General features: G+C 37.5%; 3 protein-coding genes across 3 annotated transcripts; all 3 read left to right on the top strand.

Moving 5' to 3' along the window:
* The first annotated feature begins 28,196 nt into the window (after positions 1-28,196).
* Positions 28,197-37,710, top strand: LOC139123407 (uncharacterized). Its single transcript, XM_070689550.1, has 9 exons — positions 28,197-28,489; positions 28,589-28,738; positions 28,964-29,093; positions 29,378-29,490; positions 29,822-29,963; positions 30,513-30,697; positions 34,276-34,447; positions 35,501-35,680; positions 37,426-37,710. The coding sequence occupies exons 1-8, from the start codon at positions 28,289-28,291 to the stop codon at positions 35,674-35,676; spliced, it is 1,269 nt and encodes a 422-aa protein (XP_070545651.1). The 5' UTR covers positions 28,197-28,288; the 3' UTR covers positions 35,677-35,680; positions 37,426-37,710.
* Positions 37,711-41,452: 3,742 nt separating this feature from the next.
* LOC139122544 (extracellular serine proteinase-like) lies at positions 41,453-53,167 on the top strand. Its single transcript, XM_070688029.1, has 10 exons — positions 41,453-41,574; positions 41,806-42,048; positions 42,304-42,453; positions 42,657-42,786; positions 43,096-43,208; positions 47,991-48,132; positions 49,338-49,522; positions 50,498-50,669; positions 51,266-51,445; positions 52,918-53,167. The coding sequence occupies exons 2-9, from the start codon at positions 41,848-41,850 to the stop codon at positions 51,436-51,438; spliced, it is 1,266 nt and encodes a 421-aa protein (XP_070544130.1). The 5' UTR covers positions 41,453-41,574; positions 41,806-41,847; the 3' UTR covers positions 51,439-51,445; positions 52,918-53,167.
* An 8,169-nt stretch (positions 53,168-61,336) lies between these two features.
* LOC139123406 (extracellular serine proteinase-like) lies at positions 61,337-64,709 on the top strand. The gene is made up of 6 exons (XM_070689549.1): positions 61,337-61,496; positions 61,742-61,981; positions 62,233-62,382; positions 62,614-62,743; positions 63,060-63,172; positions 63,684-64,709. The coding sequence occupies exons 2-6, from the start codon at positions 61,781-61,783 to the stop codon at positions 63,843-63,845; spliced, it is 756 nt and encodes a 251-aa protein (XP_070545650.1). The 5' UTR covers positions 61,337-61,496; positions 61,742-61,780; the 3' UTR covers positions 63,846-64,709.
* Positions 64,710-72,089: the final 7,380 nt, after the last annotated feature.

Here is a 72,089-nt window from a genome sequence, read left to right as displayed (position 1 = left end):
GCCGTCTACGGCAACTTATTGCCAGACTGCAAAGACATACTGCGCATGTCTAGGCTCGCTATTTGCATAGTCTAGAAAACGTGATTGCTTTTTTTAGTCCCCACGGACACCGTCCGGGGGGACTTATAGGTTTGGTCATGTTCATGCATCCGTGCGTGCGTCCGTGCGTGCGTCCGTTCACGCAGATATCTCAGAGAAGCCTGGAGCGATTTCATTCAAACTTGGTACAAAGATTATCACCTATGCCATACATATGGCACAAGACCACTAATTAACTTCCCATAGGCCACCACAGTAGCGTTGAGCTCGATTTTCCTATTTTAAAACATGCAGCGGCACGAATCCTCTTAATAGGTGTTAGGTCAATGTCAGCTTGACAACTGATTCATTTTTCATGTGGGCAAGTCCACAGAAATTTTGAGATAGCTATGAAAATAACGCCGTCAGTGGTGTTTTTAATAAAATTCAAGCTTATTGTTATGATTTCTATTAGCCCTAGAACTCCTCATATTACCACCAAATGCTTCAGCCATTATTCACAAAAGTCTGCATTTTGATTCAGGCAGAAAAATATCTTTAAAATTCTTGACGTTAAAGTTCAAACTAAACAAGCATCCATGCAGATATCAAAACTTCAAGGTCTGCGCTATTTTTCTTCCGAACTATCTGAAGTGAATTAGTGGCCTTGTGCCATATGCACGTCGATTTGTTTTACGATCCGATCCAATATGGCCGTCTGGCAGCCATTTTGTTTCCTGTATTTGATGTCCGTGCGTATGTTCACGCAAATTTCTCAGTGATGCTAGGAGCGATTCCATTCAAACTTGCTACATAGATTACTCTATATGTTATACATATGCGCATAGATTTTTGTTTTGATCCGATCTAAAATGGCTGCGTGGCGGCCATTTTTTCCCCTATATTTGACGACTGTGCGTTCGTTCACGTAAATTTCTCAGCGATGCCGGGCGCGATTGCATTGAAAGTTGGTACCTATATTAATCCCTATCACATATATATGCATGCCGATTTTCGTAATGATTCGATCATAAATGGCTGTGTGACGGCCGTTTTCTTTCCTGTATTTGATATCCATCCACAGGGTTCCCGGGTAGGATCCACAGGCGTTCAAGGATGAAATTAATATTAATGCTGTGTCCATGCATAGCGGCTCATGAATGCAGATATCTGAGATATTACCGTGCCAATTCTTTTTAAACTTGGTACAAGGATACTACACTATGGCTAGCTGTGGAAACGCAGCTATCTGTTGACGGGGTAGCGGGCGTCGCTATGCAGGTCAAAGGTCAACCCCGCCACGGGCTGCTTTTGACCTGTATAGCGACGCCCGCTACCCCGCCAACAGATAGCTGCGTTTCCACAGCTATATTATAGCGTGCTATCTATACTGAACTTCGAGAATTGATAATTAAATGATACACAAAAGCGATAATATGCGGTATGCGGTGGTCGTCACACCCACGAGCGTACTGTGTACCCTCTAAAGACTCACCACTTTTATTTACACAATTCCCCCTTACAACGCATTGTCTAAAGGCAACAGACTAAACAGGATCTGTAAAACTGCATTTACAAGATTTAGAGAATATACACATAAAAAATACTTGTGTGGACATCGTGGAGTTTCGACCGAGACTGAAGACAAAAGACCTTTACACCAATATATACGCATTCAACACCTGGTGACACAAGCGTCAATCAAAGGAATTCTCTTATGTAACGAATAGATAGTAATTATATGCTAATCTTCGAAACGCATATAATTATTCAATCTATACTGAACTTCGAGAATTGATAATTAAATGATACACAAAAGCGATAATATGCGGTATGCGGTGGTCGTCACACCCACGAGAGTGAAAAAGCTAGGCTAGTAGTTATGCTGCATTGCACGGGTACGAAATATCTCCATCGATGAACTACTAATCGTCTATCTGGACTCAATGAATAAAAAATATGACGCAATAAATAGAGGCCGAAGACGAGGAGACTGTAACAGCTAAAGACTTGTAAACAGGTTGAAAAAAAAATACTGAGAGTGAAATACAAAGCAACATACTCAAAACAGGAAGTATGAAAAAGCCTAAATGCACATAGCCGCTCAGGAAAAAACAGAGATAAAAAACCTACATGGAAAATAGGGAAAAAAAACCTCGGGAAACCTGAACCCGATTGCATGCTAGATGTGCCAATGGGTCGGGATTTCTTATTATCGAAACAAACAAGAACTGATTGAAAATAAATACAGAAACGAAGTGAAAACAACTGGTTCAAATAAACAGAATTGCACAGAGTTAGTGGCACTGCTGGACTTATGGCAAAACTACAATTAATATTTATAAACAAATGTGAACCGCCGAAAATCTGTTAATCTTGCAGCTATTGGCTGACAACGACTCATACCTAGACAATTTTCGACATTTCTATAAACTGCAGAAAAATTAATTATTGTATTCTGACATTTACTCTCATTAATTCCATGTTGAGCAAGTCGACGATATCATGCAACTGTCCTTGGAGCTAGTGGATATCCATCCGCCGTATATGGCTAAGCACCTGTCTCTCACACTGTTATCAGCTGCACCTTGCCCTGGAAAGCGTCTTTTAGAAACGTCGGCTTGGCCAAGATGCGTCTGCAGCCCTCAAATGTAGATTGAAGAGGATGAACCAAACGATGTACCATACAATAGACTGTTCCGGATAAAGTATGGAACCCTCTGATGTCGTTATAGACCACCATTTTCAATGATACTGCCAGTCTTGGCGATGGACTGCAATGTGGAAGATCGGTTCGGCAGGGAATACAGCATCCATAGTCATGCTCGTTGAATACCAATTTATCCAGTGGAGCCCTCCATTTCTGTACTTTGATACTGTGAACCTGCTTTCCATACTGACATCACATCTGGAAGGGTTTATGTAGATTACATAAGGCTGGGCCATCGAACTCTGTTCTTCATTGCTCCATCTGGAAAAAAAATAATAACGCAAAAAACGGCAAACTAGAAGATCCATCAACAAAAGTCACGAATGTGATGCCAATAGGCTACATGCAAGAACAAAACTATTTTTGCAAATAAACCACACCAGGTTTGCAAGCTAATATCCCGAAATCTGTCACCAAGGTATGCTGCCTCGCATCATTAAGTCATGAATTGCCTCAATGGAGGAGATCGCTGGCGAAAGCCATAATAACATATGATATTAACAAGCCCTGAAAAAAGAACATGACCGAAAATTCATTCACTCACGAATAGCCTCAATGGATGACATAATCGGTGAAGTAATATTGACAGTCTCTTTCTCATATTACTTTCAATTGAAATGTACGATGGGCCGAGGCCTTGTATTGAAATAAATAAAATCTGAAATAATCGGCGAAAGCAATTATTGACAGGCCCAGGAAATGGGTATGACCGACGAAAAGTCATTCACTCCATAATAGTCTCAATGAAAGACATAATTGGCGAAAGCCAATAACAAGCCCTGAAAATGGGCATGACAGAAAAGTCATTCACTCTCGAATAGCCTCAATGGATGACATAATCGGCGAAAGCAATCATTGACAGGCCCAGGAAATGGGTATGACCGACGAAAAGTCATTCACTCCAGAATAGTCTCAATGAAAGACATAATTGGCGAAAACCATAAACAACAGGCCATGAAAATGGACATGACAGAAAAGTCATTCACTCTCGAAAGAGTCTAGATAACGTTAATGTAAATGCAATATCAAATTATATTCCAACAGCACTGCACGAATGGCAAACATCAAAACATGAAAGTCAGCAATCAAAAAACAGACAAGAAGGATGTCGTCTGGAAGATAATTACAACTCTACAACAACTATATAAAGCCAATTACCATTGTAGACCAGATATGAACTGAAAATGCTCACGTGTTTCATACAGTTATGTGTAAATTTGAACCTTTGCCACATGTTTGCAACTTCATTGAAAGTATTATGATCAACATAATGAACAATAATCACCGCTGATTAATTCTCAAAGGTCATGAAGTATACAAATATGTAATTAGCTGAAATAAAAATATTAAAGTTCTTTGACTGCTGTCATTTATATAGCAAGTGTAATTACCGTTGGCCAAGTCCTTCAAGCCATATATGCCGAGCTGTGAAAGCTCATTAGATATGCAAATTGTAAATTAGCTGACATGAAAATGTGAAATGACTTTCGATATTGTTTTAACCAGGTATAATCATCAATGTTGTCATGTTTTGCCAACTTTGATCAAGTAAATCCCAGTATATATCCCTAATAAGCAAAGTTCATTAAATATGTAAATTAGGAATTGACTTAAGTAAAAATGCTTAATGATTGTCAATAATGTTGTATCATGGTATCTGCAATATATGTAGCAAGTTTTGTCAACTTTGGTCAAGTCAATTCAGATATATATCTCTAATTAGGAAAGTTCATTAAACATGCAAATTAGGAATTTGCTGAAGAGAAATGATTAATGACTTTCAATAATATTGTATTACAGTGTCTGAAATGTACATAGCAAGTTACATCAATTTTGATCAAGTCAATTCAGATGAATATCCCTAAGTATGAAAATTCATTTAATATGCAAATTAGGAATTGGCTGAAGTAAAAATAGCGTCAATGACACTGTAGCTCCCATCCTGGACTATTTAGTGTTTGTTCTCTGGTCAGATATTTGAACATGTGTGAAAGGGATAAAGTGCATGAAGTGAAAATACTTAAATGAAATGTACTGGAGACAGTGAAATATGTTTAATGTAATTATTCAGAATATAAAATGGAAAAAATACAGAATTAGATATATCGAATACTGTGATACAACCATTAACTCAACAAGTCATTTACAATGACATAGTCCCCACTTGTAATAGGAGTACTAGTCTTGATGGGGCAGGAAAATGTGGTCATTAAGAAGTATCATTGGAGTGTATATGTTGAGATCTATGGGCACATAGGTCTATGTCGTTGTTCCCAATTTGAAACACATGAGGCATGTCTAAGTTACGGTTCTAAATCAGGAAAAAAGATCAGACCTCTAGCAGTATTGGCCAGCCAAGAAATACATATGCGCATTATAAATGAGGTACAAGATGTGACATCTTAAGGTCTAATATCCTATCAAAATTGGAGGGTATAGAACTTGTGGTTACTGAAATATGCATATATATGTATAATCAAGGTCAAAGGTCATCAAGGTCACATGACATTTTCAAAAAAAAAATTATATTCCTAATTAATCCCTATATGCCAAAAAAATCAGATCTCTAGCTCTATTCGCTTGCCCAGAATTAGATGTGTACATAATTAATGAGGTAAAGCGTGTGTTGTCATAAGGTCTCCCATCCTACTAAATACAAAGGACATAGCACTTGTGGTTACTTATTTATTGACATAAACATATATTTTAGGTAAAAGGTCATCGAGGTCACATGACATTTGGTCAAAACATTTCTCTCCTATAGTTATCCCTATATACCAAAAATCAGACATCCAGCTCTATTGGCTCGCTCAGAATGAGATATGCGCATAATTATTGAGGTACAGTATGTGGCGTCATAACGTGTCCCATCATACCAAACATGAAGGGTGTAGCACTTGTGGTTACCGAGTTATGGAAAAATATGTATATTGGAGGTCAAAGGTCACCGAGGTCACGTGACATTTTGTCAAAAAAATTGTATTGCTAAATTATCCCTATATACCAAAAATCAGACCTCTAGCTCTATTGGCTCGCTCAAAATTTGATATGCGCATAATTAATGAGGTACAATATGTGGCGTCATAAGGTGTTCATCATACCATACATGAAGGCTGTAGCACTTGTGGTTACTGAGTTATGGACAAATATGTATATTGGAGGTCAAAGGTCACCGAGGTCACGTGACATTTTGTCAAAAAAATTGTATTGCTAAGTTATCCCTATATACCAAAAATCAGACCTCTAGCTCTATTGGCTCGCTCAAAATTTGATATGCGCATAATTAATGAGGTACAATATGTGGCGTCATAAGGTGTTTCATCATACCATACATGAAGGCTGTAGCACTTGTGGTTACTGAGTTATGGACAAATATGTATATTTGAGGTCAAAGGTCACCGAGGTCACGTGACATTTTGTCAAAAAAATTGTATTGCTAAGTTATCCCTATATACCAAAAATCAGACCTCTAGCTCTATTGGCTGGCTCAGAATTAGATATGCGCATAATTAATGAGGTACAGGATGTGGTGTCATAAGGTCTCCCATCATACCAAATATGAAGGGTGTAGCACTTGGGGTTACTTAGTTATGGCCATATATGTATATTTGAGGTCAAAGGTCATTGGGGTCACATGACATTTTGTCAAAAAAATTGTATTGCTAAGTTATACCTATATACCAAAAATCAGACCTCTAGCTCTATTTGCTGGCTCAGAATTAGATATGCACATAATTAATAAGGTACAGGATGTGATGTCATAAGGTCTCCCATCATACCAAATATGAAGGGTGTAGCACTTGTTGTTACTGAGTTATGGACATATACTCATATTTAAGGTCAAAGGTCATCGAGATCACATGACATTTTGTCAAAAAATTTGTATTGCTAAGTTATCCCTATATACTCCCTATATACTTATTTTCACTTTGTTTAGTGTGATTAGATATTATTTTAGCTGAAAAAAGGGTCCAGGGAAAGTAAGGAAAATCCAGTATTCCACAGTGTAACAATTGGCTGAAAATATAAAATTTCTTTCAGTCTCTAGAATCCGAAACCGAATCCGAAACCGAATCCGAAACCGAGTCTAATTTCAGCATCGTCTAGCCAGAGTGTAACGTGGGGATAGCGCCCTCAAACCACAGATACCGGCTTCCCATAGACTACCATGTATCAGAAAAATTAAAACTGTGATAACTTCATTAATATGCAAGCCACGCCCACCAAAAACCTTTTCAGTTCTAGCCATTTGAATTCTGAAGATGTCTATCAAATTTGACTGAAATACGTTCAGCCGTTTTTGAGGAAAACGGACCACAGACAGACAGACAGACAGACAGACAGACAGACAGACATCGCTGCGACATATGCTCACGTGTGTGAACACGTGAGCAAAAAACTAGCCTCTAACCATGGAGCGACCGAAAGGTTGACACTGTCACCAGCATATTGAAAGTAAGACAATCTAAAATGGAAGGTGATGGTTCGTAAAAATCGTCGGGCACTGGCTGTGTGCTTCTTTGTGTGATGTACAAGACACTTAGGGTAGCAAAGAGACCTTTCACAAAATCTGCAAACCGCTTAAAATTGCAAACGGACATTCCAGAACAAACAACATGGCCTTATCGGAGAAAATTAAGATGATGGATAGCTGACAATACAGGCTTGAACGGAGGACATGACAAGTTGTTTTCGTTCGTGCAATTTTGACATTAAGCATCTACGGCTTCTGCGCCAGGATTCCCACACGCCGAAACAAAGCGAAAAATAAATTACGACAGTAAATAACAAAAATATTAACAGCGACGCTCCAGAGAAGCAATTTTAATTGATTATCGAAAAACCAACGTACTAGAATGTGATGCAGAAATGAGAGCAGGGAGCCTTAAAAAGGCAGCGCTTATAATTTACGAAAAGTGCTTGACACCCTATAAATTGAGAACACGCAAAAAAATACAGAGAAAAAGCAAAGCAAAACAAAACAAAACTGGTGACTCTACCCAGAGCAACTGGCAATGAAAAAGAAAATCAACATTTGTTCGCAAGTTCACGTACCGAACATCTACCAAGTGTTAAAAGATCTGCGAAAACGAAATTGATGACGCCGATTTTCCTTTGAGGAATAGAAAATACCATGCTTGGCGTAACATAATGAAACTTAATAAACATTCACCAACCAACCTGCTTGGAGTAAATCATTCCGTTGAATCAGACGCCGACGTTAGCGGAAACCAAGGATTCATGGTCAGAAAAACCATCATCTAAGCCACAGATTGTGGAGACTGTCTCAACAGACGATTTAAGCATACAACATGACAGTGGACGCAAACGTAATGTTTGACAAATGCTTACAACTTCGGAGAAACAATAACAAGCTGTGCTGACAGTAAAGCAAACTGAATAAATTAAATATAAAGTAATTGTACTAAGCTTATTCATCAAAAACTCAAGCAAATCCTACAAATTCATACACAACAAATCCCTAGCAAATCCCAAGAAATTCCCTCAAATATTTACAGTAAAAATCTCATAAAGTTACAATGCTTGTAAAAACGTCAACGTGGTTATAATGGAACTCCCAATCACATGTAACAAAGAAGAGTTATCGCTCAACATTTGAGTTAGTCCTGTGATCTTCACAACGGAAATCTTTCTTTTCTGAATATTTATGATATGCCCCGAGGTCCGCTAAACCAATCTTACCTTTTTTCTTCCCCTCTGCAATAGAGCCCATACAGAAAGGAGGAGACGAATGCTGGGATATGCAACGGTTTTCAAGCAATATTGCAAAATACCCCTGTTCACAAAACATATGCTTCCTGCATGAAAAGCAATTACTTCAAGAAATAGGTGGAGGAGAATGGAGATGGCATGGGAGAATGAATGAAAGGCAAGCTGAAGCCAAATGACAAATACCTTTAACATATGGCAGACAATTTTGGCTTTTTAAAATTTCAATGACCAACGCAAAGTGCCCACTACAGACATGCCTTAAAACTGCTTCACTCAGGTCTACTAGGACAATGACGAGAGTCAAAGACAAAAGTTTTGATACTACACAGGATTAGATGGATGAGTAGCGAGTTGATTGGGCAGAAAGTTTGATGCACTGGTCGTTGCCTGCTTAGAAGAGATTGGAAAAGTCTATCTGTTCTGCAAATGCCACCGTCCGCAACGAAACCGTGAGTCGATCCGAAGGTGGAAGCTGAAGTACTGGACGAAATATGGTCGCAGGTTGCCCGGTAAAGGTTGCAGAAACATTTTGACAGTCACAGAATCTGACGTTTTTGAAACAAGCTGCTCATGAGAAAAACCTATTGGAATGGGACTTCGTTTCATCTTCTTAATTTCTGTTCTCCTCTCCTCCGGAGCGTTGCATTCATTTCTCGACATCGGTTTCATACGCTAATTCGCCAGAAATCTATTCGTAGACGGTCCCCAGCCGAATTCGCTCGTCTGCTAATTTAGATAATTTATGCGATAAGTAACGAGACAAATACCTTACTTCAGGGACTTCTTTGCTTTTTTGTGTGCCCCTTTGGAGACTGCATACAAAGAGACTTCCAGGTGATCAAATACTCTCCCTTCGTGCTCAAACTGCTGCCTGTTGCATGGTTTAAGGAACTTCGTAACTGTCAGTACACCCTTCTTGGCAGCGTAATAATGGTTTCTGAATTGTTCTAACTGGTCGTCCTCTTGAATTGTGCGAGGTAGCTTCAACTGTCGAGATGGGGCAATAATTGCAAGTAATGATGCCACGCCAGGTGGCGTTGAAGTTAGCTCCTTAGTATCTCTGCAGTGTTGACTGTTGTGTGGACATCGTGGAGTTTCGACCGAGACTGAAGACAAAAGACCTTTACACCATATATACGCATTCAACACCTGGTGACACAAGCTACAATCAAAGGAATTCTCTTATGTAACGAATAGATAGTAATTATATGCTAATCTTCGAAACGCATATAATTATTCATTCTCTTGACATACCGTATTTATTGACGATAGTTGTTGCAGCATAGTTTGATTTATTTCGATTGACCATACTCAGTGGTTTCAAAATGTTTGGTTCTAGGCCTGAATCTTTTAATCTGTACAAAAATAGATTAGTAGAAGATATTGTCTGTGATATGGTACGATACCTGCATTACGTAATGGCGAGCGCTCTCAATAGATCGATAATGTAGAAGTACGTACTTTCGTTTTTGTTGTCCGGGGATACATGCATTCAGTTTGTTTACTTCAAACAGACTATGGCTGGATCTGTTTTACATGGGTGCCAAACGTATAGACACATTTAAAATATTCCCTGCAAAATCTCTTCCACTGGGTGCTGGTGATAGAAATTGTCTTTCAACGACGATTACCGAACTCCGCTGACATCTTTAAAGCCCCAATAGCTGCGAGTGTGTAATAAACCGATCTCAAAATATCCTCAGTTTTCCAAAAATTTCTTTGAATAAAGCCCTTTATAGACTGAAAAAGTGTACAACACCGTCATAAGTGTCGAAAGTGCATGTAAATTCAGACTTTTTAACATCATTTTAGATTTCCTGCCATTTTAAAAACTAATCATTCGACAAAGAAAATAAAGATTACAACAACAAAATGTTGGCCATCGTGTGTTGTGCAAGCAAGTAAATGGCATCATAATTGTTTCTTTTACGATCACGATGTGTACAGGCAGAAAATACAGCATTTGTGTACTTTTCCGTGGGGGCATTTCATGAGTGCCGCATCCGTGTTTTATTTAACCTGTTGTAACCTGCATGGGCCAAATCAGTGAGCAGTGTTACTTGCTTCTATTACGTCCTTCAGTTAGCATCTTTATACGAACCAACTTTGGTTTGAAAATAAAATCATGAAAATAATGCATGAAATTCGCAGCTACCGGGTCTTTAAAGCCACAGAGTACTTTTCAAAACAATTGAGAAAACTAACGTCAGGATAGTCGTATTTTCTAAGTCTATCGAGCATTTGAAAACTGATGAGAAACATTCATCGTTCATTCCCCGTGTGTGTTACAGCGCGTGCGTAACTAGTCCGGGTAGCCATACGGTTAAAGTGCTGGCAAAACGGTCAGTCATAAAACGAGATTGGAAGATTTTTTAATTTAGCAATTCACTTCTCTGATAGTGCAGTTCCTGTTAATAAAAGAACACCAGAGGTCCAAAGCATCAGCAGACATAATACTGATCATATTGCGATGATAAACGCTGTACCGACCGCCACTACTATCCGTGCAATGACATCAGAGCCACCATTCACTTTTGAAACCATAGAGTGCAAAATTTATCTGCATTTTTGCTAATTGAAACGAATACAAAAACACGTTCGAATAGTTTTTTGAATATTTGGAGTTGATAAATAAAATGTTAGTATTTGAATAGTCCATTAATCGATGTCGTTTACAAACTAGTTCAAACACAGATCAACAGATATTCTTTACTGTGGCCAGGGACTGACTTCTTGTTTTCTGGTATCTGGAGCCGCGTTTATATTGGTGAAATGAACTTTTAAATTTCTTTCAATCTCATTGCATAACACTTGTCTCTTTGCCGGGCATTTAGCCATATGGCAACAGGAATTGTAACGAGTCTTTGATTAGCGTTACTCGATAGTGAGTACCAACCAGAAGGCAGCATTGTGGCTGCGTGATATTTCAGAATAGTAATAACTTCCTTGAGATGTTCAAACTGCGATTTATTATCAATTATTCTTTTATTTAGCTAATTTCTCACAAGGTACTTCTCGTCAAATTAGAGTTTGAGTGGGGTGAGATAGCGCCACATGTCGATAGCATTGTTGGTGACGCAAGCACATAGTATAGTGACCTGTGAATTTGCTGTTCTTTCTGGTCATACTGTCTTCGAGTGATATTGAGTAATTATCGCATGACACTGCGCTCGACATTTATTTTGATCGTATAGATGGATTAGTGGACGCGATATTAACGTTGAAATGCGACTGGATTGTATTATCACCATGATCAAAATGTATATGTAGGTCAACATCCTATCTCTCGTACAAAGAGTAGTTTCAATTTTGCCAATGCCATCATGTGTTTAACGTTCTATCATTAAAGGGACAAAGTCGGCTATTATTCATGAATTCTGTCCGATACAAGATACTACTTATATTGTTTGACATGTTGAAAGATACTGAATGAATGGGTGCCACGCATAAACCCCCGTTTTAGACACGATCAATGAAACTAAAATTGAACAAAATGGTCATGACCATTTTAAATTTGGAAATTTTAATTTGAAATTTTAAATGCACGTACAGTAGACTGAATAGCCTTACTTACGTACCTGTAACGTGTATGATATTAGACTGGAGAGATTTAGCAACTTTTAATATTGATAGCACTTTCCGTAATAGCCTCGCCCTCCGTCGCTGTTTTATGACATGTACGCGTGCGCGATAGGCTATGCTGACGATATAAAACAGCGGCCTAGTCTAATCATGGTCATCATCTATACATTTGGAATAGTACGTAGATAAACAACTCAGTTTGTTTGTTCAAACATTTTCAAAGTGGTTCTTCAACCTTGTATTCAAATATGTAGTTGAATTTACGTTGGTTTGCCATACAGATGTCTGAAAGTACCTCTAGTCGGTGACTGAAAGATTCAGTCATGGGCAGTTCGCCAAGTTCACCGCGACCTCGTCTACAAACCGTCCAACGCCAACCCAAAACATGTCAAAGGGTCGGCAATGGCGAGGCAACAATCCATACACAACTGAATGTTTTAGTCTGTACAAAAATTTACTAGTAGAAGATATTGTTTGTAATGTGGTACGGTACCTGAATTACGTAATTGCGAGCGCTCGCAATAGATCGAGAATGTTAGAAGTACGTACTTTCGTTTTTTTGTCCGGTTATACACGCATTCAGTTTGTTTACTTCAAACAAACTATTGCTGGGTCTGTTGTACATGGTGCCAAACGTATAGACAAATTTAAAATATTCTCTTCAAATCTCTTCCACTGGGTGCTGGTGATAGAAATTGTATTTCAACGACGATTACCGAACTCCGTTGACATGTTTAAAGCCCCAATAGCTGCGAGTGTGTAATAAATCCGATCTCAAAATATCCTCAGTTTTCAAAGAGTTTGTTTTGAATAAGACCCGTTAAAGACTGAAAAGGTGTACAACACCGTCATAAGTGTCCAAAATGCATGCAAATTCATACTTTTTAACATCATTTTAGATTTCCTGAAGTATGAAAATGTAAGACTTGTTTAGAATTTGATTCGTGACTGCTATTTCAAGTTTCTGGTGGTGCAATAAATCTTCAGGTGATAAGATGCATCAAATCAACAAAATTAAATTCTCTTTCTCCAACATAATTATGTAGGCGGGTCGCAAAGAATACCCGTATGAATATTTCTGGCGGGACCAAGACTGACAGGCAAACTTCATAAAGACTTTAAACGTCATTTTACCCGATTGTTAACATAAAAAAGAACAAGATTAAATGCTTTGGCGTTTTTCCGACATTGACCTACATTTTGACTCAGTACCAAAATAAACCCCACTTCACCCAATGTCTCTCCTAGATTACTATAAGCTATGATCGATAGAAACTCTCAACAGGTATCTCCTTCCCTCCAATAGGAGCATATGGAGATACATTCAAGCACATAGGTAATGGTTTTCTTGTTTACTTGCTACGTCACCTTGCTTGCAAATAATGGGTGATAGATAAGTCACGTTATATTGAAAAAAAAATTTTTTTACAGCTTATTTTGACACTTCGATGTATAATAGCTCCACATGTTGTCAATAGGCCGGTAATGCCTATTTCATGTGACAAAATAATATACCCGGCCATCATATATGTGAAATTAAGGAAATTAAATAGATTGACCAGGTAAAGAATGATATCAATTATAAGTGGAGAGGACACAACGTATAGTACATTCAATTCTCGTGAAAGTATTTCGATCAAGTGACACCGTAATGTACTTGTAACCATTCCCATGACGTCATTGCCGATCGACTCAAAACAGTACGCCAGATCAAAGTTCCATTAGTTGTAACGTTGGTCATTTTTTATTTTGTTTGCTTCTGTGTATCATCTGCAGTTTCTGGTTTGAATCCCTGAACCATGGAGAAATTTCTAATATTTAGCTCATAAATATACTCTATGTGAGTATAATCAGCATTGTTATTGTTTAAATTTTGTATTCAGGTCCGGACTAGAATACATTTATCAACAATAAGAATGGTCTTTTCACATATACAGGCTGTGTTGGCAATCAGGACTACGGGCATTGGCCATGATGATCGGATTATAGTAAAATTCTGTAGTTGATACATTGAAACAGAGTAGTGAAAAATTAGTCAACAGTTACAGCTAATGTCCCTTTAATGTACGTCTTTCCATGTTACGATTGCCATTGATATTTCCTCATAGGAAAACGAAATTTCAGTAAATCCGCCACATCGACGTCTCACTGCCTGATATAAAAATTACATTATTTCTGTTGAAAGTCACAATTGATTTAATCAGTCATGTACCGGTGACATGGGGGTAATAGCGCATACTGCCACTTTTTCGCGATGATTGTTAAAGTCGTGTGCTATAGGCATCGAAAAACTGTGTGATAGAGTGTTATGCAATCAGTTAGTACCAGATAGCTCTTCACATTGTTAAGGTGTTCCAAGGTGGAACAAATGTGTGTCGAAACCGAAGCTACATCTGTGGAAATGCTTATTTTACGCTACCAACCACGTCAAATTTTAAAAACAGAGGTGCAATCGCGGAGCAGCCATCCTTGCACTTTCCCATGAATCTACAAAATTGAATGAAATAATGTTTTTCATGGGAAATTTGAGTCTCTGTGGGCTCTGTCTTTGACTTCACGTTGGCAACGTTGCGGTCTGAACAGGTGCAGAAATCTTGAATGACTTGTTACTAAAACGGTTTCCAGGAAGTACATTTATGAAGCAGCGAACACTATAGAACGAGGCCAAGACACGGACACAACCAATCACAGTGCCGTGAGATGAACAGTAGACGGTAATGGGACCTAGGAAAAAGGGTCCGGCCAACGAGTGAGCCGTAAGCGGACCTTATAGGACCGCAAATACCAATCATTGTGGCCGCGTCTCGGACCTTACTTATGAAACAGGACGACCAAGACATTGGCGCCGCCTTTGCCCTCCGCCTCATCTCAGGTTATACGCTGCGCCAACATCCTCATGCATCCTTTGCGGTCTTTTCGTAATAACCTCATTATATATATATATATATATATATATATAATATATATATATATATATATATATATATATATATATATATATATATATATATATATTGGAGGCATCATGGGCCAGTGGCTAGAGCAGTGGACTCACGATCAAAGGATGGTGAGTTCGAGCCCCGGCATGGCTGTGGTGTTGTGTCCTTGAGCAAGGCACTTTATTCCTCATTGCCATGAATCTAAAAAATTGAATGACATAATGTTTTTCATGGGAAATTTGAGTGCAAGGGAAATTTGAGTGCAAGGCACTTTATTCTCATGCTTCTCCCCACCTGGTAGGACAGAGGATGTTATGGTTGGTCCTGGTTAGAGGTTGTTATGTGTGCGTTTAGCTCTGCTGCGCTTATTGGCTGCACATGTGAGCTGTTGTCTGCTCCCCAGGAGTTGAGTGGTATCATATTAGGTCCAGTGACCAGGGGTAATAATAATTGTAAAGCGCCTTGATCACATCTACTTGTGGATATGTGCGCTATATAAGAACCAAACATTATCGTTATTATTATTATATATATATATATATATATATATATATATATATATATATATATATATATATATATATATATATATATATATTATTTCTCGAAGTATACAGATGTGCTCGTGGGAATTACAGTGCTCAATGCTAAAGCAGAGCGTTGTAAATAAACAGATTACTTCAAGTACAAAGTAATGAAATCTATTACTTAAGTTTCAGATAGAGTGAAAGGATTGCTAGCTCGTACACTCTTACATATATGATTGGGACGAACCATTCTATTTGTAGGTGGTGTTAAAATTCGATAAATATTCTGAGGGCCCTGGGGAAGATAAGCATCTTTACTGAAGCTTACCAGGGTACCCTCGTTAAACAAGGTTTAATAAATAAATAAATAAATAAATAACGTTTTGGTGGCGACATTTTGAAACCAACTCAGAGCGTTTGTTTAACAGTGTAGATTTGTCAGCATTGATAATGTGCAGATTTTCTGATATACAAAGATTACATACTTCTTGGCGAGCACACTTAGCACACTCGCCAAGAAGTATGAAAAGAATCATATCGGCTTATACCAGGATGACGGGCTTGGTGTACTCAAAAATATCACGGCCAGCAAGGCGGATAAGATCAGAAAGGAAATCACAAAGATATTTCATGACATTGGCCTGAAAATCACGATCTAGACAAACCAGAAGGTTAAAAACTTCTTGGATGTGACATTTAACCTGAACGACGGCAAGTTCTACCCATATCGTAAACCAAACGACCAAACAATATATGTCCATAAGAAGTCTAATCATCACCCGCCAACCATTATTAATCACATATCTGACGCAATAAGCAAACGAATCTCAACAATATCTAGTGATAAGGACATCTTTGATAAATATAACGGTCAATACAGTACGGCGCTAAAGGCAAGCGGTTACATCGAGCAAATTGAATTCACAGGACCAACCAATCAGCGAGGAGAAGCAATAACAGGAAGCGTCATGTCGCGTGATTCAACCCCCCTTTCAGCAAGAACGTGGAAACCAACATCGGCAGGACATTTCTCCAACTTGTTGACAAATATTCCCAAAGGGGTCTAAACTTCGCAAGATCTTCAACAGAAACAAATTAAAGTGAGTTATAGCTTTTGAAGAATATGGCAAGTATAGTCAAATCGCATAATAAGAAGGTAATCTCCGGAGAACAGCATAAGGACCAACCAGCTGATTGTAATCATCATTGCAGGGTTAAGTCGGCATGCCCCTTGAAGGGTAACTGTCAAGTCCAAGGCGTCGTGTACAAGGCCAAAGTGTCAACGGACGACAACGGAGAGAGGTTTTATATCGGCCTCACTGATAACGCCTTCAAGACGCGCTACACTAATCACATGAAATCGTTCCGTAACGAGAGATACAAAAACGACACCGAGTTGTCAAAATTTGTATGGAATTTAAGAAATAAGGGCCAAGCTTTGACATTTCATGGTCAATCATTGACAAAGCATTGAGCTACTCTAACATGAGTAAGTGATGTAATCTTTGTATATCAGAAAAGCTGCACATTATCAATGCTGACAAATCTACACTGTTAAACAAACGCTCTGAGTTGGTTTCAAAATGTCGCCACCAAAACAAATATTATTTATCGAATTTTAACACCACCTACAAATAGAATGGTTCGTCCCAATCATATATGTAAGAGTGTCGAGCTAGTAATCCTTTCACTTCTATCTGAGGATTGCAAGATGCATGAAACTTAAGTAATAGATTTCATTACTTTGTACTTGAAGTAATCTGTTTATGTATACATATATATATATATATATATATATATATATATATATTATATATATATATATATATATATATACAACTGATCTCGAACTAAACAAGTATATATTCAAGTATATATATATATATATATATATATATATATATATATATATATATATATATATATATACATATATTCATACACACACAGGTATCTTATAAGGAACGTTCGTGCAGAATCATAAAAGATTTTAATGTCTTGATCCTTTATGTGTCAAAATATTTTAACGCTGCCATTTATCAACAAGGCTGTGTTGAAATAGGCATGTACAAATGATCTATCTTTTCTGTTTCATTCTCCTTGTCGTGAGATTTTCACTCAAAGATCGAGATATATTCAGAAAGAATTACAAAAGGTCTCATCTCTTGAAAATGATACACAAGCACTCTGGTGAACTGAAAACCTCCCCTAACCCCCCTAAAACAACTAAAAACAAAAAACACGAAGTCATTAAATATTGTATATATATGTATTTTTCAATTGATAAACTATTTCAACTTCCTCCATGAAGTTTCTGCAGGTTCTTCGGAAGATGCGATGAAATATTTGAGGTATATGTGATGTTCTATTTGTAATCCTTAACCTACGACGAGTCAACTTAACGAATGACGTTTCGTAACTAAGAGTCGATGAAACAAAAAATCACATTCCTGCATTTTCTTTTTATTTCTTCACCCGTCGCTTGTTGTTGTCGGGTAAAATACTTTAGGGGAATTGAATAGTACAGATTTAAGACAGAAGAATAAACGATGTACCGACAGAGCAAGAAGACAATCGAAAATTATGAAATTATCGCAGCTCTTGCATAATTGCTCTTCTAGTCTGCCACTAAACACGGCAAGCCTCTACAACTGATATCTTGTAAAATAAACTTTTATAAAGAAACATATGTTTGCATCAAAAGACGGTAGCCTGCATGGCTTCTGTTTTCATAGTCATACTAGTAACAAGTATGCTGTCTTTGCGCTGCTATTCCTTGAAGTAGGGACACAGTAACCAGTAACCATCCAGGCTTTAGCAAATATCTGAGGTACACTCTCTAACATTCTCTACTGTTCACAAAAGCCACCAGGAGTTTCCAATATGGTGGACAGAGTCCTCAATGAGTTCGTTACCATTCAAATGTCGGCCATCCTTCAGGCATAGAGGGCATCAAATTCTTCATGCTGGGCGACAATGAAGTGGCTCTCCACAATGAAACGATTGTAAAGAATAATTCAGTTCTAAAAGATCAACCAAATCTGGCAATAGCAGAAACTCTGTGGATCTAAAATGTCTTCAACCGAGTCGACGAACCAACAAGATATCGCTACTATCAGTGCAAGGCCCAATGGGTGTCCTGACGGGGTATGTGAAAACATAATAATATACGTTTGAAATTGGAGTATGGCCCAATTTGAGAAGACCGGGCAAAGCGTTCTGAAACAACGAAAAGCAAATCAACTTTGACCGATATTTTGGAAAGAGCAATGCTGTATCACCCCAATATGTAATAATTAACCCAATATGTAATACTAACCCAATATGTAATAACACTTAACCCTATATGTAATAAAACTAAACTTGGGATATAATACTGACCTAAATAAGACAACAATATGCATAGCAACCATGACCACGCCCCTTCACAACTTGCAGCATTTCTAAAATACAATAATTTTTTAAAGGTTTTGTTGAGAGTGAAGATGGTCAGCAAATTGCTAAATACTAAGCATGCCCGGCAATCATTGGCACATCCTCAGCAAACATATCAATTAAATTTCAAATGATCTTCAAAAAGTGTGTTCAGTAAATACACAAAATAAATTGTAGATATGCATCACCACTGATGTCATGTCCTTAGCAACCACCAAACAATCAGGTCTTTTAATAAAAGGAAACACAGTTTTAACGAATGTTTGATCAACTAAATAAAGTACCATGCAAAATGTGAACAACCTAACTCTATTTTCACACCTGAAGAATACTGCTCTTGATCGTTTAGCACACTGTATGGAAATGAATATATATATATATATATATATATATATATATATATATATATATATATATATATATATATATATATATATATATATATATATATATATATATATATATATATATATATATAATTTAACCTGTAACGGTAACGTAAATGATATCCGAACAGAATTTCCGTGAAGAAATAACTAACTCATGAAAAGAAATAGATGTGTGCGTCTGCTATATGAAAAACTAAACTATTCCAGCATACACCTTATTGAACTAATGGAAACATATCGTCAAATGATACTTAGTGACAGACACATTATGGTGATAAGTTTATGTTAAATATTACAAATTTGCCAAAACGTATTGCGCCGAATTGTTGTGATAAATTTAATTTGAAAACAGGTAATACTGACCTACAATATAATACCAACTCAATATGTAATAAAAGTCAACTCAATATGTAACATCAACCCAATATGTAATAAAACTTCCATGCATTCTATATATTATGTCATTCTCTATGGACTTAATTACATATTGGGTTAACCTAATATGTAATAAAACGTCAATGCATCCTCTATGGGGACTGTATTATATATTAGGTTAACCCAATATCATGTAATAAAACGTCAATGTATTCTCTACGGGGACTTTATTACATATTGGGTTAACCCAATATGTAATTAAACTTCCATGCATTCTCTATTGGGACTTTATTACATATTGGGTTAACCCAATATGTAATAAAACTTTCATGCATTCTCTATGGGGACTTATCACATATTGGGTTAACCCAATATGTAATAAAACTTCCATGTATTCTCTATGGGGACTTTATTACATATTGGGTTAACCCAATATGTAATAAAACTTCCATGCGTTCTGTATGGGGACTTTAGTACATATCGATTTAACCAATATGTTGAAAACAATTTTGCATCCTCTATTGGGACTTTATTACTTATTGAAATAATCCAACATGTCCATAAACAATGCATGGAAGTTTTATTACATATTGGGTTAACCCAATATGTTATAAAGTCCCCATAGAGAATGCATGGAAGTTTTATTACATATTGGGTTAACCCAATATGTAATAAATTTTCCACAGACTTTGCATTGAAGTTTTATTACATATTTGGTTAACCCAAAATAGATGATTAATTGCATATTGGTTAACCCAGAAAATATTGTGTATGGACACATTCTTTGGGAGAATACAAAAATAGATATATGTATTCTTTCTATCCTGTAAAGTAAGCCTTATAAACGAAATGTTAGTATTCTTATTCAATCAAAGTTGGTCACCTCAGCCTATCAGAGCTATTATTTATAGTTTCTTCTTCTTATTTTTCTTTGGACACATCTATGTCTGGATAATATTCCCGTTTATTTGTTCATAAAGTTTTAATATTACACAGCATATTTATATATGGATAGTCGCTTTCATATTTACCGTAAATTATCTTTGGTTTTATGAATGTTGACAGCCACCAAAGTTCAGCATTTAAACAAACAAGTAAAAGATTTGAATCATTGCTGTCATTTTCTGATTGTTGTGCAGCAAGAACTAGCAATATTGGTGAAACTTTCTTTCGCTCATGAAATTATTGCTAAATGATTGAAAGAAAAGTGTGTGTTTTCGGGTATTTTCTCTTTATGAAAATTAAGATACAATTGAAATTAAAATTTAAGTGCTTCCCGGCAGCTTGCTTATGGTTCCTGGGCATACTTAGTTTTTTTGAAAGTTTACTGAACGCGATAATTATCGCGATCTTGAGATTCATCTTAAGTTTTGAAGTGGTTTTGCTACAGAGAGATGTGTTTGTCTTATTTTGCGTAGTGTTACATCCCAAGTTTAGTGTTATTACATATTGGGTTAAGTGTTATTACATATTGGTTTAGTATTACATATTGGGTTGATAAGTGTTATTACATATTGGGTTAATTATTACATATTGGGGTGATACAAATGCAATCTTATCGCCTTAGTTTTTAATCAATTTATTATTTTCATATGACAGCAAATTCTACCCATTTTAACACGAAATATGCGACACTTTTTTACAAATTAAGCCCTGGCTTGAAAAAGCCATTGCTTCCTGATTTCAGTGTCAAGTCTGACTTCAACACAGTGTAAGACGGCACGTTTTACACATATCTCCTAACAAAAGCCCCTTTTCTCTGGCTAGAAAGTATATTTGTACTCTACAAACGAAAAAATCGGAGAATACTCAAATAACTGTTGCATGTTTTCAGAGGATGTTTTTATAAACAAGATCAAAACTTCTTAAAGAGGCACTCCCACTTGGTAACATTTTTAAAAGACATTTTTTTAATGCCAACGGTCAATATTTGACGTGGCGACTGCGCGCGGATCGCGAGATATCGATAAAAATATGTCTTCAAGAAAGTAAAATTTTGAATTCCGGTGGCCACCTAAATTCAGCTTCCGGACATCGAACGTTCGGCACTGGGGCCATTGTCAACTAAGCTATGGAGTACGACCTCTATCATAAGAGAAACAGTCAACATCACTGGATAAGGCAGAGCAGAGTAAGACAGCCAAAGGCTTCAAATGAAATTCTCCACCAACAGGGAATCTAGAGTACTGAGCAAAAGAAACAAAATCTTAAAATAACATTGTACAAAACAATACAAATGAATCTGCAGTTCAAATCTGTTGTTAAATCAAAGAAGATTTACTTTCAATGTCTTCCATGCATAAAACAGCAAATTCATTGCCATTATATAAAATGTTAAAAATGATTCTGGCAAGTGCATCCGGATGAGAACTTTGGTGATTTTTCAGACACTGCAATAGGCCTTGTAGACTGTACTGGACTTACTTCTTGGCACACAGCCAATTGGGTACAACAATTTTGCTTAGGGTGACTAGAGGAGTTGCTATAATACCATACATTCTATTTGTCCATAAGCTCGAGATAAATAAAGCCTCGTTAATCCTCAGACGTTTTCGGTTAGTTTTTATTAGGTAGTATGCGCCTCGAAATTGAAAAACTTCAACTTTGTTCGAACTTTCTCCAGCAATGCTTTAAACCATTCCTCTTCATATCAAGATTAACAATCGGGGGTCACCGTGCAACATTTGGTGCTAGAGAAACAAATAACCGAACATTTTCTAATATTTGAAATTCAAAATGGCCGCCATCACTGCCTTAACTCCATGGAGAAAATCAAATTTTCTACTTTCGAAAAAACTGACATGGTTGAAAATTTGTTTTACTCCAAGTGCTTTAAAACGAGCCCCAATAAGTGGTCAATTAGAAAAGAATTGTAAAATATTGTGAGTCCGAATTTCTGTCTCGGAGGCGCCTTCTATACCTTAAACGTAATTATAGTTTTCCAAAGGTAATTGTCTTATTATAACGACACGGTTAGGGGTGGAATGGTGATTTACTCGAGCGGTTCTGGTCGCTGATGTCTTCTCTAGTTATATACCGTAGATTAAGAGTTCGAATCTGATTGAAAATTTACTAAATTCTTACAATTCTTACTATTCTTACTTATACAACAAATAAACAAAAAATTAGAATGATTCAAGACCACTTGATGAAGATCCAGACGCATGTTCGCCTTCCGATTTTCTTAACCTCAGACCCACCAGAAAAGTATTCTCATAGATCATAGACGAGACAAGAAAACAAGATAAAACAATTCCCTTTCGAAATCAATAATAAAAGTGGAAATTTGGCACAGGATTTTTCGATTAGCCAATATTTGCCAACTTTTGACATTCAAAATGGCTGCCATTTCTTTGTCAATCCTACGGGAAAATACAATTTTCGAATTTCCACTTTAATAGGTGATGGTCAAAAGCTTTTGTGAAGGAATATCCGCCACTTTAATAGGTGATGTTCCAAAGTGAGTAGGCAAACTGAACTTCAGCGGACAAATTATGGGCATGTAAGCCTAACATAAGAGCCACACTGGGGAACACACACACTACTGGTTGAGATAATCAGTTTGATTATAAAATAAATAATGGATGGATGGAGGGAGGGAGGGAGTGAGGGGCGGGCCGGCGGATGGATGCTTATGCGTGCATGCGGTATTTTAAACGAAGTTGAACAAAAATTGTCATGAGATATACCTGTTCAATAAATGAAATTGTCTTGCAGACAAAAGAACATTGGAATTGAGGGCATAAGGATGTCGCATTGTGCAACTACAATGCAAACACACGCAATGCACATAACACCTACAAAGTTAGATAGAAAAAAAACAATTATATATAGTGCATCCCACTTAATGTTTTTCCTTCTCTTAGAAATACACAACAATTGATGCAACAAACTCAATAAATAATGTATTTTATCAAAATAAAGGCGAGGAGAACATACGGTTACCGTTACTAAATTTATTTTTTGCTTGCATATGTTGATTCATACGCTCAATGCAAGCTTGTCATTGCTTATTATTTAACACATTTTTTTGATATTACACGTTTTCAGAAAGTGAATATTTGCTAGTCGTACATATGGAACTAATCATTTGCCCAGGTCTAGGGGATAAAATGACAAAGTCTTTGTGTCGAAATAATTTTATATTAAGAATTGAAAAATGCTAAAAACGGCTGTCACTGTATTCTCCTGCATACCAGTCAGTTTCCGACTGCATAGATCATGTGTATCAGAAGAAACTGGCCGATCAGTTACATTATTAAACTTTCACTTAAAAGTTCTGAGGACTTTAAAAAACTTTATTTGACGAAAATCCTCGACTGGACCTAGAATATCGCATGTCCCTAAAAGGATATGATATTTCAGAAGATCACGGTTTCCGTAATATGAATTGTATCTGCGTCAACTTCAAGTTCCGTTTATCGTAGCTGCATGTTCTTTTTAGTAATTTAGATGTATTTGAAGATGACATTTCCTTTTCTACACACAAAAGTTTAATATAAAAATTAGTGCTGAACCTTCAAAGGCAGTGTCTATATATGTAATGTCCAAAGTTGTTGATAACTCGGTTAGGCTGCAATTACAAACACTAGAGGGTGGGTGGAGGAATTCGGGGGATGATTTGAACATTCTTGGGGTGGTAGAGGAAGGGGAATTGAAGGTTTTGCTCTGTGTATGAGGGGGGTCTGAAAATATTTTGTTTAAATTTTTAACTTTCAGATTCTATAGTTTGATAGGTAATTCAATAAGAAATAAAAATAAAAAACATTTTTATGTCATCCAACGGTTCTAATGTTAGTAACAACTAAAATCTGGAACTATTTTATCACATTTCATGACTTTTACAGTGCGTTTCACCTAGGTAGCGCAACTCAGCATATAAGACGGATACATTTCACCTACAACAGAAACGAATTGCTTGGGTATCACGACACATTTGAAAGTCACCGACTCATTGATTAATTACAGTAAACCAGCATAGGGTAGCCGCAGTCTATAGACTGAGAGATACACTTGATGTACAATTTAACTGTATTTTACAATTTCAGCTAAGAGTTGAGGAGCTGAAACTTTAACCTTGAAAGAAATGAAATACACAGGGCCTGAATACGATGTCGACTTTGAGATCTCACATGAACCTCAAATGTCAGTTGTCAACGCAAGAAACTAAGTTTATTTCATTCCTTTCATGTTAAAGTTTCGTATTAACGTTATATTTCGAGAGCAGGCGTTTCTGTTTAGAAAACCTTCAGCTTTTAACTCTTAGCTGAAATTGTAAAAATAGTTAAATTGTAGATCAAGTGTATCTCTCAGTCTAGACTTCGGCTGTCGTATGCCGGTTTACTGTAGCTTTGAAATGTGTCTTGATACCAAAGCTAATCGTTTGTTCGTGAAATGTGTCCGTCTCATACGCTGAGTTGCGGTACCTAGGTGAAACGCACTGTATTTTGAAAACATGTGGAAAATTATGGAAAAAACAATTAAGTAGTCATTGTAACATGGCAGACGCTGTAAGTTTTGATAGTATTTCTGTTTTTGGGTTTTTTTTGTTTTGTTTTGTTTTGGAATTTTTTGCTGTCCCCTACAGCATACTGAAACACACAATATTCAGTTAATCTACAGAGCCTGTATATGTAAGCACTTTTGGTAATGATTGAATTAGAGTCAAGGCTGAAAGTCCTTTGTCAATGATACAAATGCACAGTAAGCATACACAGGCTGAATACTGGACAGTTCAACATGCTCTAGGGAGTAGAACAAGAATGCAGTTGTAGAAACCGGGCAAAATATGGTAAAAATTCTCAAAGTTAAACAGCTCCTGCTCTACTGCTGCCAACGGGCAGTGTCACTGTCAACACATATCGTCAGTTACAGTGAACGAGCTAGCTCTGACTCTGATGTACTTGAATGAAGAAGTCTCAGTTTGGGTCATACGACACTCATGATAGTGAAGCGTACTGATATACAAGATCAGGACACAAAATTTAGCAGTGGCTAGTCGAAGATTGCCAAGTCTTAATCTTCCATGCAAAGTTTCAGTACAAATGAACATTTTCTTTAGGGGTATATATTTATACTTATTTGCCATTAAAAAGGACCTTACATAAGCACTGATTATGCCGAAGCGATGTGGCCAAGTATTCTCCTGGTATGTTAAGCGCTCTTCCGGTATTAGTCTAAATAGTACAACTTAAATGAATAAAATAAAGTAAACGGGTATATGTCAAATTCGGATAGTTTTCAATCGGATTCGAACCCACAACATACGGCATCAGTCGCCTAGCTGAGAGGCCACAGACAGAACCACTCGGCTAAATCTCCACTCCCAAAAAAGAGTCACTGAGGAATTATGGTTGGAAACATTGTTAACTTTTGACTTTATCAACGAAGAATCACGGATATTTCAGACCTACGGACACACACTGAGATGCACAATATTTGCGGAAATCAGTTCGACTGTAAACCTGGCAAGAAGAAAAATACCGATTTTCGAAGATTTTCAAAATACATAGTATACCATCTGAGAGATCTCTTTTGCAAAATATACCATGTTAGACATATCGACAAGCGTGTAAATCTATCTATCTATCTATATATCTATCTATCTATCTATCTATCTATATATACACACACAAAGATTACTTCATGTACAAAGTAATCATATATATTACTTAAGTTTCGTGCATCTAGTGATCTTCAGTCTAATGATTTCTAGCTGAAGGAAACTTAAAGTATCAGACATAATTACTTTGTTCTTGAAACAATTTGCGCTATTGTTAATAGCGCTCAGCTTTCAGCATTAAGCACTTTATTCTCCCACAGGGACATCTGTAAACTTTGATATACGAAAATGATCGAAATCACTGCACGTTTGCATGTTTTCGCAGTGGCGGTGGCGTACTAGAACTTTCCTGGAGTACCTCTGCTGGCAGTGTGACCTTTAGAGTGACTCTATTAAAGGCGGATGATGCGAGGATCTCACCAAGACTCTTGCACAAGGCACTATCGAATATGAACATACCTTCCATATAATGAGATATGCATTTTTATTAGAAAAGGGGTATTCCTAAGAAGGTTGAAGGAGTTCATGACCACCAACTACTCCCCTGATTAGTCAACTGACAAACATTGACAAAAAGTTAAAGTACAAATACATTGATAGATTTCATCAAAATTTTACAGTTTCGTTTTGTAGATCTGCTGCCTTTCAAAAAAGTAAACTGGCTTATATTTTCTGTACGAAGTTGTGAATTGAAGTTCAATATTTGTTTTAATAATTCTACTATTTTGTTTCAGAAATGCTCCAACGCGTTTTTGCAGTGTATTAAAAGCAGTTTTATCCTTACATAGGACACGTCTAATATTACTGAAACTCAGTATTTGTTTATATTTTGACGTCAAACCATGCATTTTTGAAAATTAACACAATCAAGACAATGTCGTGTCTACAATAGCTTTATTTTCTATACAATAGAAATACAGGTCCATTGTCCATGAGCGTCGAGATATTTCCCATTTCGTTCACAGCAAAGATGATCGCTTGCATTTTGTAAAAAAAGGCCAGCCGTTCATTCAAATTCACCAACACAATTGTTCATGTAAAATAGAATCGTATGAAATTTTTGTAATTCCGTATGGCATTTTGAATTGAAGGATGTCGACAAAACAATTGTCGTGAGATCTATTTGAATGATAAATGCCACTGAGTCGCAGACAAAGAGAGCTTTAAAACTGAGTACCAAAGCACATGAATATCATACCACACGGCGTTGTGTACACAAAAGGCATATAGTGTCAGCTTTCAGCAATTCTATCCTCCATAGTCAGGAGTCCACAATAAAAAAATACAAAGACCAAATTGAATAAGCTAAATTCTTCTAGAGAAGAGGGCAGCCATTTTGTTCCTTTGGTTCGGTTGTTTTCATACTGCACACTTAATTCTTTTGTGTTTATTTCTAAAAATGAAAGATGGATGACATTAATTTTTTGTCTGAGAGACAAAACAAGTTATGAAAGTTACAAACCGTCAGGGTTTGAAATTATGCTCATGCTTCCCTATCTTATTATTATTGTCATCAGCCTATACAAAACCGTAAAAAGGGAAATTTTCATGAAGGAAACGTAGGGGAACAAGTAATTGTATTTTCAGAATGAATACAATAACTAGTCAGGTGAATCAAAATTGGAATTTAGAAAGCTATCAAAGAAAAGAATCATGATGTGATAAACACAGTGTCTGTATTAGGCAATTTCACTGACTATATATGTTAGTCGAAGTTGCCTCTGTTTTCTGATTCAATACTTGGGTCGACATCGGAAAGGTACGTATTCCTAATTTATTATGTTACAAGTTTTAGTGTGGCAAAGTAAATGTCACACGTATTTACAGCGTGCACGCTGTATGGTACGCGAGACCCCGTTTACCACCCTGTTTAAAGTCTTATGCAGTAATTTGTTGAAATCTTCAAAATATAGGTGAACAGTTAACTATATGTTAAATGTCTTCTTTGCGTGTTCTGTTTACTTTTTTCCTTGCAGTTCGTAGTCATCTAGTGAAGTGTGAAGTCGACCAAACACAACATGACAAGACGCTTTGCGATTTTCCTGGGAATATGTGCCATATGTGTGATGGAAGTTTCTGGAGACCTAAAAGAAGAGGCTAGAAAGCGTCGTGTACGAGAACTTCGCCCGAGATTTGTCAAACGAACGGAACAGGCACCACTTATCCACGCCGAAAATCCAGACGAACGTGTGGACGAAGAGTATATCATCAAACTGCGGGTATGAAATTCGATTTTCAACTTTATGGTTTCATAGTGTATTATGACAAAAGCTTGACTTCTGTTCATATTTTCCAATGTGATCGATTTTGTACTACAGGATGGCCTGACAAACGAAGACCTGGTGGCATTTGAGGAAAAGTTGCAAGAACTGTGTCAGGAGAATGGAATGCATGTTGATTTTCATGAGGACATCAAAGCTTTGATGAAAGGTTTCACTGCTCGAGTGCCTGGCGATGCTGTTGAAATTGTAAGTATTTGTGCTTAAAGAGAACTGTATCGAAGCAGTTTGCATTTGACAGTTTGCACTACCTCTTCAAGATGGTTCACATATTTTAATATTTTAATTTTTTTACGCGTACAGTCATACCCATTGATGGATGGATCCATGGATTGGTGAGTGGATGAGTAAGCATCTGTAAGTGTCTACTCAAGCTGTTTTTATTGGCTTTTTATACTTCATTTTTCGTGACAGCTGCGATGGTTGGACGAGGTAGAATTTGTCGAAGAGGATGAAAAAGTTCATGCTGTAGAGGTTCCATGGGGTTTGGACAGGATTGACCAATCCGATCTGCCTTTAGATGGCGTGTTTGAATCCCCTCTTGGTGAGTAAACGTCACACGTTAATGAATCCAATGGTCTAGGACAAATATTTTATTTGACTGGTACACTCGTCGTTCCAACTAGTCCAACCGAGGAATAGTATTGGGCTTGAAAGACAAACTGCATCGAGGGACTACCAAGGCAGCGTAACAAAACTGTGTGTCATTGCACAACGGTCAATGGAAGCGCTATAACAAAGTTTGGTTTGCTCACTCCTATCCACACGCTGTCAAGATACTAGCGACCTCTGACATAGTAAACGAGAAATCCTCTCTGTTTCTTACAGGCGATGGAAGTGGAGTGAACGTGTTTGTGGCGGATACGGGAATCTATTTCTCCCACAATGAATTCGAAGGAAGAGCATCAAATTTCATCGATTTAGTAAAGGATGGGAAAGAGGTAGGACAGCCGAACAATTGTACATGCATATTCAACTTTCTGATGAATGTGACAACATTTTAGCAAGTTTAACTTGGTATGATTTTGGTTTTGTTACCGTCAGTACAATTTACAGATCTGTACACATGTTAAGAATAGAATGAAATCAATAAGGCAGAGATATGTAACACACTTTTTTATAGAAACTGCTACAACTTTGTCGTGCAGTAGATGTTTCGAAAGACATTTTGCTGTGTAATCAGGCACCCATAGGTTTATAAACTATCTCATACATGCACGTTACCGCAACATACTAACTATTATTAAACATTCCTATAACTTTTGTTGACAGGGTGATGATTGCCATGGGCACGGTACTCACTGTGCTGGCACAATCGGAGGCAAAAGAGTTGGCGTTGCCCCTGGCGTGACTCTCTATGGATGTCGTGTACTGGACTGCAACGGTACCGGTTATGGTGGTGATATTATAGCAGGTAGTTGATTTTATATTATTCTACAAAGGCATGGTGAAATAAAATGATGAAAGATATTCACTTCTTCCAACATTTCTAGAAGACGCTGTATTTGAGAGTTTGAACATTAATGACGCGAGCGCGCGTGTAAAGACATATGCATATGCATACATAATACATACATACATACATACATACATACATACATACATACATACATACATGCATGCGTGCGTGCGTGCGTGCGTGCGTACGTACGTACGTACGTACGTACGTACGTACGTACGTACGTACGTACATACATACATACATACATACATACATACATACATACATACATACATACATACATACATACATACATACATACATACATACATACAGAAGCTTGATGTCGCTCAAAATTACATTTCATTATGTGAACTTGGTGACAAAAGACCTGAGGAATTAACATGCCACGTCGTAAGTTTTTGATAATTTTAACAGTGACGTAATAAACAATGAACTTCACACTTGAACTTAAAACTTCCTTGACAATACAGATATACATGGTTATAATTCTTCTCACAGGTATGGACGCTATTGCGAACTCTAATATCAAACCAGGGGTCGTGTCAATGTCACTTGGTGGTGATCGGATGATGGCACTAAATTTAGCCGTGGCTCGTCTCACTCAAATGGGATACGTCGTGGTGGTGGCCGCAGGTAACGAGGCCCAAGATACCAGGAATGTATCACCGGCATCAGCTGAAGAGGTAAAAAAATTTCAAAAAGATTATCTTTCATGTCTTAAATTAGTGCTATGATGCAGCGATTAACTCTTTCCAGGAATTTTTTGGTGTATTTTGTGCTGTATTTGCACAGCATGTGGCAAATTCTAGCATTATGGGGAACTTAGGGAATGGTCAGTTTCTTCAGCCGGGGCGTGGATAATTTGTTGCGGACGTCAAAAAGTGACTGACAACCCCTATTCCAAATTTTGAAAATCAATTTTTTTGCACACGTGCACTTGTAACTACCCTATTCTAATCAAGTACATTTATGTCAATTATCAAACTTCTATAAATGCACAGATATTACTATTTTTATATTGGAAATAACATTAACAGTTTTATCATAGTCTACCATGTATAGTGAATCAACATATTCGGTGAAATTCCAAAATTAAATGTCTCATACACATGTGCACTTGTAACCACCCTATGCTAATCAAGTACATTTATATCAATTATCAAAATGCTAAGATATTGCTAGTTTTATACTGAAAAAATTGTTCAACGTTTTCACGTAGACTACCATGTATAGAGAATCAACATTTTCGGTGATATTGCAAAATTAGATTTCTTGTATACATGTACACTTGTAACGACCCTCTGCTAATCAAGTACATTTATATTAATCATCAAACGTCTATAAGTGCACAGATATTGCTAATTTTATATTGCAAAGAAATTATTATTTTGTATAGTGAATCAATATTTTCTGTGAAATTCCAAAATTAAATCTCTTATACGCGTATGCGCTTGTAAGCAGCCTGTGCTAATTAAGTCGATTGATATCAATTATCACACGTCAACGTCGGATGAAAATTATGAAATCCAAAATCATTTATTTCACACACTCGCATTCTAACCCTCCCCCCATTTCAAGCAAAGAACATTTACAAGAGTTATCAAACGTATGTAAATGTACAGATATAGTATTTTTATTGGAAACAATGTAAATAGTTTGAAATTTCAAAAATACATCAACAAAAAATTGCGACCAACTTTTAATTTCTGTCCCATCTATTTTTGATTTCAAAATTAGTGCAAATCACGATCAGAAGGGGGTTTGTGAGTTTGTTGGGGGAGGGGCATTTGAAGGAATCGGAGAATTTTTTATTCACTCCCTCCAGAGGTGTTTTGAATGCAGCCTTATGACAAAACCTGCCATTTGTTAACTATAATTTTACTCTCTAAAAAGCACCTTTTACTCGATAACCTGTGACCGCAAGGAAAATAGATGCATCAATGAGAACGAAAGATATCTTGTTATTTTGTCACTGCATCAATCTTATTTGAAATATAGTGCATGTTCCTTTCTTATAATGAATTCGAGAAATCAATTAACGATCAGGATTTTGGCATGCGTTTCAATGAACCGCAGATTTCATAATGATTAGTGCACTTTGCAAAACAGATTTCAATCTGCAATCATCTCTGATATAACCTGATCAAGTAAAGTTATGCGTCCAAGGGCGCGTCGAAAATTGTGACTGAATGATATAATTTGTGGTTGATGTGATGTTTTGCAAAAACAAACTTCAAATGTGCAGAACATCCCCAGATATCTCTGATATATGTATGTCCCATAAATTAAAAATTTAAGCACCCGAAGGGCGCGTCAAAAATATACGTCTAATATTTTAAAGTTACGCGCTCAAAGGGCGCGCTGAAAATGCAACCGAATGATGAAATTCGTGGCTGGTTCGAAGTATTTTAGGCAAGTATAAGCCCACGTTGTAATTCAAAAATACACCGGCCCCTCACCATATTTAGCATTTCGAAAAACATGGTGACTCTCCCATCATTAAAGTAAAAAACATGAATCCACCCCCGTCCGAAGAAACTGGCCAGTCCCTTAGTAATCTGGCGTTTGTCATGTTTATGTTGATATTTGCTGATAATTTGAAAAAGTTTTTTTAGATGGTGTTTTATGAAAGCAAGGAAACCCATATTTAAAAAAATGGATTCAATGGCTTTAAGTTTGATGTAGCGAGGTGGTAATGCGTACAGCTGGGCCAACCGTTACACTCCTTACACACAGGAAGGGGTATAACTGTCGGCCCTCGATGTTACATACAGCTAGCAGTGGAATCATTTTGTATATTGTGGTATTACTTTGCCTGTATTAGCAATGAGATCAACACGATTGAGATATAACTGCGACAATTTAGCATTCTTCAATTTTATTGGCAAACAACAACAACAACAACAACAACAACAACAACAACAACTACTACAACTATAACAACAACAACAACAATAACCACAAACACAGCCACATTACAAAATTCACTCTGGTAGTACATAGTGCAAGAAGAGATGCTCATAATTATGCAAATGTTGGTTTTCACGTTTTAAAATTTGACCAATCGTTTTCTCGGTGTTTACACATTATGTAATTACATGTTTGTTTCGGCCCACCTTCATGTATTTCTGTTTCAAAAATCAGTACGGCTTCAGTCAATTTTCAGCAACTCTGCTCTTCAGAATTCTCTTTCTCATTTCATGGACTACCCCTCGAAATATGTAGTGGTAAAATGCTAGATGAACCATGTAGAGCTCGTCATATCTAACATCAAACTCTCAGCCTAAAAGTCCTCTTATAGCAAAACCGTCGCCAATATTTATCTAACGTTTTTATTATGTGTTGGAGTACCAGTGCACTTAAAAACCCTGATGACGTTGAGCGTTTAGATAAAATACGCGTCGAGGACAGATATTTGGACTTTCACACTTTTAAAACAAATTTTTGTCTACCACTTGGGCAGCCTCATTTTGAAGTTGACGGAGATTAAGTTTACAGCGGCTGATTTTTATGAAGATTGAACATTTCAATCTCCCCATAAAGTGAACAAAGGGTTGACGATCGATGTCATTTCGCCTGTATAAAGTGTCAGTATATATTGGATACTTTTTCTCTGGTTCTAACTTGTGCACGTTGACCCCTGATTTGTTATTCTTTGTTTATATATATGTTTAAGGTAGCTACATACCTTTTAGACACTTTCAGATTTTTACAACAATATCCTTGACAATATCCTTCAAAATCGTGTCTGCGATTTTTTCTCGGAGGCTCCATTCAAATTATATGGCATGATAATTAAAATTCCTTGAAAATCACCTTCATTTTACACCTTTAAGAGCGCATTAAAAAAACAAAGGCATATAAAGAAAATCCCAAACACAGTTTTGAAGGATATTGTCAAGGCTTGTTAATGAAGAAATTCCAACTGGAAATCTTGCAGCGTGTTCGCATAAGGCGGGAAAAACCGGTTTTTGGAAGGTTCAGCTAAACGCTTCTCACGTGACTCCTATGCAAATAATGACCGAGTACTGTGCTTGGTCGGATAGCTCTATATCAGGGCTTTCAGAAAATGTATACTTTATTGGGGTTTGGGACGTGTTCAATTGAGAAAAAAATAAAAATCTGAAAGTGTCTAAAAGGTATGTAGCTACCTTAAAGTATCCTAACGGAACGTTTGAGCAAGAGTTGAAGTCTTTCGATATTGAGGCATTTACTATCTTAATTGGCATTGACTCAGATGCAAAAATATGTTTGTCTACAGGCTATCACAGTCGGCGCGACCAACTCTACAGATGGGTTTGCATGGTATTCTAACTTCGGCAGCAGTGTCGATATCCTTGCTCCTGGATCTGACGTGCGCAGTGCCTGGATAACAAGCAACGACGCATACGGTGTTTATAGTGGTACATCAATGGCCACTCCACACGTGGCAGGTATATATATACTTATACATGACTGGTACGATTTCTTGAAATCGACTGGTTGACTCTCCCTTTTAGTTAAAATCGATGGGTATCTCAAAACGTGCTGACAAAGTGTTCCATCCCTCTAGTCATTGCAACGGACGGGTAGGAGTAGGATTCTATTGTTAATTTTAGACTTTGGAAATAGCTGATGTTCGTTAGTGTTTGTGAAAGGGCAACTACGAGTTTCTTGGTTTTTCCCGTTGGAAAAAAGGAAGATGAAATTTCCTAATCAGACGTTGGGGGATAGAAAACTTATTGGTATAAAAGAGAGATTTTTAAAAACATGTTGCGGTGAGGAGCAGTTATGAATAGCTATTATTTACTCCTGAATATAATGTCTCTGAAAACACCTAAGAATAGTATATTTACACATTTTAACACGGCTGGTGTGATTTATTGAAATCGGCTGGTTAACTCTTCCTCAGTTAAGTATAGATCGTAATTTCAAAAAGTGCTGACGAAGTTTTAAACAAAACAAACTTTTAACTATATTTCCACAAGAATTGATGACAGAAATTAAAAGATGACCAGCAAGAGGTAGCGATGAGTTTACGGAATTTTTTCCAAAAACTGTTGCAGCACTACTTGTAGTGAAGTTGTTATTTGGAGATATTTCATTTTTTATCCGTGTGCAAAATCATTCTCCCTGCGAGAAATTCGATTCGGATTTCGCCCATATGTCATTCGTCACACTTTTCCAACAACTTCATCATCGTTCAAGTCTGAGATGATAACTTGGCACTTGAACGATATCAATCACTTTAAATATTCACTGTGATGGCGATTATGGTTGTGGTGGTGGCGGTGGTGGTGGCGGTGATGGTAGCGGCGGTGACGACGACGACGACGACGACGATGAATAGCAATTGATAACTACAACGACTATACTATATTAGTTATTATTATCGTCGTCGTCATCGTCATCATTATCATCATCATTATTATCATCAAAATTGTTCTTAATATTTTTGTATGGAAATAAAGAACATGGTTTATGTCACCTATACTTTCATCTTACAGGTGTGGCTGCATTACTGCTAGAACAAAACCCAACTCTGACGCCAACTCAAGTCAGCGAACTTCTGCTGTCGTCTGCCAAGCAAGATCGTATTGACATTTCCGTTGTACCAGGAGAATATCAGGAAGAGACTCCTAACAAACTATTGAATATTCCTGGATATGTTGCAAATCCATGACCGCGTAAGTTATCATTACACACTTCAGACCTGTGTCGTTTAAAGTAGAATCTATACAAATAGGAGGATATGGATTTAAATTCTATCCATACATAGGCTCTATTTTCATGTCTGGACGTCAACCTAATTGTTCCCACTAAACGCTGTATGTCTGTCTACTTGTCAGCGGTTGTGTACAATTGTGTATATGCTGATTTGAATGACAACATAAAGGTCCCAGTAAGTAACAGCAAATACACGTTTAAAGTGGATCCTAGATGTATCATTGAAGATGTCCGACAAACCGTTCCATTCATGTTTACAACACAACTTTTCAATAAGTACTTGGTGTTTTGTACCTTTGCTGCATCGTATTTGTGAAAGCGATATATAAAACTGGCAATTAAAGTTTACATTCCTCCAATTCATACTTCACATTTTGGGGAGACATACCGACTCAAACGCGGCGTGTTTGCTTAAGAGGTATAATGAAATAAAGTAAAGAGCAAAATTCAAGTATATCGTTACCAGCGTTACTGTTTCAAACCGTTGCAAAGCAGTTTTGTTAAACGACAGTAAGAATAGACATCGATCGTTCAAAGAGTTTGGGTTCTAACTTTGCAATACATTTGGAGTGACCATTTCTATCCAACTGCACAATTATGGAAACCTCTCTCATTAATCATAGTCTTGAAAATACAATTTTAAATGACAAATAAGAAAGTGGCTACATCTTGAGATAAACCACTCAAAACCGGAAATGGAGACCGCAGAACGCAATTTTTGTTTCCGAAATTCCTTTTGAGGTATAGACTTTGACGAAACAATGATGAAGTTAAATCATTCTGATACGTACATAATTTTGATTCAGAAAACATGCGATTTAACGTTGTCGTGTAATATTTATTGAATGTTTAAGAATCAGATGATCGACATGGGCTTTCATATAGTTGTAGTGATGGGACATAATCATTTGAAAGAAGTTGTCCACGCAACATACGTCATGCAATGACGTCACACCTTAGGGTAACATGCGTCTCTAAAGAGGAAGTTTTAAACATTTGTGAAACTTTCTCCACAGAAACTTTAAGCCATTCTCTTTCAAACTAAAGCAAACAATCATGGTCACCGTAATTCTTGTTACAGGCATCGATACTTTAGACTTGAGAATTTATAGAGATTTGAAATGCAAAGGGGTCTCTGTACCCTGTCTTGACTCCACCAGGGAAAACTTTTTTTCTAATTTTACAAAACAAACTTTAAAATGAGTCCATAGGTGCCGCAAAGAGGAAAGCATTATAAAAAATTTGAGATTCCGAAAAAAGTCCCCAAGGAGCATTCTACCTATAAGCTAAGGTCTAAGGGGTCGTAGAAACTCGTATTTCATTCGAGAATCCTAACCCCCACCCTTTCCCAAAAGAAAGTTCGGGATTATGAAAATCTGACGACGAATTTAAGATTTGAACTGTTCAAACATGACAAATATTTAACTGACATAGGTTGTTATAAGTTGGAACTGCTGATGGAATTTCAAACTCTTAAATTTTATGACAAAATCTGAACAACGGTTGAGTAGTATGTATATACATATTTTCAAAGGCGTAATTGTGGCATGCTAGTCAAGCAAATAATCACAAAATGATAACCAACGTAGAGCAAACCCACTCCTTCTCAGTGCAGTACGTTTCGTTTTAATTGGAGTGTTTCAACTATCCACAAACCCCTAAGTCAATGGTAACCTTTACCTTTCTTTTTTCTCTGTTTCCCTAGTCGTCCAACTACGTACCGATCCATGTGAGTATTTTGACTTCTCCGATGATGGCAGCGTCGATTCTGAATATTCAATTTGTGATTCTGGATCAGATTGCACAGACTGTGGACCTCGCACTTTATACTGAATGATACTTTTCACCGAGAAAATAACATGTGTTTCAAATAACGATATTTCCACATTACTTAGCTTTGAGTTGATTGTCTATATTCTTTCATATAGGCCTGATTGCTATTTTTTTGGAAGATTCTTGATCGTGCATTATGGTCAGGCTATGAGTTAACGATATGTCTTGCATTACTTTGAAAATAAAAGTAATTAATTACTTTGCTGAGCTCTATCTATGATGTTGCCTTGACGTATGGTAGAACGGTTGACAGAGAGTTATCTTGGTGATTCTCATGTGAATTATTACAAAAATAGACAAGGGAGGAATAAGATGGTGGTAAGATGGATCACGACAATTAAATTGAATGTAGAGTGTAGCATATACAATAAAAGATGGAATGGTCGGTGAAGGACGACAAACTTCATCAAGACTGGAGAAAAATGACCCACTAATTAAGCTTTGGTACAACTCACCGTACATTACCTCAAGGGTATGTCCGTATATATCTACCATTAAAGCTTCCGCAGGTTAGCACTGATTACTAACATAAAGGGAAATTGTCCCATATCCGTCTAGTGCATTTAAAGGTTCTTCCAAGGATAAGTCAAGGTGGTGCAAATGAACTCAATAAATCGCTGAAAACAAGCAATTCACCGGGCAAGTACTACCAAATATTTCCTCGACAGAAGGCCAGGGTTTATTTAGATCCCCTGACTAACAATGGAATGCGATGTCATGGGTAAAGCAGCTCAGACTTAAATCCATAGCTGCTGGAAAATGCAAATTTTCTAGAATTTCTCCGATGCGTATAAGATGGGCTCTCTGAAAGATCTTGTTAGCGTTAAAGACATTTTATTGAAGAGCATATCGACTTATACATCGCAAACCATGTGATACAATGGACGTACAAAGTGCATAGAAATTTTCACTGTCAAAACATAGTAAACGAGGAAAAGTTGTCTTAAGAAATTTTAATCCCAATTTCAAGGAAAACGCATCATATTTAAACTTTCCCCTGCATTGCTTGTTTCTAAGTAATCAAAAAGACGTGTCGATGGGTATACAATAAGTTGAGTATATATATATGTTACAGTCACCTGTCTAACAGATATCGCAATACTCTTGGTTTTAGATAATTTGTTGACAAAAATGAAAAAATTAAGAAAAAATCATTAAAAATAAAAACAGCCAATAATGGAATCACATTAATACGGCTAAACCTGTGTGGTCTTAGTTACTCAAAACCAAGTATGATTGAAGCTGCAAGCAGCTTCATGGGACCCAAGCACTTGCAAATACTGGCAAATGATGCCACAATGACAATCAATAACACTGTAATGTCATAAGGTGGTTCATTCGGTCAAATTTAGAGAATGTAGCACTTATTTATAGGCATTTCTTCGCAATGTATCAAATACAGTTCCTTGCAGTCTCCTTGCAGCTTGCTGAAACACACAATATTCAGTTTGTCTACAAATTCTGCATATGTAAACACTATTGTTGATGATTGAATAAGAGTCAAAACTGAAAATAAATTGCCAATGATACAATTGCACAGCAAACAGGCTGCGTTGGCACACTGAATACTGGGCAGTTCAACGTGCTGTAGGGAGTAGAACAAGAATGCAGATGGTAAAGCGAACAAAAATATGGTAAAAATTATCAAAGTTAAACAGTTCTACTACTGCATATGGGCAATGTCACTATCACTACATACCGGCAGTGACAGTAACAGAGATAGCTCTGACTCTTATGTAGTTGAAGTCTCAATTTGGGTCATTCGACGGTAATGACAGTGAAACATGCTGATACATAAGATCAGGCCGGAGAGCAATTCCTTGAAGACCAGGAGACTTGAAATCTATCAATAAGCAATAAAAAATAAGTGCATTGTAAGCAAGAGTTTTAGGATACCATGAGAGAAACCTAGACTTCCGAAGAGTTATAAGCTTATGTGTCTCTATTTTCTCAATTTATAGCTGTGTTAGAAAGTTTCCGTTGTTCAGTCAACATCGCCAGTGTTGCCGTTGAAAAACTCACCACTACACCGACTACTTGAACATTCGTATAATGCCTTTATCACGTTCCCCGTTGACGAAACTGCACAGAACGCTGACGACGTGTTTTCTCTCTGTACAATGGTACGGGTCGATACAACGATTGGTGTTTCCTACACTGAACGTGTTCAAGTGAGAACATGAACATCTGTCGTATTTGGTTCAATTGATGCAAAATCTATCAAAGGAGAACATTTGCAATGTAATGTATGCAGTTGGCGTTATTTTCTATCGCCAGAAACGTTTTTCTGATCACCCAAGCATGTTGCAATTCCAAGCTATTTTGAAATTCACTATAATTACTTTTTACATGACTTAATTTGTGCTATTATTTATATTGCTCTGCTTTTAGCATCGAGCACTGTAATTTCCCACAAGGACATGTGTAAACTATGATATACAAAAATGTTCGAAATCACTATACTTTTGCATGTTTTTTGCAGAGGCGGTAGTGTTCCAGAACTTTCTTGGAGTGCCTCATCTGCTGGCAGGGTGACTTTTAGAGCGACTCTATTATACGCTGACGATGCGAGTATCTCACCCAGACTCTCGCACAAAGCACTATCGAACATGAACATACCTTCGAGATAATGAGATATGCATTTTGTAAGCAGAGGAGTAATCGTTAGATCGGTGAAGAAATCCATGACTACTAACTACCCACCTAATAAATCAACTGACAAACATCGCAAAAGGTGAAAGTACAAATATATTGATAAATTTCCTCTTGATGTCCTCAAAACTTTACAGTTTCGATTTGTAGATCTGATGATTTTCTGTAGGTCCGCTGCCTTTCAAGAAAGTGAACTGGCTTATCTTTCTGTACGAAGTAGTTATTGAAATGCAATGTATAATTTAAGAATTCTTCTTTTTGTTTAAGAAAATGCTCAAACATGTTTTGCAGTGTGATAGAAAAAGTTTAGTCTTTATATATAGAGCACGTCTAATACCATGCATTTAATAAAATGAACATCAATCAAAACGATGTCGTCTGTACTTTCGCTTTATTTTCTAAAATGGTGGAAGTAAGGGTCAATTGTGCGAGAGCGCCAAGAATATTGCCCATTTCATTCAAAGCAAAGATAATGGCTTGCATTTTGTCAAAAAAGGGCCAGCTCTTCATTCAAATTCACTAACATAATTGTTCATGTGAAATTGCGTCGTCTGAAATTTAAGTAATTCCGTATGGCATTTTGATTTGAAGGATGCCAACAAAATAGTTGTCGTGAGATCTGTCTGTTTGATAAACAATATCAATTCGCAGACATAAGTAATTCCGTATGGTATTTTTAATTGAAGGATGTCGACAAAACAGTTGTCATGGGATCTGTTTGATAAATGGTACCAATTTGCAGACAAACAGAGCTTTAAAACTGAGTACCAAAGCACATGAATGTCATACTGCATAAGCTGTGTACAAATAATGGATAGTGTCAGCTTTCTGCAATTCTATTCTCCATAGTCAGGAACCCTATCCTATGAAAAAAACAAATAAACACCCACCAAAAAAACAAAGAGTATCTTGAATGAGATATCTTCCCGCAGAGAAAAGAGCAGCCATTTTGTTCCTTTGGTTAGGTTGTTTTCATACTGCACATATCATTCTTTTGTATTCATTTCTAAAAATGAAAGATTGATGACATCAATTTGTTTCTGAAAGACAAAACAAGTTATGAAAGTAACAAACCGTCAGGGTTTGAAATTGTGTTCATACTTCCCTATCTTATTGTAATTGTCATCAGCCTATACAAATAACGCAAAATGGGAAACTTACGTGAAGGAAACGTATGGGAACAAGTAACTGCATTTTAAGGATGAATACAATTAGTCATTTGAATCAAAAAAGGAATTTTAAAAGCCATAAAATAAAAGGAGCTTCGTGCGAAAGACACAGAGTCAGTACTTGGCAACTTAACCGACTGTATCTCTTAGTCAAAGGTGCTTCTGTTTTCTGATACAACATTTGGATCGACGTCGGAGAGGTACGTGTTCCTTATTTATTGTCTTACAACTTGCAAGATCATCGGGGTCATTTTGAGTGGTTAAAAGTTTCTGTATTGCAAAGTAGAAGTTTTACGTATTTATAGCGTCTGTATGGTACGCGAGACCCCTAATACCGCCCTGTTTAAACTCCTACTCAGCAATTTGTCGCAACCTTCCAAATGTAGGTGGCCAGTTAGGTAATATCATCTTTATGTGTTCTTTGTCCCCAGCACTTCAGAGTAATCTAGAATCAGTCTGAATCGAAACACAATATGACAAGAAATTTTGTGATTTTCCTGGGAATATGTGCCATATGTGTGATGAAAGTTTCTGGAGACCTTAAAGAACAGGCCAGAGAGCGTCGTGTACGAGAACTTCGCCCGAGATTTGTCAAACGAGCGGAACAGGCACCACTCGTCCACGCCGGAAATCCAGATGAACGTGTTGACGAAGAGTATATCGTCAAACTGCGGGTAAGAAATTCGATTTTCAACTACATGGTGTCATAGTGTACTATGACAAAAGCTTGACTTCAGTCTATATTTTCCCATGTGTACTTACATTTGCCGAATAAAGTACAAGACTTCGCAATATATGCCTGTATCACTTAGAGTGACACATTCGGAAAACATTAATATAACGGCATGAAACGTATCACTTCAGCACTCCAATCACGTTTACCCTTTTATCTGCTTTCTGAGGTTTTTTGGGTCGATTTTGTACTACAGGATGACCTGACAGAGGACGACCTGGCGGCATTTGAGGAAACGTTTCAAGAACTGTGTGAAAAGAATGGAATGCATATTGATTTTCATGGGGACATCAAAGCATTGATGAGAGGTTTCACTGCTCGAGTGCCGGGCGATGCTGTTGAAATTGTAAGTTTTTTTGCCACGAGAATCGCATCAAAAACAGTTTGCAATTGATAGTTTACATAACCGCTTCAAGGTGGTTCATGTATTTTAATATATTAGAATTTTCTACGCATACAGTCATACCTTTGATTGATTGATGGGTAAAGGGTATGTGAGTGTCTTCTTACGCTGTTTTATTGATTTTTTACACTCAATTTGCGTGACAGCTGCGATGGATGGACGAGGTAGAATTTGTCGAAGAGGATGAACAAGTTCATGCTGTAGACGTTCCATGGGGTTTGGACAGGATTGACCAATCCGATCTGCCTTTAGATAACGTGTTTGAATCCCCTCTTGGTGAGTAAACGCCAGACGTAAATAAATCCAATTGTCCATGGTCTAGGACAAATATTTTATTTGGACTAGTATACTTGTCGATTTTAACTAGTCCAACCGAGGAACAGTAATGGCCTTGAAAGACAAAATGAATTGCACGACTATCAAGACAGCGTGACAAAACCTGTGTCTTATTGATCGACGGTCAAGGGAAACGCTATAACAAAGTTTGCTCGGCTTACCCACGCACTGACAGGATACTTGCGACTGAGTCCACACTTTCTTATGTCCCTGACCTAGTACAAGAGAAATCCTCTCTGTTTCTTCCAGGTAATGGAAGTGGAGTCAACGTGTTTGTGGTGGATACGGGAATCCTTTTCTCGCACAGTGAATTCGAAGGACGAGCATCAAACTTCATTGATTTACTGTACGACGGGAAAATGGTGAGGCTGTTGAACAATTGTCCATGTATAGTTAACTTCCTGACGACTTGGAAATTTTAACTTTTTTAACTTGGTATAATTTTGGTTTTGTTACGGTCAGTATTATCTACAGATCTGTACACAATATTGCTAATGGCTTCCATCTCCCTCCTCAGTGATCTAAATTCGTCTAGATTTTCGGCTGTAGGCGATTCTGCTGCTTGGAGTGAGTGTTGGGGTTGGTGCTTTGTGCGGCTGTCCGTTCTCGCTCGTTTTCCAGCTACTTTTGGCGCCGATCTTCCTGAAAACATGTAGTCAAAAGTATGATGAGGTTAACGATGGCGATTTTTAACTGCTGTTTTGAACAAGCGTAACGAAATCCCCGAACTATCACAACTGTAACTTGTAAGTCACGACCGTCATGAAGGCCTAACCCCGCGAAGGGGGCTGGTAAGGTTTGATGGAACCAGGCCCCTCAGCTTAGCATAATTAATTCCTTAGAGGGGTCTCTTCTAGCGAACTCCCCCCCCCCTTCAAGGGAACGCATTTATGTATGGAAATCCGGTCACGACATGCGACATGCGACCTGCGACTTCAAAACTGCGACCTGCGTGTTTGTCAAACTGCGACCTGCGTCCTGCGTAGGGTTAGTGTTAGGGTTAGTGTTAGGGTTAGGGGTAGGGTTAGGGAAGTCGGACCCCCAACCAGAAGACAAGTTTTGAGCCTTGCCAGGGCAACGTTGGGCCGCCGGGAGCCGACGCATCTCTGCGGCTGAGCGCCCACTGCAACCGTACCCCGAAATCGGACCCCCGACAAGAAGACAGGTTTTCAGGCTTGCCTCTCCCCAACGCCGCCGGCCAGGGCAACGTGTAGCTATAGGGTTAGGTCGCAGATCACAGTTTAAAGACGCAGGCCGGGGATGCAGGTCGCATGTCGTGACCGGTACCTGCGTCCCCGGCCTGCGTCTGTGATCTGCGACCTAACCCTAGCTACACGTTGCCCTGGCAACAAACAGTGGCGGCTTGGCGACTTTCAACAAAGAAAGATGCAATGGCAGTTTATACGATCTAGTATAGGCCTACACAAAACTTTGGTAAGGTAAGGTCTTGTCCAATGTCATTTACATTATAAACCTGCGTAATTAAGGCTGATTTTGCCATGTAGTAAATAAAAACTCTATCCGGTGTGGTCCTCCAGATCGCCCAGAAGATCGTATACAAACTCCAGCCAGCCAGGAAGATACAGACAAATTGTCGGTATTCAAATACGCCAATTGAAAAAAAAACACACTTGCAAAAAACAGTAGGAAGACTCTGCGAGTACACTGCGACATCAGCGTTTTACACAAACCACAGTTTTAGGACAGCTGCCGCCACACATCTATATAGTCGTGGAATAGACGATCAGCTTATTCCCCCGAAAAAAACCGGTCACTGAAGCATTGCCATCAGATCCTACAAGTTAACTGGTTGCGATACATAAAACTGAATACGAAATGTCAAACCAACATTGAGCCAAGTAGCCTGTGTACTAGCCGATACTGCGCAAGAGCTAGTAACATAAATAAACAATGACAGTACCGGACAGCCTACTGCTGAAAGTCAAATTATATATCTAACAATCATAATTGAATGTATTCAGTATCACTCAACAGAATCGAAATACGAAGTATTAAAATGTTAATATATTTCATAAAATGGCTATATTTTCTGTACCATTAGGCCAAAGTACTTAAATTCTTTGTTTTGCGTCCATTCAAAATAGGAAAAGGTACGCGTCTAAGCGGCTGAAAAAACACACACAAGAAAATTAAGACAATGTAATTTGATTGCAGCAAATAAAAAATTGTAACAAAATTTTTAGTACAGAAAACCTAAGCGGTTATGCCCTAAAATTTCCTATTAAAATACACTGTGTGTGTTTTTCATGAAAAACCTTAAAAACCTAAGCGGGTGGGGACGCAAAACAAAGAATTTAATTACTTTGGCCTTACGGCATTGAGCAACAGTTCGAAGTTAGCAAGGGGCTCCAGTGAAAAATGCATCGAAAATACCAAAGACCCCTGACTTCAAACACAGCAAGCAAACGATAAAGAGTGACAAGGTAGAGAGTAAGAGTGGAGAAAATAAAACCGTCGACGCGAAACATGAAAGTCTACCCAATTAAATACAGGTGGAAGCTGTTATCCAAGAAAATGGAAGTTTTCTTCAAAATGACTAAAGATGTGTGTGCAGTTAAAAGATAAACCATTAAAGTCGCATGCTATGCACCTGTCATAATATATTCGTTTACACGTACTCTGTTCAGTGTTTGCTCTGGTGCAGGGCAATATGTTTATAAGGCCCCCGTCCGGGGCATTATTTCCATATATTTCCCAACTCTGAGGTAAAATTTGCATAAAATGGATGCTATATTACATTGAATGCCCCTCGAGAACAAAGAAAGTTGGTGTGTGTAGTGTTGTAAATAAAATGCAATCGTTAGGGGAGGAATATGTAACACGTTTGTTTTCCAAGTACTGATACAGCTTTTCTCTTGTAGGAGGTACATACAATTAATAAATTCACGAAATCAATTTTATTAAACTATTAATTCATAGCGATATGCATATAGTTCTCGAGTAGACGAGCGCATCTCCAAGACAACTGGTAATGAAATTTTTTCGCTCTTTTCTGTTTCCCTGAAGATCATAGCCTATAATAAAATCTGCTTAGTCAGGTTTTGACAGTTTTGGATTAGTATTGTTTCAGTGTTTCGAAATATCATTGTCGGCCCGTAGGTTTGAAAAATATCTCATACTTGTAATTTACCGTAAGTTAGGGATGGACCATTAGATCTTGGAGGGGGGTGGTCACAATGAAATTGTGAAAATTTTTTTTTTTACTATTGTAAATTTCTAAAAAAAAATTTTTTTCCAATTGAGATTAGCTGTGCAATTTTTTTTTTCAAAGTAAATTTTCAGATTTATAATTTTTTTTTTTAGTTCGTCGCTGTCTGAGGATAAAGAGGGCAAAGATGTGGTGCAAAGCACCACAAGCGGCCGCGCAAGCGGTCACGGGGGGAGGTCAGAAGAGTGGGTGTTCCCCCCTGCCGTTGGAGCTTTTGAAAAATAGAGATTGAATTGGTATTATTTGGTGGCACTTGAGGAGTATTTTTGCGGGGGGAGGTCAGGAGGGGGATGTCCCCCTCCTGCCGTTGGAGCTTTTGAAAAATAGAGATTAAAATGGTGTTATTTGGTAGCACTTGGGGAGTATTTTTGCGGGGGGAGGTCAGGAGGGGGTGTCCCCCCTCCTGCTGTTAGAGTTTTTGAAAAGTAGAGATGAATATGGTGTTTTTTGGTGGCACCTGGGGAGTATTTTTGCGGGGGAGGTCAAGAGGGGGGGGTGTCCTCTCTCCTGCCGTTGGAGTTTTTGAAAAATAGAGATTAAAATGGTGTTATTTGGTGGCACTTGGGGAGCATTTTTTTCAGATTACACATCTTCCTCTGAAACATGGTCTTCTTGCTCCTCAGTAGCTTCCTATAGTTTTGAATATTGACTATTTTGGTTTCCTGGCTTCCCTTTCTACTGCGTGGTTAAATGCCTACATTCACCCCACCAAACATCATGCATATCTCATGATTTACAATTGATTTTGACAAGCTGAGAAGCTGTTTGCAAAATATAGTGAAATTTGCATATTTGTATTTTTAGAGGAATTGTTGCCCTTTTTTGATCAAAACATCTATTTCTCTGTAGCAGCATGTCCAAATTGATTGGATGTGTATAGATGTGGTGAAATTTCAATATTTGTCTTTTTAGGGCAATTTATGCCATTCATGGTCAAAAAAGCTGTATTCTCAGTAAGGGCTTGTCCAATTTCTTTGAAATTTGCTACATAAGTCCCCTAAGATTTGTTTAAATCATGCTTTTTTTTTGTGGTGGAAAAATTTTTCACATAATTGTCATTCAGCATTTGCTACACACAAACGATTATTCATGCAGATTTATTCAGTATTTGCTATCGAGAAACTTTCAAAGTTCAACCCTTTTGTGAGTTTTTTGTGTTGGGATTTGTTGGATAGAAGGCACTCTACGTAGTGTATTGTTGAATGTTAAAAAATGTGTTGCTGTTGTTTTTTGAGGCTGTTTTTTGAGAAAAAAGAATTGAAAATGCCTTTTTAAAAGCAAAAACTACATAATGACTTGATATGTTGTTTTATCATTATTGACGTGTTTCTACTTGTTCACCCATTCTTGCATTCATCATTGCAATAAAATACTGTGAAAAAAATGAACCTGATGTGGCCTGCATCTGTTTACCTTGATCTTAAAAGGCAAATATAACTTTGTCTTGACAACCATACCATAGTTTTAATGTTTTACCTAGTGTACCTGCTTGGTTTGTATGCAGGAAACAAGTAGAAAACAGGCTCTATAATTTTATAATTTTCAAGTGATCAGAATACAAAAAGTCCTGAAAAGATAAGATAATCACAACTTCCAGTATAAGGGATACAGTCACTCTAAATGTATAAATTAAAATTAAAAATGTGCCTGGAGGATCTACTAAAAATACAGAAAGTTGCTTCCTGTCGGTAAAATCTAAAAAAAATTCAAGATTTTAAAGACTTTTGCAGATTTTTTTTTACGCATTGGTCTTCTTATTTATTTTTATTTTATTTTGCAAACTAGTTTGAAGATTTTTTCCCCTAACTTTCTGCTCTGAATTTTTTTTTTCTGTTTTTGACCACCCCCTCCCAAGATCTAATGGTCCGTCCCTTAGTAGACTATTATTGAACATTCCTATAACGTTTGTGGCCAGCGTGAAGATTGCATTTGGCACGGTACTCACTGTGCTGGCACTATTGGAGGCAAAACAGTCGGCGTTGCTCCTGGCGTGACTCTCTATGGATGTCGCGTATTAAACTGCTTCGGAAGCGGATCCGCCAGTAGAACTATAGCAGGTAGTTTGATTATATATATATATATATATATATATATATATATATATATATATATATATATATATATATATATATATATATATATATATATATATATATATATATATATATATGGATCCGATCAGCTGTTTTATACACCGAATGCCATCTTCACCAATCGGACATATGGGTATGTGGTCAATCTTTGTCTCGTACTAACCCGACGCTAAAGCCAGTCAGCTATAGGTGGGCATAGAGGTTTCACCGCGCTAGCAAAGGACAGCCAGAGCAATCAGAGTTGTTTAGAAACTTTTAAAATATATGTATGAAGTAAATGCCACGAAAGGATCGAAGGCTTATTCTAGGAGATGTCGTGGCTTTAAAAATATCAGAAGCTTACGATCTTGGTCCGAAAGATTCCTTTCGATGACACATACTACCATTGCTTGTAGCCACAAGAAAAGCTACGTAACACATTATCAATGCTGAAAAATCTAAACTGATAAAAAAACAATATCAGTTGGTCTCGAAGTGTCGTCATTAAACAAACATTACTTATCGAATTTCAATGCCACCTAGCTCTATAGCATAATGGTACATACCCACCATATCAAAAGGCATACATTTATAGTCTGACTGCGAGATGCGTGAAATTTGTGTTTACATATATATGTATATATGCAGATTGAAGGATGCATTAAACTAAAGTAACAGATATTATTACTTTGTATTTGAAGTAATTTGAGTTATTATAAAGAGAGAGCGAGACAGAGAGACAAATAGACAGACAGAAAGGTACAGGTATATTGAAATAGATGGATAGATAGAAAGATAAATAGAGAGAGATCGATATAAGTAGATACATACATACATACATACATACATACATACATACATACATACATACATACATACATACGTACATACGTACATACGTACATACACATATAGGTACATACGTACATACATACATACATACATACATACATACATACATACATACATACATACATACATACATACATACATACATACATACATACATACATACACATTTATAATACAACAAAAGTTTGATGTTGCTCAAAAGGATTAATTAGTAATACAAGACTTTAAGAAATAAGTATGCCATGTCGTAATCAATCGTAATTTCAACGTTGACCTTATAAACCATGAACGTCACATTTGTTTGATAATATACACATAATCATAATACTTGTTCACAGCTATGGACACTATTGCGAATTCCGGTATAAAACCAGGGGTTGTATCAATGTCTCTTAGTGGTGGTCGGTCGACGTTACAAAATTTAGCCGTGGCCCGTCTCACAGAAATGGGTTACATCGTCGTGGTGGCCGCAGGTAACAGTGCCCAAGATGCTAGCAATGAATCGCCGGCATCAGCTGAAGAGGTAAAACGTTTTTCAAAAAGGTTGTCTTTCATGTCTAACTACTATTACTTCGATGCAGCCAATTACTCTTGCCAGGAATTTTTTTCATGTCCATATGTTGTAAGGAGGATGTTATTGATGGAGGGAATGGGTACAGGGCCGACCGTTACATTCTTCCTTATAAATGGGAAGGGTTTACTCTCCATCATTTACCTCGCCGGTGTGTACAGCGAGCTGTGGAATCATTTTGATTATTACAATGTTACTTTGCCTGTGTTAGCACTAAGATCAATAAGCTTATGATTGAAACAACAGTTGCAATAACTTGGTATTTTTCAATTTATTGGCAAACATCAAAACAACATCAACAACAACAACAACAACCAGATAATCAAGTTCCCTGTCCTAGTACTTAGTGCAAGTAACGATGCTTTTGCAAATAATAGTTTTCAAGTTCCAAAATTCGACCAATTATTTTCTTTGATATCACACATCGTACACCTCTTATGTCGTGCATATCTAACACTTCGTTTACAGGCTGAAGGTCCTCTTGTTGCAAAGACTTTGACAACATTTATCTATAAATATTTTTATGTGGTGTAATACCAGACTATGTGCTTGAAACCCTGATGACGTCGAAATTCAAATAGAATACGCCTTTTGGACAGATATTCGGACTCTCAAACTTTTACAATACATTTTGATCAGGAAGTTCATGGAGATTAACATTTACACAGGCTTTTTTTATAAGCAGCGAACGTTTCATTCTCCACATAAATTTAACAAAGGGTTGGCAGTCATTTTGCATTTAAAGTGTCAGTAAATATTGAACATTTTTTCTCTGGTATGAATGTGCGAGCGGTGGCCCCTGATTTTTATTCGTCGTTCCGATGGGGAGTGTTGAAAGTTTCCTAACGAAAAGTTTGAGCAAACGTTGAAACGTTGAAATATTTCAGTATTGAAGCATCTCAAATGCTAAAATATGTTTGTCCGAAGGCTATCACAGTCGGCGCAACCAACTCTAGAGATGAGTTTGCATGGTATTCCAACTTCGGCAACAGTGTCAACATCCTTGCCCCCGGATCTGACGTGCTCAGTGCCTGGATAACAAGCAACGACGCATACGGTATTATGAGTGGTACATCCATGGCCACTCCTCACGTGGCAGGTATGCATACTATGTTTGATTCCCTTACTGACAGGTAACGAGTAGAATCCGGTCGTGGCTTTTAGACGTTATCCAGAGGGAAAGCCGCGTAACCAGTGTTCCTTTGTGATAATCAAAGAGTTGTGTTCCTCCGTTGGGAGAAGGGAAGCGGTTTCCACATCAGACGTCGGGAGGGAGAAAACTCATTAGTTATAGCAGAACTTGAGAGGGCAGAAAAGAATGGTTATTGTCCATATACAAATTTTCGGATTTTTCCATATAAAATTTCCCACACTTTATCAACTACCTTACCATTGTTCAAGTTTGAGACGAGAACATAACACTTCAACGATATTCAAACAGTTCAAATTTCACTATGATAATGATATCGATGGTGGTATCGATGATGGTTACGACGACGAAGTATGGCAACTGATAACTATCACGACCGTTACTATCTTAGTTATCAACATTAACATCAATACCACCACCACCACCAACACCACCATCATCATCATCATCATCATCATCATCATCATCATCATCATCAAGCTTTCAGTTATTTTTGTTGAATGAAAGAACAGGCCTTATATGACCTATCCTTTCATCTTATACAGGTGTGGCTGCATTACTACTAGAACTAAACTCAACTCTGACACAAACTCAAGTCAGCGAACTTCTGCTGTCGTCTGCTAAACAAGACCGCATTGACATGTCCATTGTACCGGATGAATATCAGGAAGAGACTCCTGATAAACTATTGAATATTCCTGGACTTGATGCAATTTGAGGATCACGTAAGTTATCATACTCGCCTCAGACCTGTGTATTAGTGTAAAATTAGAAACTACACAAATTATTCAATTCATTTACACCACCTCGACCGTTTCTCAAAAGAACTTTAAAAGCACTAGAAGAACACGAACCAAGTCTCCTTAGTTATGGGTGAGGATGTAAATTCTATCAATTCATACAAACATCAACTGCAACGGCCCCTTCTTTCGACTCTGGTTAACTTAATTTTCCTCATTGAACGAGATTTTCCACCTTTTTGTCATCGGTTGTGTACAATTGTGTATAGGCCGATTCGAATGACAACATAATTTTAAAGGCTAGGCCCAAGTAAGTAACAGCAAGTACACGTTTAAAGTGGATCTTATATGCATCATTGAAGAAGTCCAATAAACCGTTCCTTTTATGTTTACATCACAACTCAATTAGTACTTGGTGTTTTGCTCCTTTGCTGCATCGTGTTTGTGATAGCGATATTTAAAACTGGCAATTAAAATTTGCATTTGTCCAATTCATACTGCACGTTTTTGGGAGACATACCCACACAAACCCAGCGTGTTTGCTCAAAAATGAAAGGACGTAATAGTGAATAATCAAGTTATATCGTTACTATCATTACTGTTTCAAACTGAAAGCAATTTTGTTGAAGGACACACGAATAGGCACACGGATAGCTCAAAATGTGTGGCCTTGAAGTTTACAACGCGATTTGGGTGACCATTTCTTTCGAATTTCACATGAAGACTTCCCTCCTTAATAATGTCTAGAAATACAAGTTCAATAGCCACTCAAAACGGAAACGGATCGAAACGGAAATATCTATGATGCTCCCTTGCCGTATGGTTGAACGCTTGACAGAGAGTTACCTTGGTGATTCTTAGGTGAATTATTACAAACTAGGGAGAGATACGGTGATGTAAGATAGACTGGTCAACAAATTAACAAATTAAATTTAATGTAGATAGTAGCGATGAAAGTTACTATAAAGGTTGGGATGGCCGGTGAAGGATAGTAGGACTGCAGAAATGTTAGCCCCTGTTAAGCTTTGGTTTAACTCAACATAACCTTAAGGTAGTGTCTCTATTTGTTAACCATTAAAGGCATCGCGGGTTAGCACTAATTACTTACATAACTGAGAAGACTTTGTCTGTGTTCTTCTAGTGCTTTGAAAGTTCTTCTGAGAAACAGTCAAGGTAGCGTAAATGAATTGAATAAAAGGGTAAAGACAAATACTTCAAAATAAAATATGGACGGTGATTGATTTTAGTCATAAACATTACCTTCATTGAGTATTCTTCGCATATACCTAGATTCAGTGGCATAAGGATGGCATATAACTAATGGGAATTTGCGCACGATAATTGACACAGAGCAACACACCTTAATGCAATGAGTTCCTCTTTTCATGCAGGCACTAATTGCCAACGACCCCTTAAGTCGATGGTAACCTTACCCTTTTGTTTTCCTGTTTCTCTAGCCGTTCCATTATGCACCGATATATTTTAGGACGCTGTGGATAACTTCTGTGATATTGGCGTTGTCGATTCTGAGTTCTCCGTTTGTGATTTCGGATCAGATTGCTCCAACTCACTTCCAATTGAGACGATTTTCTCTTTTCTCTGATATTTATCTGAGAATTATTGAAAGTGTAGTAGTTAGACTGTGAGTGAACAATACGTTATAGCATGCTTAATCATTTCAAAAATAAAAGCAACAAATATGCTGCAGTTTTAGTCATGTCTTTTCTGGACATATGATGAAAGTATGCCGAGTAATCAAATTGAATTAAGATTTGATTATTTTGGAAAAAATAATACTGCTCAGTTTATGATGGGCTGGCTCTATCTTTTCTGACGAGCAGACCCATCACGAATGGTTTTCTTGACGATCCTGAATAAATAATTGAACAATGGCAGAAGAGTTTGTACAAAAATCGGCAATTAAAGTGCAGGGATACACTATAAAAGTGAAAAAGTGACACTTAAAATGGAATAGTCGAAGATGGTCCATGCAAAGCTCTGGTAGAACTGAACCTTTTCGTAGTGGTATATGTTTGTTCTTATTTGTAATTAAAAGGGATCTCAGCACTAATTATTATGTGGCTTAGTGTTCTCCTGGTGGAGAGCGCTTTTCCGGGAATGGTCAAAATAGAGCAAATTACTGAATAAAAAGGAGTAAACGGTACATGGCAAATTCACAGAGGTATTAGGGGTAGGAAACAGCGTTAACTTTGGTCGGCATTTCTCGACGAAGAAACACGGCTAATTCAGAGCTACTGATATACACCGAAATTCACAGTATTTTGCAAAGGCAGTTCAACTGTCCAATATATTGGGACGACAAAGGGGACATGATTCGTTGTAGCCTGCGTCTGACTTGGTTTTCACGTCGTCGACGAGGAAGCTGACCGGGTTTTTTTTCTGGCCCTGCCTTTCTGGTCACACTTAATTGACCTCCGTAGAAAAATGGCGCTAAATTAATTTTGTTTAGGAATTCTGTGCGGCATTTTTAACGAAAGAAAGTCGAACAAAATAGTTTTCATGAGGTATACCTGTTCAGTAAATGACATTGTCTCGCAGACAAGGGAGTCTTGAAATCTACGAGGGCATAAGGATGTCGTGCTGTGCAACTACAATGCAAACATACGCAAGGTGCATAACACCTACCAAGTTAGAAAGAAAAAAACAATCATATATAAATAAATGCATCCCATTTAACCTGTTCACCCCAATACCCTATAAACAGGTCCACAATTACCATTAATAACAATGGGTTTGGGCCGAACCATGATGGTCAAAGGGTTAATGCTTTCTTTCTCTTGGAAATACACAACAATTGATGCAACAAGGTCGATAAATAATTATGGGTTATTACAAGAAGTTTGGTTGAAACCACGTCGTATTCGAGTGATGTGTCAGTATTTTGACGAGTTGCCTCTATCATAAAAGCATACTCCGAGGACAAAATCGACTGAAATCGACCTGGTTTGCTCCTCGTTGTACTCATAAAGAGTAGGTAGCTATGAAGTGATGGCAACCGTATCACTTCTTGTTTTTATTTCGCTGTTGGGCTATTCCACTTCAAAGGAGGGTTTATCGTACACGTTTTGAGCAAACAATTTAAATATTAAGGTATCGACACAGGTTTTTAAAGGTACTTTGAAGAATGCTTATGTCTAAGTTAAGTATGGTAGATGTAAAACATCGGCTAGAGTGTGTAAAATGAGTATGTTTCTTTTTTGAAACATAACCTAATCCTACGCGAACGTTATGATGTCGCCAAAAAATGTGGTCAAAATACTCGCTACAGCGTTCGATTTCAAACTCGTTTGAGTATGAACGGCTGAGAGCATAGAGCAAGCAGCTCTAGCTCTGCGACATCTATGAATGCAAGTTTAAGTGGATAAAGCACCCGTACAAGTCAGTTTATCTCCAAGAATTATACATGTCCTCAAACGTCAAATATTAAGAATTTATCATCTTAAAAAGGAATTTGTTAGCGGATTAGGGAATATCTGAAGTAGGTTTACTGTATAGCGTCGTAACTCGTTCATGTACATTTTGTTGCGAAACGAAATACACATTTCAAAGGTATTTACACTGTCTGCTCGTACATTTTCGTTACTGGCTTGCCTAAATGGAATTACAGTGAATTGCTTTGAAGCATTTGCATTAGACGAACAAAACATATTGTCTAAATCGAGATGTTGCCAACACTATCAGGTGCAATTAACAGCTAAGCGGTAACATGAGTCGAGCACAAAAACTCAACTCTGCAAAAGTTGCTCACCTTTTTAATATATGTGAGCATACCAGTGAAGGTCGCGCGTACGCGTAGCTGTAAGAAGTAATAGTTACAGTGAAAATTTAATTCGTATTTTAACATGTAAAAATACCGGTACATATCAGTATCCTTTAAAGTTCCATGAGCTGTATCTTTTTGCGATTTTTCCGTTAGTTTTGATTGAAATGATCACTGGCTCATGTTGAATAGCCTGTCAAATAATAGAAAATCGCATATTATTCGGAAACATTACGTGCCCTACAACTAAATAACATGTGATTTTACAACGAAAATTTCAATTTTTGTGCGGACAGAAATACAAACTCTGTTGACACGCGGATTGCAACGTGGCATTCTTCTGCACCTTCGCGAGCCATTTACAGCAATTTCAAAATAAATATTCATTACTTATGCCAGGCACTTACGTCGTAGTCCATTGTCCGAGTACGTTGCGTAGCCAGATGTCTGGCAATACATGACGCAATGTTGTTTTGATCCCGAAATAAACGTGAACTTGTACATCTGGCATGATCGCGGCGTCACCATATCTGCGTTCTCCCCAGCACGCTGAGCATGCCAGACGTCAACAAACGAGCTCGGAAGGGCAACACGTTTGAACAAAAATTAGCTGTTTTATGTGGCTATAACATCACTAATCATGTTTGTTTCTTCGTAAAACAACATTTTGCAACAAATATGAGCCTCCAACATGGAATTTTCCGAGGTATAAAATGGTCAAAAGTTACAAATAATGGCCCTTTAAACAAGAATAGAATGGCAATACAAGCAAAGCTTGGTGATAATTGAATTAGAGTCAAGACTGAAAGTCATTTGTTAATAATGCACAGCACAAATACACAGAATGTGGTGAAAAGCTGAATACTGGATAGGTCAGCCTGCTATAAGGAGAAGAAAAGATGATAAACTGAACAAAAATATGGTAAAATTAGCAAAGCTAAACAGCTTCTCCTCTACTACTGCCTACGGGCAGTGTCACTGTCACTGCATGTACCTGACAGTGACAGTGACAGAGAGATAGCTCTAACTCTGATGTAGTTGAAGAAGTCTTGGGAGCAACACCTGGAAAACCAGCAGACATAACGGCTATCAATTAGCAATGGCTAAAACGGAAAATGAGTGTATCAATTGTTAGTAAAAATGGAAAATAAGTATAGGCATTTTAATCAAGAGTTTTAGGATGTTATGAGAGAAACCCAGACTTTAGAAGTGTTACATGTTTCTCTATTTTCTCTATTTATCGCTGAATAAGCTTCCGTTGTATGGACCCCACGCGAAAAATCTCAAGTTAAACTTGCAGGAACTGTTCATTATAAATGTATGAATTGTCTTTGTTGTAAAACTAATTGACGGGACATAGACGATTTCTACAGCAGCATTTATATATTTAGAATAATCAATGGTGTATTGACATGATATTTTTATACAAATATGTAAACTGGCTATAGCATACCCGTAATATTTTATCAAAAATATCATTTAAAGTGCCAGGTAAACATTTACACACCTGGTTGATTTTATAGACTTTCGTGTTGTTGTTTTATTTTTCGGAACTTGTCTTCATTTAATGGATGTAAGAACACTTTTCATGAGATTCTACGGCCTTTTCCTGCAATTCTCCTTTTCAGTTATTTCAACAATTTCGTAGAGGACCTTTAGCCAAATCTTGCAAAAATTACAGTTTGATTTTGACGCAGCAAATTTGACATAGAATATGAACTTTACTCTCGCTTGATCAAGAAAATCCTTATCCGAAGTAGAAGTTCAGGGAATAACTTAACTTTTCCACAGCCATTGACGCCATCCTAAACTCTGGCATTTAGCCAGTGGTTTTATCAATGTCAATTGGCTACGATCGGACACACAAAATTTAACAGTTGCCCGTCGTACACGACTTGGTAATGTTGTCGTGGTTGCTGCTGGTAACGACGCCCAAGTCGTTAGTAAGGAATCGCAAACATCAGCTGAAGCTGCAAAATGTGTCACTGAAAGATAATCTTTCGCAACTTGCTACTTTGATGCTATTAACACATTGAGAAGGTTCGCACGTGTATTTTGTGCTCTATTCTGCAAATCAATTGGCACATACTATTACATGTAGGGATTCCTATATATAAATTTTGATTTTCGCGTTCCCAAATTTGCCATGGTATTTTTTCGCATCTGGCACAGCTTGCATACTATTTCATCAACTTCGCAAACCTTTTATCCGCTCAACTTTGTTTGATTTTTTCCCAAACTAAATATAACTGCAAAACATTGAGTGACAACTTGCCCACGCAGATATTTTCCCGTTTTCCATTAGCCCCTCCCCTACCAATGATAGGTACATCCCTAGGTGTCAGAGATGCTATGTGCGACGTGTACAGCTCACTATAAAGCATATATCACATCTTGCTCTCCGCTTCCCTAAAGTCTGCTCATATTTTACCCAAAAACGTGTAACGGTGTGGAGAAAATGCATCAATGCTGCATATGAAAGCCCTGATTACGTTGAACATTTTATTGACGATAAAATATATATATATCCACAGTCCAAAGTTGCGACAGTAAAGTGCTCATATGGCACCTCGATATCGGTCACGGTCACATGCCAAGTCTCGTCTGCACCATACGTAATAGTTGCGATAAAATCAAGCTGTTCTGCGTGTAGGAAGAAAGTTTACTACTCCTCAGCATAAAAGACATGGTACATTTCTCGGTATGTCAATAACATCCTCAAAATGTCGATGCACGGTAAACTATTTCACCAAAACCATATGGCCACCATTTGAAACGGAAGTTAAAATAATATATATATATATATATATATATATATATATATATATATATATATATATATATATATATATATATACATATATATTCCCATTGTATTTTTCTCTGTTTGACGTCATCGTATACGAGTATTTTTCGCGGAGCCGTACAACTTCGAGCCGAAGGCGAGAAGTTGTGCGGCTCCGCGAAAACCACTCGTATACGATGACGTCAAACTGAGAAAAATATCGTTGGATTATATATTTATCACATGAACAGTCTTCTTATTTTTCTTAAAGTTGCTACATCAAATGGTATCTACACCAACCAGACATACGGATTCTGTCACGTGAACCTGTCAATCATTGTCTCGCGCTGTACCGATGCCAAGGCAAGTCGGTAATCGGTACGGTGGACATAACTTTCATCGTGCTAGCGACGGATAGCCATAGTATTCAGAGTTATTCAGAATATGTACAAATAGATTTATGAAGTAAATGCAACGACACGATCAAAACAGTAATTCTCATTCTCAGAGATTCCGTGGCTTTTCACGTGGCTTTTCAAAATATCACTCAAGTTTACGACCGTGGCGAGCGCGACAGATTCGATGACACACAGGGTGTACCTCATTGCATGTTTATGCCCTCAACGCTGCCGTCACCGGCCGGTCTCTGTCATGCCGGTGTCAACTCGTTAATCCCGATCTCGGTCGTCAATGTTTTCGTCTTTAGGACATTGATGTTTGCAGTGGCATATATCTCACCCGTAGATACATCCTTATTTTACTTGACAGAAACTCTGTTTTGAGTGTTGTCTGAGTCAACTTTCGAAGTAGACCGGATTCCACACAGTCCACAGTGCTGCAATGCATATATAGCCCAACAGCTGATGTCTTCGCTAGTGCTAAAGCCTTACGCCGCTACAGGTTTGATTCCGAGCAAGAATTTACAGAATTTTTTGTATGATGAAGGAAATTTATCGTTGTTAGTCGAATGACTTTATGCTTGTGCCTGTATGTCGCTTTCCCGAAGATTGTACTGTACTCATTTATTCAGTTGAACTTCCGTTGAGGTGTAGATTTCAGTTTTATCGCCAACCTGGATCGCCAGGTACGACGTCCACATTGAGCCTTACGAGGCGACTCGACTAGATCCGCGGTATCCCCATTCGATTCTCGGGAACAGCTATAGTTTTAGCGACTAGAAATTTCGCTGGACATGCCTTCTGTGTTTTCATGTTTGGATTTATCGGGCCACCTTTTTTGTACAAATATCATGGGAGCACGGCATCGATCACGACAGATCGGTCTATGTTCACGTCGTGATCCGCATGTATGAACGGTACCATGCAAGAAAAAAGTTCCGGTTGATGACGTACAACAGGGGTAATTGGGATTTCTTATCCGTCCTGTTCTACGTGACACAGGTGGGAATTTGGACAAGTTCATGTGATATATATATATATATATATATATATATATATATATATATATATATATATATATATATATATATATATATATATATATATATATATAAAATACTTCAAGTACAAGGTAATAATATCTGTTGCTTAAGTTTCATGCATCCTGCAATCTTCAGACAGAAGACCTGATGATTGAAATATGCATGAAACTTAAGTAACAGATAATAATTGCTTTGTACTTGAAGTAAATGTGTGTCATTATTCTTAATCCTCTGTTCTTAGCATCGACCACTGTATTTTCCCACAGGGACACCTATAAACTTTGATACACGAAAATGTCTGAAATCACTACACTTTTGCATGTTGCAGTGATGTTGGTGAACTAGATTTCTCTTGAAGCACAACCGTTGCTAGAAGTAAGACCTTTAGAGTGACTCTATTAGGTGGCCGATGCAAGGATCAGTGGCCGATGCAAGGATCTCATTCAGATTCTGGCATAAAGCACGGTCTAACATGAACATACCTTCCGCATAATGAAATATGCATTTTATCAGAACAGGAGTAATCGTTAGATGAAGTTCATGACTGCCAACTACCTACCTATTGAATCAACTGACAAACATTAAAAAACATTTCATCTTGATGACCTCAAACTTGTAGTTTCGTCGCTTTGATCTGCTGCCTTTTAGAAAATTAAAGTTGCTTATCTTTTTGTACGAAGTGGGAGAACAAAGTTCACTGGGTATTTTAATATTCTACTTTTTGTTTCAGAAATGCCCAAACGCGTTTCTGCAGTGTCATAGAAGCACTTTAATCCTTAAATAGGACACGTTTAATATTACTGCAAGTCTTTCTTTGCTTATATTTTGACTTCAAACCATGAATTTTTAAGAATGACCTTAGATCAACTTAAAATTATGTCTACAATCGCTTTATTTTCTTTATAATGGAAGTGTAGGTCCATTGTCTAAAAGCGTCGAGATATTGTCCACTTCGTGCGATACATACATGATGGCTACCATTTTGTCAAAAAGGGCCAGCCCTTTATTCAAATTCGAAAAAAATCATTGGTGTGAAATAGCGCCGTATGATATTTTAGTAATTCCATATGGCATTTTGAACTCAAGGATATCGACAAAACAGTTTTCATGAGATATGTTTGTTTGATAAATAGCACTAATTCGCAGACAAACAGATCTTTAAAACTGGGTATCACATGAATGTTATACGACATACGCTGAGTACAAAGAATGTATAGTGTCAGCTTTCAGCGATTATATTCCCCATAGTCAGACCCCCCCCCCCGCCGAAAAAAGAACGCCACAAAAAAGATCATGATTGAATAGTTTAAATTAGTTTTTCGTTTCTAAGAACACGATGGCTAATGCAGTTAATAAATAGGGCGACTTTGTTAAATTGAAGGCAAAACGAACATAAGGTTCCACTTACTAAATTGGTTGAGTGTCTGCATATAAAAAGGATTGATATGCTCAATGCAAGCGTTTTCTTCAAAGCTCCATCATTCAAAGTATTTGTTTAATGCAATGTTTTAGGAAGTGCATATTTGAAGGTCAAGCAACAAATATATGTTATTGAATTAATTTAGAAGTCTATGTATCGTGTCAAACGAATCATACATCGAAAAAAAATCCAGACAAAAGGGCAGCTACTTTGTTCCTGTGTTTCGGTTGGTTCACACTGCAGATGTCGTTTTGTATTCATTCTACAAATGAACGATTGATGACATCCATTTGTTCCCTGAGTGACGAGGCAACTTACGAAAATTACAAACCGTCAAAGCCTGAAATTGTGTTCATACTCCCCCTCAGCCTATACGAAAACGTTAAAAGGGAAATTGACATGAAAAAAACATATGAGAACAAGTCATTGTATTTTCAGCTTGAATCCACGTGGTCAGTTGAATCAGAAAGGAAATTTTAAAAGCTCGGGTATAAAAGAAGCTTCATGCGATAAACACAGAGTCTGCTGCAGTGGAAATTTCACTGAATGTATCAGTTAGTCGAAGTTTCCTCTTTTTTCTGATATACTCTTTGGGTCAGCGTCTTAAAGGTACATGTTCCGCATTTAATGTTACAATTTGCAAGATCGTGAGGGTCATTTGCATTGGTTAAAACGTTTCCATGCGGTAAAGTTTGGAATTACACGTATTTATGTACAGCGTACATGCTGCATGCTACGCAAGACCCGATTTAACGCCCTGTTTAAATTCCTACGCAGCAATTTGTGGCAATTCTCCCAAAGAGAGGTAAACATCATCTTTACGTGTTCTTATGACCTTCTGCCTTACATTTCAGAGTCATCCGGAATCAGTGTGAAGTCGACCGAAACGCAATATGACAAGTCAAATTGTGGTTTTCCTGGGAATATGTGCGATATGTGTGATGGAAGTTTCTGGAGACCTCAAAGAAGAGGCCAGAAAGCGTCGTGTACGAGAACTTCGCCCGAGATTTGTCAAACGAACGGAACAGGCACCATTCGTCCAAGCTGGAAATCCAGACGAACGTGTGGCCGAAGAGTATATCGTCAAACTGCGGGTATGAAATTTGGTTTTCAACTTTATGGTTTCACAGTGTACTATGACAAAAGCTTGACTTCTGTTCATATTTCCCACGTGTACTTACAATTGTCGAATGAGGTACAATACTAACACTACAACGGACGCATTAACAGTAAATGCATGTATCACTTAGAGTGACACATTCGCAAACATTGGCACAAATTATGCACAAATCACGTTTACCTTTTGTATCTGCTTCCGGGTTTTTTCATCAATTTTATACAACAGGATGATCTGACAAAGGAAGACCTTGCGGCATTTGAGGAAAAGTTGCAAGAACTGTGTCAGGAGAATGGAATGCACGTTGATTTTCATAAGGATATCAAAGCTTTGATGAGAGCTTTCACTGCTCGGGTGCCTGGCGATGCTGTTGAAATTGTAAGTTGTTGTGCTTAAAGAGAACAGTATTAAACAAAGCTTGCATTTTAAAGTATGCATCATTGATTGAAGATTATTCATATGTTTCTATAATTTTAAATTGTATACATACAGTAATACCCATTCATTGATTGATGGATGGATGGATTGATGGACGGATAGACGGTAAAAGGGTCTGTGAGTGTCTTCGCACGCTGTTTTATTGATTATTTACACAATATTTCGTGACAGCTGCGATGGTTGGACGAGGTGGAATTTGTCGAAGAGGATGAACAAGTTCATGCTGTAGACGTTCCATGGGGTTTGGACAGGATTGACCAATCCGATCTGCCTTTAGATAACGTGTTTGAATCCCCTCTTGGTGAGTAAACGTCAGACGTAAATGAATCTAATTGTCCTTGGTCAAGGACAAATATTTTTATTGGACTAGTAAACCTATCATTTCAACTAGGCCAACGGAAGAACGGTGATGGGCTTGAAAGACAAAATGCATTTAAGGACTACCACAACAGTGTAATAAAAGCCTGTGTCTCATTGCACAAAGGTCAAGGGAAGCGCAAGAACAAAGTTTGGCTTGCTTACTCCTACCCACACGCTGTCAGGATACTAGCGACAGGGTCTAGGATCTTCACTCTCACCTGACAAAGTAAATGAGAAATCGTCTCTGTTTCTTACAGGCGATGGACATGGAGTGAAAATCTTTGTGGTGGATACAGGAATCCTTTTCTCACACAATGAATTCGAAGGACGAGCATCAAATTTCGTCGATTTACTAAACGACGGGAAAGAGGTGAGGCAGCTGAACAATTGTCTACGTATAGTTACCTTCCTGATGATTTTGATCACGATTTGGGCATCTTAACGTGGTGTGATTTTGATTTTGTTACGGTCAGTACAATCTACAGATCTCTCCAAAATAGATCGGAGGGATATATTATACCTTTGTTTTACAAGCACTGATAAAACTTTTTCTCTAGCAAGAGGTACATACAATTAATGAATCCATTAAATCACTATAAATTTTAATTCATGGCGACCAATATGTATGGTTCTCGAGTAGACGAGCGCGTTTCCAAGAAAACAGGTAATGAAATCGTTTTTCTTTTTACCTTACGGGAAAGATTATAGCATAAAGTAAAATAAACTCGGACAGGTTTTGACAGTTATGGATTAGTATTGTTTCGATTCATGAGATCTCGCTGTGTAATCCGTCGCCCATTGGTTTACAAACTATCTCATACTTGTAATATACCGTAAGTTACTAAACTAACACTAAACACTCCTATAACGTTTGTTGACAGGGTGAAGATTGCCATGGGCACGGTACTCACTGTGCTGGCACTATTGGAGGCAAAACAGTCGGCGTTGCCCCTGGCGTGACTCTCTTTGGATGCCGTGTATTAGACTGCAACGCTGAAGGATATAGCAGTGATACTATAGCAGGTAGTGTCATATATATATAACCACGATTATAGAAAGATAATCGGATTTATATACATGCAGTTGTAGTTTTCATATTTTCAAGGGTAGACTGCCTTCTACGGCAAATAGAGTTCCATTCATTAGTGCCTTAGAGGGGGGTCACAACATTGACCTGCCTCTTTTCGATCACACCGCCAAACAAGCAGCTGGCAGTTTGGTTTTTCCAATAAATAAATAAATAAGTATCATCAAGTTAACAATTTTTTTTTGTTTTCAACAGCCTTCAAATGTACAGTATTATGTTAAAATACACCATATGGAATATGTATTTCATTAATTTTAGCCATCTTGACCTGGTGTTGAAATATGGACTTGTTAACATGGGGGGATTATTTCATTGTCAATGACTTGTTGAACAGAAAAAGGGAAATTGGTGCTCTGCACTCATATACAGGACAGGCATGGGCCGCTATATATGGGTGCCATTCCTGGTTTGATCCTTCCCTCATTTCTACATAAGCGAGATGGGGGCCACCATACTTAGATTTTTAGCATTGTTGTTTACCAAAATAGTTAAGTTTTTCTTGAATTGCGTTAACCAGTTTTGTAATTTCATCAGGTTTTACCTTTGCTTCTGGTCATTTTGGGTGGGGCGGCCACACGATGTGTGGCTTGTGGCGTTTTTGAGGCCCACACCTTTGTGGTAGATTAATATGTGCCTTTTCTCCAGTGTTTTACTGTTGTGTAAATTTTTCCTCGCCAGTTGACCTTTGACCTGTGACCTCCATTGTCTGGGGTTGTTCTGTAGTTTTCTCTCAAATCTGGGAAACTGGCGAGGAATTTTTCTTGCTTTCTCATTTTTCATATTTCATTAAAACGTCAAGGATACTTGGCCTTTCGCTCCATCTCATCATTGTTTTGGTGCTTATTTATCTCCCACAAACAGAGCAAAATGACCAGAAGTGGTTTAGTTTTAAATGCAGGGATATAAAACCACGATTATAGAAAGATAATCGGATTTATATACATGCAGTTGTAGTTTTCATATTTTCAAGGGTAGACTGCCCTCTACGGCAAATAGAGTTCCATTCATTAGTGCCTTAGAGGGGGGGGGGTCACAACATTGACCTGCCTCTTTTCGATCACACCGCCAAACAAGCAGCTGGCAGTTTGGTTTTTCCAACAATTTTATCCTCCGGCCTCCACCCCTCCAACCTCCATTGCTAGTCATAGGTTGGTGTTGGCGTTTTTGAGGCCCACACCTTTGTACCTTTGTGGTAGATTAATATGTGCCTTTTCTCCAGTGTTTCACTGTTGTGTAAATTTTTCCTCGCCAGTTGACCTTTGACCTCCATTGTCTGGGGTTGTTCTGTAGTTTTCTCTCAAATCTGGGAAACTGGCGAAGAATTTTTCTTGCTTTCTCATTTTTCATATTTCATTAAAACGTCAAGGATACTTGGCCTTTCGCTCCATCTCATCATTGTTTTGGTGCTTATTTATCTCCCACAAACAGAGCAAAATGACCAGAAGTGGTTTAGTTTAAATGCAGGGATATATATATATATATATATATATATATATATATATATATATATATATATATATATATATATATATATATATATATATATATATATATATATATATATATATATATAGATAGATATATATATATATATATATAGATATATATTTTGGCAGTCCATCAACAGAATTAATGCAAAGACTCCGCCTAGACCCAACACTGTAGATGGCTGCAGTGGTGATGTCAATATCTCTGAAATGTGGCGGAACCATTTTAGTGATCTCTTAAATTTGGTGCACTCGGTTAGAGACAAAGAATTCGTGTTGAATAAGGTTGACGATTGCAACCTTGATCAAATGAGTTTTGTATCACCTAGTGATGTTCGTAAAGCCATTGACAAGTTACAACAAGGTAAATCTGCTGGTCCAGATTCTCTCTCATCTGAGCATTTTGTATATGCTAGTAATAAGTTAATTGTACTTTTGAGCATGTGTCTCACTTCAATGCTTATTCATATGTATGTCCTCCTAGATTTTCTGAAGTTTTGTTAGTGCCCATTGTTAAGGATAAGAACAAATATGTAAGCGATAAGAACAACTATCGCCCGATTGCTCTGTCTACTATTACCTCGAAAGTTTTTGAATTAGTTATTTGAATAAGATTGAGTCGTTTCTTGGATCTTCACCTTACCAATTTGGTTTTAAAACTTGTCATTCTACTGATATGTGTATGTTTGTCCTGAAAGAGGTCATTAGCTATTATAGAAGTCATGGTAGCAATGTTATCGTTACTTTTATGGATGCTTCTAAAGCTTTCGATCGTGTGAATCACTGGTCATTATTCAAGAAGCTGATCAACCGTAATGTTCCTATTTGCTATGTGAGATACCTTTTAACCTGGTACAGAACGCAGGAAATCTCTGTTCGATGGGGCTCCTGTATTTCAACACATTTTACTGTTTACTGTCCCCAAAATTTTTCAATGTGTATATGGATCATCTTAGCCATAGATTGATTAATTCTAAGGTTGGTTGCAACATCAATGGTATTTTTGTTAACCATCTGATGAATGCAGATGATATATGTCTGATAAGCCCGTCAGTGAAAGGAACTCAGATACTTTTAAATATATGTAGCAACTATGGCAATATCCATGATATTGTTTTCAATACAGAGAAAACTGTATGTATGTGTATAATTCTCAAGCGATGTATGATGGAACATATTCCGGCTGTTTATCTCAATGGAGTTAAACTGCGATTTGTTGAAAAGAAAAAGCACCTCGGCTATATGTTGGCAAATACCTTCAGTGACAATTCTGATATCGAGCGTCAGAGGAGATCTTTTTATATCTCTGCTAACATGCTTTTGAGAAAATTTTCTATGTGTTCTCAGAGTGTTAAATGTAAACTCTTTAAAGCATATTGCTATCAATGTATGGTGGTAACTTATGGGTCAGCTATAATAAAAGCGCCCTGAAACAATTGAAAGTTGCTTACAATAATGCTGGTCGCATACTTCTACGATATGACAGACGCAGCAGTGCTAGTACTATGTTTGTATATAATAGGATTGACACTTTTGATGCTTTGCTTAGAAAGCAAATCAATAGTTGATGAAAAGGGTTTCTATGAGTGAGAACCTAATTATACGTAAGGTGTATGATGTTGTGTACTTCACTTCTGACTTGAGGAAAAGATGGATAAATTCAGTCTTCTAATCTGTGTTCAGAAATATGTCTTTATGGTCTAACCCTTAAATGAATATTTCTTGATGTAACCTTTTTTGTATCATTCTTTTTGCCAATCCTGTAACCATTTATATATATGGACATGCTCATTGTCCGAAATAAAGAATTAATAATAATAATAATAATAATAATAATAATAATAATATATATATATATGAATGACTAATGGATGCATAAAACTTAGGTAAAAGATATTATTACTTTGTATTTGAAGTAATTTGAGTTATTAGAGAGAGAGGCAGAGAGAGAGAGGGAGAGAGACAGAGAGGGGAAGGAGAGATCGTCCGCGACGAAGAGCCGGATAGATAGGTATACATAGATTGATGGATAGATCGAGAGATAGAGAGATGGATCAATATGCATACACATACATACATACATACATACATACATACATACATACATACATACATACATACATACATACATACATACATACATACATACATACATACATATGTACATACATACATACATACGTACATACGTACATACATACCTGCACATTTGCTTGATAATATACACATAACCATTATATTTTTTTCAAAGCTATGTACGCCATTGAGAACTCTGGTATACAACCAGGAGTTGTATCAATGTTACTTGGTGGCGGCCGGTCGAGGTCAGAAAATTTAGCCGAACGTTGCCCGTCTCACACAAATGGGTTACATCGTCGTGGTCGCTGCAGGTAACGATGCCTTAGATGCTAGCAATAAATCATCGGCATCAGCCAAAGAGGTAAAAAGTTTTTCAAAAAGGTTGTCTTTCATGTCTAACTACTACTACTACTTAGATGCAGCTAATTACTCTTGCCAGGAATTTTTTTCATCTCCCTATGTTGTAAGTTGATGTAACGGGGAGGGCCGACCGTTACATTCTTCCTTATTAATGGTAGGGTTTACTGTAGGTCTTTTACTCAGTACCACCGTTTACTCTGTACCTAGCTGTCATTTAGAGCAATCTGTGGAATCATTTTGATTCTTACAGTGTTACTTTGCCTGTATTAACAGTGAGATCAATATGATTTAACAACAGCTGCAATAACTTAGTATTTTTCAATTAATCGGCAAACATCAAAACAACAACAACAAACACAACAACAATAAGATAATCGAGTTCCCTGTCCTAGTACATAGTGCAAGTAACGATGCTTTTGCAAATAATAGTTTTCAAGTTCCAAAATTCGACCAATCATTTTCTTTGATATCACACATCGTACACCTCTTATATCGTGCATATCGAACACCTCGCTTACAGGCTGAAGATCCTCTTATTGCAAAAACTTAGACAACATAAATCTATAAACATTTTTATGCGGTGTAATACCAGACTGGACAGGTGTACTTCAAAACCTGATGACGTCGAACATTAAAATAGGATGCGCCCCAAGGACAGATATTCGGACTCTCAAACTTTTAATATATATTTTTGGTCTACCACTTGTGAGGATTCATCCTAAAGTTCATGGAGATTAACGTTTACTCTGGTTTATTTTTATGAGCAGCGAACATTTCATTCTTCACATAAACTTAACAAAGGGTTGGGGTCATTTTGCATTTAAAGTGTGAGTAAATATTGAACATTTTTTCTCTGGTATGAATGTGTGAGCGGTGGCCCCTGATTTCATTCGTCGTTCCGATAGGGAGTGTTGAAAGTTTCCTCATGGAAAGTTTGAGCTAACGTTGAAACGTTGAAGTCTTTCAATGTTGAAGCATGTACTATCTTAATTGACAGCGACTCAAATGCTAAAATATGTTTGTCCGAAGGCTATCACAGTCGGCGCAACCAACTCTAGAGATGAGTTTGCATGGTATTCCAACTTCGGCAACAGTGTCAACATCCTTGCCCCCCGGATCTGACGTGCCCAGTGCTGGAATAACTGGCAACGACGCATATGCTGTTATGAGTGGTACATCCATGGCCACTCCACACGTGGCAGGTATGCATACTATGTTTGAATCCCATACCGACAGGTAGTGAGTAGGATTCGGTTGTAAGTTTTAGACGTTATCCAGAGGAAAGCCGCGTATCCAGTGTTCCTTAGTGATAATGAAAGAGCAGAGTGGTGTTCCTCCGTTGGGAGAAGGGAAGCTGTTTCCCCATCAGACGTCGGCAGAGAGAAAACTCATTAGTTATGGCAGAACTTGAGAGGGCAGTCAAGAAAAGTTATTTATTTATCCTGTGAATTTAATTTTACTCAAAATACGTCATAATAATGTATTTACACATTAAAATACAGTCAAATCGTGCTGACGGAGTATTTAACAAAACAATCTTTAACTGCATATGTTGAAATTGCGATTGACTTCTCCTAACGTCCAAAACCACTCATTTTCTGAAACATAACATACTCGACAAGTTGTTTACCCATGGAAATCCCCATTTTGAATCTCGCTGCAGAGACCCCAGTTATCTCCACAGACCGTTGCAGGGTTGTGGTGGAGGCCGTATACGCCAGGAACACACAGACCTGTACTCAGGGCTACATGCTCTGTTGCTGCTCTAGAGAGGTTAACGCCAGTCTCGGACTTGTTGGCCCTGCTCGAGAAATAAATTTGGCTGAGCTTCGGTCGGTTATTATTCTGCCGTCTCGAAACATCGGTTACACAAGCAACATTTCGGTGAAATTCCAAAGTCAATTTTGTTTTCCATAACTCAATACAAACCTTTGTAAAATTTGACCCCCCCTTCAATCATTGATTGTAAAATTTGACCCCCCCCTCCCAAAAAGCGGTTTTGTAAAAGTCAACCCCCCCTGATTTCCACCCCCCCGTAAATAACGAATGCTCCCTTAAATTTAATGAAGATTGTAGCGATGAAAGTTACTATAAAGGATTGAAGGATAGTAGGACTGGAGAAAAGTGAGCCCCTGTTAGCTTTAGTATACTCAACATTACCTGAAGGCTCTGTCTCTATTTGTTAACCATTAAAGGCACCGCAGCTTAGCACTGATTAGTTACATAACTAAGAAGACTTGGTCCGTGTTCTTCTAGTGCCTCGAAAGTTCTTCTGAGAAACAGTCAAGGTAGTGTAAATGAATTTAATACAAGGGTAAAGACAAATACTTCAAAATAAAATATGGACGGTGATTGTTTTTAGTCATAAACATGGCCTTCATTAATTATTCTTCGCATATACCTAGATTCAATGGCATAAGGATGGCATATAACTAATGGAAATTTGCGCACGATAATTGATACAGAGCAACACACCTTAATGCAAAAAGTTCCTCTTTTCATGCAGGCACTAATTGCCAACGACCCCTTAAGTGGATGGTAACCTTATCCTTTTGTTTTCCTGTTTCTCTAGCCGTTCCATTATGGACCGATATATTTGAGGACGCTGTGGATAACTTCTGTGATGATGGCGATGTCGATTCTGAGTTCTCCGTTTGTGATTTCGGATCAGACTGCTCTAACTCACTTCCAATTGAGACGATTTTCTCTTTTCTCTGATATTTATCTGAGAATTATTGAAAGCGTAGTAGTTAGACTGTGAGTGAACAATACGTTATAGCATGCTTAATCACTTCAAAAATAAAAGCAACAAATATGCTGCAGTTTTAGTCATGTCTTTTCTGGACATATGATGCAAGTATGCCGAGTAATCAAATTGAATTAAGATTTCATTATTTTAGAAAAAATAATACTGCTCAATTTATGATAGGCTGGCTCTATCTTTTCTGACGAGCAGACCCATCACGAATGGTTTTCTTGACGATCCTGAATAAATAATTGAACAATGGCAGAAGAGTTTGTACAAAAATCGGCAATTAAAGTGCAGGGATATACTATAAAAGTGAAAAAACAGACACTTAAAATGAAATAGTCGAAGATAGTCCGTGCAAAGCTCAGGTAAAACTGAACCTTTACGTAGTGGTATATGTTTGTACTTATTTGCAATTAAAAGGGATCTCAGCACTAATTATTATGTTGCTTTGTGTTCTCCTGGTGGAGAGCGCTTTTACGGGAATGGTCAAAATAGAGCAAATTTACTGAATAAAAAGGAGTAAACGGTACATGGCAAATTCACAGAGGTATTAGGGGTAAAAAAGCGTAAGTTTGGTTGGGATTTCTCGACGAAGAAACACGGCTAATTCAGAGCTACTGATATACACTAAAATTCACAGTATTGTGCAAAGGCAGTTCAACTGTCCAATGTATATATATAGACGACAAAGGGGACATGATTCGTTGTAGCCTGTGTCCGACTTGGTTTCATATCGACTGTCTGATTATTAATAAGGAGGAAGCTGACCGGTTTTTTCTGGCCCTGCCTTTCTTGTCGCACTTACTTGACCTAAGTAGAAAAATGGCGCTGAATTATTTTGTTTAGGAATTCCGTGTGGCATTTCTAACGAAAGAAAGTCGAACACAATAGTTGTCATGAGGTATACCTGTTCAGTAAATGTCATTGTCTCGCAGATAAGAGAGTATTGAAATGTACGAGGGCATAAGGATGTCGTGCTGTGCAACTACAATGCAAACATACGCAAGGTGCATAACACCTACCAAGTTAGAAAGAAAAAAGCAATCATATATAATGCATCCCATTTAACCTGTTCACCCTTAGTGCCCTATAAACAGGTCCAAAATTATCATTAATAACAATTGATTTGGGCCGAACCATGGTGGTCAAAGGGTTAATGTTTTCTTTCTCTTGGAAATACACAACAATTGACGCAACAAGGTCGATAAATAATTAGGGTTTATTACAAGAAGTTTTGTCGAAACCATGTCGTATTCGAGCGATGTATCAGTATTTTGACGAGTTGCCTCTATCATAAATGCATACTCCGAAAACAAAATCGACTGAAATCGACCTGGTTTGCTCCTCGCTGTGCTCATAAAAAGTTGGTCGTTATGGAGTGATGGCAACCGTATCACTTCTTGTTTTTATTTCGCTGTTGGGCCATTCCACTTCAAAGGAGGGTTTATCGTACACTTTTTGAGCAAACAATTTAAATATTAAGGTATCGACACAGGTTTCTAAGGTACTTTGAAGAATGTAA

Source organism: Ptychodera flava, chromosome 22 (assembly GCF_041260155.1).
Source record: "Ptychodera flava strain L36383 chromosome 22, AS_Pfla_20210202, whole genome shotgun sequence".
In the NCBI taxonomy this organism is placed as follows: domain Eukaryota; kingdom Metazoa; phylum Hemichordata; class Enteropneusta; family Ptychoderidae; genus Ptychodera; species Ptychodera flava.
Note: the sequence above shows the minus strand (reverse complement) of the source record. Positions and strands in the feature narration are given on the sequence as shown.

Excerpts from the sequence above, each read along its gene's own strand:
- LOC139123407 (XM_070689550.1), top strand. The coding sequence starts at position 28,289 with ATGACAAGACGCTTTGCGATTTTCCTGGGAATATGTGCCATATGTGTG. Across the intron at positions 28,739-28,963 it reads CTGGCGATGCTGTTGAAATT|CTGCGATGGTTGGACGAGGT; the intron begins GTAAGTATTTGT and ends TTTTCGTGACAG. Across the intron at positions 34,448-35,500 it reads GGCCACTCCACACGTGGCAG|GTGTGGCTGCATTACTGCTA; the intron begins GTATATATATAC and ends TTCATCTTACAG.
- LOC139122544 (XM_070688029.1), top strand. The coding sequence starts at position 41,848 with ATGACAAGAAATTTTGTGATTTTCCTGGGAATATGTGCCATATGTGTG. Across the intron at positions 48,133-49,337 it reads CGCCAGTAGAACTATAGCAG|CTATGGACACTATTGCGAAT; the intron begins GTAGTTTGATTA and ends ACTTGTTCACAG. Across the intron at positions 49,523-50,497 it reads CGCCGGCATCAGCTGAAGAG|GCTATCACAGTCGGCGCAAC; the intron begins GTAAAACGTTTT and ends GTTTGTCCGAAG.
- LOC139123406 (XM_070689549.1), top strand. The coding sequence starts at position 61,781 with ATGACAAGTCAAATTGTGGTTTTCCTGGGAATATGTGCGATATGTGTG. Across the intron at positions 62,383-62,613 it reads CTGGCGATGCTGTTGAAATT|CTGCGATGGTTGGACGAGGT; the intron begins GTAAGTTGTTGT and ends ATTTCGTGACAG. Across the intron at positions 63,173-63,683 it reads TACTAAACGACGGGAAAGAG|GGTGAAGATTGCCATGGGCA; the intron begins GTGAGGCAGCTG and ends GTTTGTTGACAG.